Source organism: Oryzias latipes, chromosome 5, assembly GCF_053564925.1.
Source record: "Oryzias latipes strain Hd-rR chromosome 5, Olatipes_Hd-rR_3.1".
NCBI classification, from domain to species: Eukaryota; Metazoa; Chordata; class Actinopteri; order Beloniformes; family Adrianichthyidae; genus Oryzias; species Oryzias latipes.
Window position 1 is genome coordinate 19,695,188 of NC_136241.1, and position 71,249 is coordinate 19,766,436.

General features: G+C 39.7%; 5 protein-coding genes across 6 annotated transcripts; 3 read left to right on the top strand and 2 right to left on the bottom strand.

The window, feature by feature from the left end:
* The first annotated feature begins 6,078 nt into the window (after positions 1-6,078).
* Positions 6,079-23,778, top strand: ell2 (elongation factor for RNA polymerase II 2). Its single transcript, XM_023954665.2, has 12 exons — positions 6,079-6,530; positions 10,210-10,257; positions 12,038-12,162; positions 12,266-12,429; positions 14,129-14,388; positions 14,814-14,938; positions 16,621-16,693; positions 16,771-17,413; positions 18,067-18,130; positions 19,644-19,815; positions 21,267-21,311; positions 21,572-23,778. The coding sequence occupies exons 1-12, from the start codon at positions 6,399-6,401 to the stop codon at positions 21,686-21,688; spliced, it is 1,968 nt and encodes a 655-aa protein (XP_023810433.2). The 5' UTR covers positions 6,079-6,398; the 3' UTR covers positions 21,689-23,778.
* Positions 23,779-25,141: 1,363 nt separating this feature from the next.
* On the top strand, positions 25,142-34,151 carry glrx (glutaredoxin (thioltransferase)). Its single transcript, XM_078947414.1, has 4 exons — positions 25,142-25,417; positions 30,082-30,087; positions 32,125-32,256; positions 33,720-34,151. The coding sequence occupies exons 1-3, from the start codon at positions 25,217-25,219 to the stop codon at positions 32,236-32,238; spliced, it is 321 nt and encodes a 106-aa protein (XP_078803540.1). The 5' UTR covers positions 25,142-25,216; the 3' UTR covers positions 32,239-32,256; positions 33,720-34,151.
* On the bottom strand, positions 32,382-58,410 carry rhobtb3 (Rho related BTB domain containing 3). The gene is made up of 13 exons (XM_011475122.4): positions 57,879-58,410; positions 57,389-57,620; positions 55,819-56,011; positions 53,314-53,471; positions 53,126-53,234; positions 50,357-50,552; positions 50,019-50,215; positions 41,920-42,029; positions 39,039-39,144; positions 38,185-38,358; positions 36,245-36,411; positions 35,156-35,252; positions 32,382-33,867 (listed from the first exon to the last, which is right to left on the bottom strand). Coding segments are annotated over exons 1-13 (1,860 nt in total). The 5' UTR covers positions 57,881-58,410; the 3' UTR covers positions 32,382-33,748.
* A 3,281-nt stretch (positions 58,411-61,691) lies between these two features.
* Positions 61,692-65,210, bottom strand: rfesd (Rieske (Fe-S) domain containing). Of its 2 annotated transcripts, none has more exons than XM_011475124.4 (4): positions 65,081-65,210; positions 63,390-63,560; positions 62,457-62,491; positions 61,692-62,230 (listed from the first exon to the last, which is right to left on the bottom strand). In XM_011475124.4, the coding sequence occupies exons 2-4, from the start codon at positions 63,544-63,546 to the stop codon at positions 61,925-61,927; spliced, it is 498 nt and encodes a 165-aa protein (XP_011473426.1). In that variant the 5' UTR covers positions 63,547-63,560; positions 65,081-65,210; the 3' UTR covers positions 61,692-61,924. The 2 variants fall into 2 exon arrangements, with proteins under 2 accessions (XP_011473426.1, XP_004068916.1); XM_004068868.5 differs by having other exon boundaries at positions 65,062-65,195.
* A 3,275-nt stretch (positions 65,211-68,485) lies between these two features.
* On the top strand, positions 68,486-71,083 carry nudt2 (nudix (nucleoside diphosphate linked moiety X)-type motif 2). Its single transcript, XM_004068869.5, has 3 exons — positions 68,486-68,619; positions 69,566-69,696; positions 69,782-71,083. Exons 2-3 carry the CDS (start codon positions 69,570-69,572, stop codon positions 70,090-70,092), a joined length of 438 nt encoding a protein of 145 aa, XP_004068917.1. The 5' UTR covers positions 68,486-68,619; positions 69,566-69,569; the 3' UTR covers positions 70,093-71,083.
* The last annotated feature ends 166 nt before the right edge of the window (positions 71,084-71,249 follow it).

Genomic DNA, 71,249 nt, shown 5'->3' on the forward strand with positions numbered 1-71,249 from the left:
ACGCACACACATTTTACAAGGAAGGTGGGACCTGGGTCCATCTGTCCCCTACCCCTTCCCTGGTGGGGGGTGCGGGCCCCTTGGCGATGGCGGCCGTGTCCCTTGGGTGCCGGCTCCCTGGGCCCGGCGGTGCTCTCTCCGCGCGGTGGGGGGTTCATATTACACCTGAGCCGGGGGTGTTCGTGTCCCTGGGGGGTGGGTCCTGGTCCTTGCCCCTGGACGCTGGGCCCCGCCAAACTTCCAACATGGCCGAGCCTGGTCGGGCCATATTTATAACATCCCTTGTGGGCCGCCCTTTTTTCCCCGGGGTTCCCCCCTCCTGGGCGGGGGCGGCGGGCCCCTGCCTTGCTCCTACCTGGACCAACCGTGGGCCGGGTGGGTGGCTGCCTGGAGTGCGGAGCGGGTCTCCCTTGGGGGGTCCTGGCTCGTACCTGGGGTCGGGGCGGGGGGATGCCCGGAACTCCTGGGTGGTGGTGGGGTGCTCGTCTGGGGCTGTGGGCGTCCCTCTCCGGTGGGGCCCTGCGTTGGGCTCTTCCGGCGCGGCGGGGGGCTGCTTTCCTGGCTGGGCTGGGGCGGCGCTCTCTTTCCCTCTGCGCCTCCCTGCTCTCTGGCTCTGGGGGCCTCGCGGCGGTCCTGCTGGCCCTGGCCTGGGTGGCGGTCTTGGTCGCCCGGGGGGCGGTTGTTCCCTGCCTGTTCCCGTGTGGCGTTGGGGGGGCTCCGGCTGCCGCTGCTGCTGCGGCGGGGGTATGGGTGTGGGGGTGGCTGGGCGCTCCTCCTCCTTCTTTTCACATTCCACCATCCATTTTAGAAGAACATAAACACTCACCTGAGCACAGGTGTTAGCTCACCTTTGCACTAATAGTTTGCATGATTGAATGAATGAAAGATTTCACACTAGTTGGTTTAAAGGCATAGGTATGCGTTCGTGAACACTATCTGTTTTGTGTACATGTTGACATGTGGACATTTTTGCGGCTAGCAGGTGTGTTGATAATATTTGAGTGTGTGTGAACAGGCCCCGCCCTTTTTGTACTACATTTGAACCGTACCGTAACGATAAACAACCAGTAAACCTGCCTGCTCTATGCTGCTTCATGGTCTTACCCCCCTTCCCCTCCTATTATCACCCTCCTACCCCCCCCTCTCTCTAACGTCCCTCTCTCTTCTTCCCCTCTTTCCTTTTCCGTCCGGTCCAACACCAAAGATTTTCAAACATGATTGAAATTAATAAAGTTTGGCCTCAATTACAAAAGGGGTTTATTCAGACATACCTTTGGTTTGTCTGAAGATGAATAACCCCTCTTGTTAAAATAAAATATGTCCAACACAAGAGGCCCTCAGCTCTCATCTGTTTGCCTAGCTGTTGGACAGGACAAGTTAAAAAAAAAAAAAAAAAAAAAAAAGAATATACTATAAGAAATTATTATATTATGAACTCAAAACATATTAACCAAATAAAAGCGGAATATATCACATTTAGCTTATAGGCCACTTTTTGCCCTTTTCTACATCACAGATTTCTAGAGAGCTTGTTGGACTTGTCTTCAAAGACATTTTTTAAATGCTTTTCACTAGATGGTCATGCAAATTCTTTGAAATGGTTTAAACCTGCTCACCTTGGCTTAAGTGAAATGAGACCTGGCCAGTTAATTTTTTTTAATTATTATTATTTGTCTCCTCTCTTGAAACACTTGGATGCTGTTATACTGAAATGTTGTTTTCTTGTAAACTTGCACAGCTCAATTAATATGTTTAGTTCAGTGGTTAACTTGGCTTTGTCTATCCAAACAATCAGCTCTGTGTTTATCTTCTCATCTTGCTTATTACAGTTTTATCTTAAAGTTTTATTCCAAAGAGCACACGTTGGGCACTTGTAAAGAGTCTGTTTTGGTCTGGGGGGGCTTGCCTGCTTCGGGGGCTGTGCCCCCTTTTGCCTCATGCTCCGGGGTAGGGGTTGGAGCGTCTTAAGTGGCCTTCCTGTGACCAAGGCGTGAATAACAAGAGCATGGTGGGTTATTTCTTTGTTTATTTGTTGGACGCGTAAGCCCATGTAAGCATGTTTTTTTTTGCACGAGGATGTGTGGCAGGAAGTATTCTATATAGACACTGTGAATTTGTATAGATATGCTTAACCCTTGTGTTATCTTAGATGGCCCCACCTTTGCATTTACGTGTTCTCCCTACCATGACAAAGGTGGAAAGATTTCATGTAATCCATGGACACCAGTGAAGATCACAAATCATTGAAGAAAAAAGGTTCAGCGCGCTGTTTAGTGGGTCTAGATGACCCAACTCCCAATGTTAAAGTGCCCAGGATAGCACAAGGGTTAAGACTGTGCGGATGCCACATGATGGCATTTGTATGTGTTTGTGTGAGTATCAACGCATGTAATGTAAGTAAGTTATGACACCCTTACCATGATCTTCTATTATTATTTGCAACCCCCCCCCCCCCCCCCAGTGCTCCTCCTCAGGCACTTGTCAAAGCCAAGCCGCCACGCATTTCTTTTTAACTTGAGCCGTCACAGGTGTTTTCATCTAGAAGAAATTTAGATTCAAAATGCAAAGAAAAATAAAATAAAACTTTAACAAAAAAGTGAAATTGCAAAGAGAGCCAAGTATTACTAGGAATTATTAACCATGGTTAATTGTTGCTGTTCATGCCATAATGCAAAGTATTTTAAGATTTACTCGATGAATCCCTGCTGTCTGGTTCGTTGTTGGAAAATAATAAAAAAAACAGTAAAGCCTAAATACAAAAAAGAAATTCAGAACAATGAGGATTTAGATCAAACCTCTTTTTATGATTTAAATGCAGACTTCTTGTAAAGAAAAGGGTGGATCAAAGCAATACGGAAATGATTTAGCTAATTTTTCCTCCTTTTTACTACTCCTTTGTTATGTTTGAGGCTTATCCACAAGAAAACTAAATGAACAAGAACACGTTCATTTTAAATTCAGAATTTATCATAAACACGTTTGAAAGAGGAGGAGATTACAAAACCAAGAAGTAGTTGTGGAGAACACAACCCAGCTGATTCATTTACGCTGAAGGAAACTTTTAGAGCATCTGGATGAAATCCAGCCTAGGATATTGCTGTAAGGCAAGTGTGCAAGTTAATGAGCCACTGTCCCACTTCTATGCATGCTTGTTAGTGTCAACTGCAGCTCATGTGCAGGTGGGCCTAAATTCTTGAAACACTTTTATGACTGTTCATGTTATATGTCACAGTTTACTTCATTATTTTAACTTAACTGTCCGTTTTTGGCACAGAAAAACCCCAAATGAGATCTGACATCAAATAGCAAGCCCAGTGAGGAGTATATATGTTTGATTCTCACACTAAACAACTATTTCACAAACACATGGCACCACAATGAAAAAGGCAGCTTCTCACACGTCCACCCAGATTTAAAAGCTAAAAGACACTTCTTCGAGAGGTGCAGTGCTCACATTCTTGAAAGGAAGGCTACATAGCTTGTAAGAGGAGCAAAACAAATAGTTCATGCTGAACTGGAAAAGCCATTATAAACAAGACCAAACGGTTGCAGGCATCAGGTATCCTTCCTTGTACAATGCAGTCTTGAATTTCCCCTGCAGGTGGTTTTAAACCACCAACACTTTAAGCCCTGCAACTAAACCATGTGACACGTTGACTGAGTAGGTTAACAACTGATGGATGACAGGATATTTATGGGCTAGACTAATGGATTTATGGTGTGTCTGACCATACAACAATTTCTCATCCTGAAACTCCCAAACTATAGTTGAGAAAGAAGCAATTCATGAATTTGGGAATCCTAAGGCGTAACTGCTGGCAAAAGAAAAACATTTGGTGTTCACTGCTGGTCAAAATGGTTAAAATTGTGTCTTAAAGAACCTTTAAATATTTATAGGGATAATAAGGACTGAGCCATAAGAAGATTTATGCCGGTAAGCACCTGTTGAAAGTTGAATTTAAGGTAAAAAAAAAAAAAGTGTTAATAGCAAATTAGCTGTTTAAAAGGTTAACCATTTCATTTAGAAACAGATGCATCTTTATCTCCGCTAGGGTCCACGATTCAGTCATGAAATATTTATACTACTTTTAAAGCAAAAAATCAAAAAGGTAACAGTCAAGTTTTCCAAATTTGTCAAAATGGTCAAATGATATCTCAGCGAAGTCTGATTTAAAAAAATAATAAATGACAAAAAATAGAGACCACAATATGGTTTTATGTTCCAAAAATGGGCCTTGATAAGTTGCATTAAAATCTTGTAACCAAGCCTTTGTTTGGTGACACCAAAAGGATCCGTAGAAACAAAAAAGTCCTTAAATCAGAAAATCACAAACACCTCAAAGTCTTGAATTAACCATTTGCACAGTAGGAGTCTGTCAGACAACCCACAACACTTGTTGAATGACAAAGACAAATTGCAATTTTGATGGACCCAAAGAAAGATTTGTCTTTTTTAAAGCAAAGCAGTAATGAAGAAAAACAATTTTTGTTAGAGATATTTTTTTTGAATCAGTATCAGTTGAACTGTTGCAGTGCCTATGTATAACATCAGTTAAAGAATGTCAAGAGTTGTCAAACTCACGTTGTCTTAGTAAAAAGGAGACTTTGGATTACCAATAACAGCTTTAATGGATCTGTAAGATAAATAGATTTTACCTTATCCACTAAACCGATGCAAATCTGCAGATTGTTCATGTTTTTTGTTATAGAATTTTTACACATGCAAATTACAACTCAGCGCATTCAATGGTTATTTCTATCTTTTCTCTTTTTTAGATGAAAATTGCACATATACCTTTTTGTTATTTGCAATTGTTTTAAACATAAGACTCGAGCTAAGTGTGTATAACTAGTCAGGGGGTGGGTGTGGTGAAGAGCTATGGTAATCTGCTGGATTCACACAAGCCTTTCCCCACCCTGCCTGGGGCTATTTCACTAATCACCATGGCAAGGGGACTGACACCAGCAGATAGTCCAGCTGACACGTAAAACACTTGTGTCCAAAGTGCTGAAGTCACGTAAAACATGCAATTGTTATGAGTGACAGTTTACATGTATTTAGAAGTAGGGGTGAAACAATTTATTCACTTTGTCAGCGAATCGATTTATATTCCTACAATACAACAAGATCGATCTGTTATTAATTAAATAAACCTGTACCATAATAAAATTGTTTCAAACTGAAATGAATTGGTTTTATTCAGTATTGCAAAACACCATTTGGATTGAGGCATGGTATGTTTATTTTTTTTACTATAACGTAAAAAAATGACCAAGTGACATCACACCGGACAACACACATGTAATGAAAGCAACAACAACATAAAATGATCAAGCCATTATTACGATCCAATATGTGGAAACACTGAAATTTAGCAAGGTCAAGTGACCATACAGTGAGCTGTTCTAATAATGTTCCCTTAGGATTATTTTGATGTGCAAAAACAACAGTGGGCATAAATTTATGAAAGTAAAATTTTAATGTATTTCTCATTGATTCTTGGTGGTCTGTTCGTACACATATTTAATTTACACTTGATTATCTTGCAAGAAATACAAGGAATCTTGAAAACTTCCCCTGCACTGTTCAGTACCAGGGATTTATCTCTGAGTCATGCTGGTTGAAGTTTTGGCTAAAGATGTCCTGGATCGATTTTAGAACAGTGAATAAGATCGTTCAAAATTAACTAATATAAACTATGAATGGTAGAAGCAACCACTACTTATGATACAAATTGTTTTCAAAATGAATTATTAAACCCTTATTTAAAATTTAAGTTACTTTTAGGTAAAGGTCTCCAAAATGTATGAATAAAAATTGCTGATACATTTTTTCTACCAATTTTTAAACTGTTTGTGTTTTATGTTTAATATGTGTAGATAAAACAACATACAGGCACAATCCGCACCTAATCCATGAAAATATTTAATTGTATGTCCTTTTTTTATCCAATTAAAAAGTAACAGGTGACTTTATCATTCTATTTAGTCCAAAGGTTGGTTTGGTTTATTTAAATTATAGAAACTAGAATTTTGTAGTGCGTTTCTGCAAAGTGACACCACCAATTTAGGGCCAACAGACTGAGCAATTATTTTCCCCCCCTGTACATTGATTTCTTACTAGATTAAAGGGTCAAACCAACTGATTTCTGTCAAAACCAAAAATATGAAAGACGGCAAAATTATATATTTAAAAAAGCAAACAATTTGTTTCAAGACCTAAAGTAATTCAAATTTGATTGAAGCGTGGATAAAGTAACAACCGAACAAATACAAACCAATGGGAGAGTCAGCCCCGTGGGCAGCGATATAATCCCTCCCAGGAGTGGCGCGAGCGCAGGGAGTCCGGGCTGCTGAGTGCTGCTGCTCAGAGGAGCGATGGTGGAGGGCTGCTAAAGATGGCCGCTCTCTCCGAGGATGGGAGGTATGGATTAAATTGTGGCCAACAGAGCGCCGAGAGGGTCACCGTCTTACACGTCAAATTGACCGAAACAGCGCTGAGAGCGATAGAAAGCTACCAAAACTCTGCGGTGAGTGAAAGATGAACGAATGTCTCTAAAAAGTCTTCCTGAACTCACGGCTTGTAAGCTAAAGAAGCCAAGCTGCCACGCACGGCTAACGCTACCAAGTTAGCGAAGCTTTTGGCAGAACTAATTTATCCTTATGTTGGTTTGGTGTCATTTTCTCAAACTTACAGTAGATGAAAAATGAGCCATAGGTTATGTGTGTTCACATACTTTAGTGAACTGACAAAGTATTTAAAATGTGTAAAACGCGTTTGCTAAAATTGGTAACAAACTCAGATTAGCTTTAGCTTTGCCGAAGTGTAATCGCCTAGTACTGTTCTCGTCGACCAAGTACTTTTCCCCCCCTCTCTGTACCCAAATTTACTGTTACTTTCAAAAATAGGAACTACACGATTTCACATTTACTAACTTCATTTGAAGGCGCCCCCTATGAATTACAAGTTTAACGTTAATAGCCTTGAAAATTCACTCGAACTCTTAATTCGATGAGAAGTAACATTTATTTTCAGAGCAGGGTGGAAAAATGTAAACCTCAAGACTACTTCGAGTTACAGCCGCTTCAACCATGTCGGTGAAGACTGGTCATCTTTCCATATGGTTACACTTTTCGGCTAGTCGGTAAAGCTAAACTTACTGCTTATCACTGTCAGGAGGAGCCTGTTTTTGATAGCTGTTTTTAACCAGATAAAATGGCTACCAAAAGACTTGTTATCCAAGTTAACGGATTGGATATGAACAACTGTCAATTTTCCCCACGTATTACCAACTAAAGGCTGTTTAAAAAAATATATATATATATCTACACCTTTCTCAATATTTGCCTTAGTTTCTAGCAGAAATTCAAGAGTGTGCTAGCAGTTACTAATGTCTGTAATCTGATAACTCACATTTTCCTCTGTGTGTTCATGTGTGTTGTTCCTAGTTTAGAAGGCTCTTCCAGTTCAAGGCTAACTCTGTTAGCCGAATAGCACTACAATACTGGTACAAAAATAAATATAACTTTGTAATCTTGAATCTCCTAAGTGATGTAATCCTGTTGAGGTGAACCCAGGTGAACTTATCTGGCAAAACCTCTGCAGTCTTGAGTTGCAGATGCCTGACGCCTTGTTGGCTGACCTGAACTGTGCTAAACTGTCAGCATCTATACACTTACATAACACAGAAACTTTGCCTAATGATCCTCAAGATTGATAAATTGGCTGAGTGTGTTCTTCTGATGTATGTGAAGATTGCATCTTTTATTACACACAATCATGTCATAATGTTGTGTACTTTTATTAGCAGAAAAGGGAAATCAGAGCACACCTGCTGTACGTGTAGGTTTACCGGGCACCTGTTAATACTTGTTTAAAGCATATTTTTACCATATTATTCTGTGTGTTACTAACATTCAGCAGACTGCATTACCACCAAATTTAGTCCCTTTGTAACTGGCCCTGCCTCAGTCGTATTGGACGTGTGCAGCCTGCCATCTCTTTGCTGACTGAGCAGCCAAAACTGCCTGCTTTTTGTTTCTCTCCCTCTCAGTAATGCGTGTTCCAGCTGAACCTGTCATTGAACTATAGAAGCTGACTATCTTTGTATTTCTGTGGTAATCTGAAATGTGATCACAACTGGGTGTTCAGACTGGGGGAAGGGAGTCTGTGGCTCGGACAGCTTAGCTGTCTCAACTGTGACACAGTTATGTCTCAGAAAAGCATTAAACTTATTATATGCATAATTATTATGTGCTGTATTTAAGTGAGTATTTATGTTGCATGCCTAAAATTACACTAAAAACAGAAAATATTTGTATGTGATATTTATTCTAGAAAGTTTAGCCTTGTGGGTTTTGAGTGCTTATGGCAGGTGAAGCAGCTGCGTTGTGTGTTTGTTTGTATGTTATGGAAGCGATTCTTTAGCATAATTAAAAATAAGTCAATAACAAATGCTTTTTCATTTAAAAAAAAAGCTGCATTTTTTGACTCTAAATCAAAATAAAAAGGCAATCCATCAAATCTTCTACTTCAACACTGCTTATTTTGTCACTTAATTAAATGACAAAAGAAAATGGTGTTTTACATTTAATTTTCAAAAAGTTCTCTGGTAAATGTGTTGCAAAATTCATTTAAAAATGTCTAATTTGACCATTAAAATGGATTAACAGAAATGCTTTTTCATTTTCAAAATGTAACTGCATCAAATTACTCAAAATTAAAATTAAAAATCAATTCTTCAAAATGCTTTTTCATTTTCTACTTAAAAACCGCTTATTCTGTGTCATAATTAAAACGAAAATGCAAAGAGGGGATTGCATTTTCATTTTCACATTTACCTTGCGAATAGTGTCGCATAATTCAATTCGACTTAGCATGTCCAGAGGGGAGGCGGAGCTATGACGGCAGTGCCATCTCAGTGTGTCCGGCTGCTAAGAGATGCATGCCAGGAGCAGTGCGGCCAGGCTTGTAGCTTTGTGTTAGCGGCAGAGGAGAGGGCTTTGTAACAGCTGTGCACTCCTGATGATTGTGTACAGCTTCTCGGGACTACGTAGCAGCATCCACCTTCCGCAGTCCTCCTTCGGACGCACCGCGGTTCGTCGAAACTTTCCCCCGGGACAAGCTTTCCCTTTGGACCGGCAGCCGCCTTCGCATAGCGGAGCGCAAAGCCCCGCGATCCGAAGCTCCAGATCGCTGAAGGCGGTAATGCTGCTATGCAGATCTGAGAAACTTTAAACCATAATCTGAATGTTTCCAGTGGTGTCCAGACAAAATAAAGGCTGATTTAATTCCCACATATTTACATCCAAGATGCTCATTGCAGCATTGCCCGCACGGAGTTTTAAGTACCTCCACGGCTAATGTTTTCAGCACACATTAGCCTAATGCTAACCCGTCCTTGCAGCGAAGAAAAAAAGCACTGACCACTTGTATTTAAAAACATGAGTGAGCAGGCCCTTAATAATAACAGTAATAAAGCACATTTATAAAATAGTCTCCTGCAGCTTCCCGCTGATTTTGCTGTTCCAGGACAGCTGGAGCCACATCAACAGCTATAGCAGATTTCACCATGCTAAACGTTTGCTGGTTGGACCAAAACGAACTCAGTGGGAAGCTGCAGGAGACTATCTTCTAAATGTGCCTTATTACTGTTATGATTATTATTATAAATGTGAAATACCATATTCTTATTTCATTTAAGTGACAGAATAAGCAGTGTTGAAGTAGAAAATGAAAAAGCATTTCTGGTATTGACTTTTATTTTTTAATTATGCTACAGAATCGCTTCCATAGTATGTCAGCTTACTAAATACTGCTTGGTTCTGCTTTTAAACAAAAAAACAACAAAAAAACAAACAGACAATTGATTTAAATATTTAATCTTCCTTGTATTTAAATTTTCTCTAGATTACATCAATCATATGTGGGTGTTCAAAAGGTGTTCAACAAATGTTTCACCTCAAGTTTTATCAGCTGTGGTGGAGCATAGTGTGGCTAATTTTTGTGGATGAGTTTGTGTTTCTGCATTCATATATTTGAGTTCAGACTCATGCATTAATCTGTTTTTATGGATTTTTGGGTATTTGGGATTGATGATGTCCCTTTGTGTCACTTGTCTTTTTTGTATACCTTGCAGGTATTAACTGATATAATATTTAATCCATAATTGATTGTCTAATTGTTTTTTTTTTCTTTATGACTTTTAGAATGTACCCTCTTTGCAGCCTTCAATTCAATTCAAGGGACTCCAAGGGGTAAGTGATAATTTTTTTAGATCTGAGATCTAAGTTTTTGTTCTGGGTTTTATATTTTAGGTGGTACAAAGAGGAAAAAATGTACATATACAGCTTAGTGCAAAACAAAATGCTGAATCTAAAAGAAACATGGATTTTAACAACTGTGTTTGTGCTCCACAGTCCACAAAGATTTTTATTCCACTAAAATGAAACATTTTCAATGTCATTCAAGTAGTTTTAAGTCTGTGTGTATACTAGTGCTGGTTGCAGCACCCCCAGCCTGCCATGAAAGCCTGATCAGAGCAGTCTTTACACCACAGCTTCCTTGTTAGACCACACCTCTTCAGTGTAGACCACGCCCCCATGTGAAATGAGGGACAAAAGTCTAAAACTGATGGGAAAAAATTAACGGAAATGAAAATTTTATGTCTGACAATGTTTTTTTTTTTTTTTAAAGTTTACTTTAAAATTGTGCGTAAAACAGTTTATCATACCATACTTAAGTCAGATTCATGCACGGTACAGATTTCAATCCGATTCACCAACCTAAAAATCAATCCAGGACATATTTAGCCAAAAACTTCAACCAGTGTGGCCCAGAGATAAATACCTGGTACTGAACGGTGCAGGGGAAGTTTTCCAAATACCTTGTATTTCTTGCAAGATAATGTTTTTTTACATTAAAGAAAAATAAACCTATTGTGTCTGAATTCAGTTAGTCATTTTGAAATTAAGTTATAATGGTATAGGTCTATTTGATTAACAACTTGTGTCAGACAGATCGATCTGGCTGGATCGTAGGAATAGAAATCATTAAGTCGATTCATTGTTACGCCCGTATTAAAAATCTTTATTTGCCGGCCGTTATCAAATCAAACTTTTTTTTTATAAAAAGCGCTTCTCATGCCTTCCTTGCGCAACTCAAAGTGCTTTAAATTTAAAACAAAAACCGTACACAATATTACAATAAATACCAAACCCACCCTTCACCCTTCCCACTCCCCTCCATTAACACATAAGACCTATGACCCCACACATAATGAATACTAATAAAAGTAACTTTTAAAAGAAACTTGAGGCTTGGCTCTGCTGTGAGGAAAGAGTATTTGGGAATCCATTCACCAGGAGCCAGCTTGGCGATGGGAACATCGCCACAGAGCTCACCCAGACCAGGACAGCAACGGGGTCCACTTCACACCCGTGAGACTGCAATGTTAAACTTCAGCCGCCAAGCAAGGGCGACAACCGCTGCAACAACCACCGACCAATCAGCAAGCCCTGGTAGAAAAGATCCCCATAAGAAATACTGGGGCTTAAATCATAATAAGATGCTAAAATTAAACGCATAAGATGTATATAAAAAAAAACATAAAATTGAGAATAGGATTAATTCATAAAATTAAATACATAGCTATACATAAGCTAAAAGTGAAATTAAAAAGGTGGGTCTTGAGCCTTCGTCTCTGCCGCCCCTAGGCTCTCCAGCAGGCTGTTCCAGAGGTGAGGACTGTAATGGTAGAATGAAGCCTCACCATAAGTTTTGGTTCTCACTTTAGGAACAACTAAAAGGCCAGCACTGCAGGACCCCAGGGTCATACTTTAAGACCATTCAAACATTTGATTTTTATCCTATTTAACTGCTTTTCTCTTTCTTTTATGAATATGATACAAATGGGTAATTTCTCAGGTCTGCTCTGATCTAAATGAGGAACAAATTACTGAGGCAGAGGAATGAGACCATAAATTGATAAAAGTACAAAATGGAGAAAATGTTTAAACTGGCTCTGTTCTTTTCCAGCGCATTAAAATTCCCAGAACTGACAGCTCTTCGGGCAGTGTCAGCAATTTTGATTTCTACTTGTCTAATGTGGGCAAAGACAACCCTCAGGGAAGCTTTGAGTGCATTCATCACTATGTGTCGAGGTAATGATAATCACCGATCAGCTGAATCAACTGTTGCTGTCTTACTACATGTTGCTGGAAAGTAATCCTTGTCTGCCTCACATTTCTCTTTCTTTGTCTCTAGCTCAGGGGCCTCACACCTGGCATTGTTGGCAACCATACAGGATAAGGTCACCGTGTGTGCAACCAATGACTCCTATCAGGTGACCCGGGAACGAATGACCCAGGCTGTGGAGGACACACGTGAGCGTGGGACCAAAGTCATCAAGCCTGGTGGCCAATACAGAGGTACGGTCTTTAATATGGTCATGACATTACTTTGTCAATAAATCGTATTGACTCTGCAGGTTTTACTTGTGCCAACTGAGAAGAAAAATGAAAAGTTTAGGGTGACAGAACTTCAAATATTAGCTGTGAGCCCCTGAAAAGCTGATTGATTAAAGAAATAAAGTAAATGCAAACTTTGTAGTTATTTCTTTCCAAGAAAGGAGCAAATGGGTCACACAGACAGCCCAGATAGTTTCTGGGAACATGCCAGTTAATGCATGTCAAGATTTTTTGATTACCTAATAGTATCAGTATTTGTCAGGAACACCGGTACAAAGTTTTGCATGTTGGTCTTTAAGCTTCTCAGAGAGTGGTTCACCTTCACTCCATAGCTTTTTACCTTAACCTCATCCTGTTGGTTCCTTCTCTTCACATGGAAAATGTGCATAAACAAGTCTGTCAGGTTTGATAAGGAAGACTAGCTCTGACCATGATTGGCTGACAAATCTGAGCTTTGACCAGTTGTAGTTCATCTCTATTTCCTTGTTTTAGAATGTTTTCATCTATTGTTGAACTATATGGACGTACCAAAGCCAACGGCATTATGTGTGTCATAAGTCTATGGTTAAAAAAACATAAACCATAAATGTTTTAAAAATAAGCCATCAGACAATTTAAACCTTTCTAAAACCATTGTAGAAACCACTTTACAAATGTGGGCACTTCTGTGATGTTTTTCTTTACAGAAAAAAACCCACTTGAACACATTATCACTGTTTGATTTCCAAACTAAAGGTCATGCAAGTATTTCAGAAGAATTGCTGTGGAATTAAATGGTGGCTCTTGAGACTATACTTTGTGTTAAAGTTAAAGCAGATTTACATAGATGACTTGAACAGAAACTGGGAAACTAGAAAAGTCTCAGATTAGAAAGGGGGTTTAAAAGCTAAAGCAGCCGGTTCAAAGATGGAAATACTTTCAGACATTTGATTATTGTGTTCAGTAGTTGCATGTGATGGCTTAGATTGTATTTTTTTAAGTGTGATTGACATGTCTTTTTGACAACTTCCTTCCTTCCTGTTTCATTTTACTTTAACATCTAAACGCTGTACAAGTGAAAACTTCATCTTAGGCTGGATGCAGATCTTCAGAAAAGGAGATTTCTTCTCTATTCTATAATTGTATTATTTTTGAAGTGCTTATAATTTCATAATCTGCATCTAGCTGTTGTTTATGTGCTTCCTGTTTGATAAATACCGTGGGGCAGCTGTGGGGCAGAACATCTGTCTGTTTGGGAAATCTCAGAATTGGTTCCCTCTTTGTCTGCCTGTGTGTCAAAGTGTCCTTGAGCTGGACACTGACCCCCCCCCCCCCCCCCCCCCCCCCCCCCCCACACACACACACACACACATTGCTTGTGGTAGTCCAGCTAGCACCATTGTCTGCCATTGGGTCTTAATCAAGGTAGAAAAGTGATATGCTATTTACCAAAAATTAAAAAGGATTTTTTTTTTTGCACATAGTTTCCTCATAAAATATTAAATTTGAGAATTTAATACCCAAAATGATGCAATTTTTTGTTTTATTTTTTCTCCCAGTGCTGATGTGCATTTCACACTTATGTTAATAGAGTACTTACCTCTAACGTAACAGGCGTTGATGCATGAAGGTACGCTTGTGGTTAACTGCAGAGAATTGTTTACGTGATCTTTGTTTTTAGGAAAACAAGTACATACCCGCAAGCCTGCACTATCAGCCCCAGATGTAGTTCCAGAGCGCAAACGATCCACACCCATCAACCCAGCCAACACTATACGCAAGTGTCTTTCCAATAACCCCGTGTCTCAAAAGTCGCTGCGGGACCGCATCATCCACCTGCTGGCACTGAAGTCCTACAAAAAGCTTGAAGTGCTTGGACGTTTGCAGAGAGATGGCATCAATCAGAAGGACCGAAATTCCCTGGGGACCACGCTACAACAAGTATGACACGGCTCCTCAGAGCTGCTTTTTTAAATTCTAAATACTTGTAAGATAATTCTGAATAAAAAAGTAGGGTCATTGTTGCATGTTTAAAACAATTTTACATCACCATGACAACTGGAATCACTTTTAAAATAAAAGTAATTAGAATTTTCTGACCATTACTATTAGACTCTGACTCCTCTGACATTTTCTTTGTTTTAATTTACGTTCTTTTGTTTTTTTATGGTTTGGATTATGTTCCTCTACATAACGGGATTCTTTTCTGCAACAGAAAGACTTCATACAGAAACTAATCAGTAGACTTTAAACCATATTTTGCATGCACAGATGGCCGTCACAAGAAATCTGAATTCTCTGAACACGTTAAAGGTTTCACAATGCTGAAGTTGTATTCTGAAACTGCCTGTGTTTCTGCTTAACAGGTGGCAAACCTAAATCCCAAAGACAACACATACTCTTTAAAGGACTTTATATATCGTGATGTCCAGCGGGACTGGCCTGGCTACTCTGATGAGGAGAAAACCCAAGTCGATCGAATCCTGGCTCGGTACTGAAAATCCTTTATTTTGTTTGAGAATTTCTTTAATTACTTTCATGAGTAAAGTCGAGATCAGAAATAAAATTCACAGAAGATTAAACAAATGCAGTTCATAAGCTAGCAACTAAGGCATTTGTGAAAATGATCTCTAAAGATTGTCTACTTTAAAATTCTTGGCTTTATTTTAGTGATTAATACAGTCTTAAAAGTTAATACTTGATGGTCAAAGGGACATTTGGCTGTTTTCCATACAAATTATCGATGTGAAGGTTAAGCTTTTCTATGCAATCTATGTTGCACAAAAAAAGAGATATACTCGAGCAATTTCTAAAAAAAGGAGAAACGGTAAATGAAAGTGCTAAAATGTCTTTTGGGATGTGTTGCCTAGTTCCTCCCGAGTTACGGTACATCACAAATGTTATGTCTCTATTTATTATACATTTTAGTGTGGGATGTGCATTGTCCGTGATCTATTAGGAACAACATGTATCCCTATCAAAAATAACATTTACCTGAAACTCAAACTCGAACTTTATTTATTTATATAGCGCCTTTCATTTCAGTTAAAAACACAAAGCGCTAAACATAAAAGCAGATAAAATGATAATAAAAAATGAAAATTATTAAAAACTGAAAACACAGGACAATCACACACAGATGGGACCCCTCCCTCACCTGATTCCTCCCTTCACCCACCCCGTTCCCCTAGTAGAATCCTGAACACACAAAGAACTGAAAACAGTCAATTACTATGACTTGTAAACATTAGCTTTTAGGAACAAATATACATTTAAAAAATAGTTTCCGAAAATATCGGTAGATTTTTAAATATTTGACCCATATCAATAGACTCAAAATATGCGAATGTCGGCCGATACGATGCTGGCACCGATTTATCACCCAGGCATAGTTTTAGTTGTTGAGTTTATTTCATTGATCAGTTGACTAAAATGTTAATGGCGACCACACTTAAAGTAAAGCAGGAAAACATCCCTAATAAACTGCATCTTTTCAATCAGATTGTTCGAACAACCATGTTTTATCTGTTTGAATTGAACTGTATTCATCTTGCAGAGGAGTAATTCACCAGTCATTTGACTTGGTCATATAGAGGAGTTGTGCAGTCTGATGACCGTGGGAATAAATGATCAGTATGTGATCTGTGTTTCGTTCATAATTATTGTTGAGCGAGAATTGGTTAAACAAAATGGATATGGGGTGTAAAATAAAACAAAAGAGAAGCATTCCTAAACCTTGAACACAACATTAGTGTTTCAAGTTTAACTGTATTTAAAGACAGATGATGAGACGATTGCAGATAAAGCTTTAATAATTAGACCAAACTGATATGCGTTCTCCCCCTTTTAATATGAAATGTCATATTTTTTGTTGCGTAATAGCTGGGACTTTATTCCAGAAACTAAAAGAACAAATATGAAAAATGACAGAATCATTAGCCGGTCTCCTTATGGAAATATTCACTGTCTATTTAAATACAAAACAAACTCCCATCTGAGGAAGAAATGCAGGTTTGTTAAAAGAAAAAGAAAAAACAGCAGGTACCTCATGAAATAATTTGATATAGCACTAAAACATTAGCCTTCCAAACACCCTCTCATTCATACCCGTGTAAGGTTGCTTCCCGTTTCTAACCATTGTTGTCTGCTTGCTTTTCTTTTTTTCCCTTATAGAAAATTAGGGCTTCCAGTTGAGACAAGCTCATCAAGTAGTTTGCCCAAAGACTGTGTTCCTGCATCTTCCCAGGTAATAGAAGTGCGTGCAGAGCTCACAACCTCAGATGTTTACATTTCAGCCTCCAAATGTTTAATGTTTTCCTGCAGAAACGTCAGGCTGACTTCGATTTCATTGATCCCTTGGCTCCCAAAAAGCCCCGCATCTCTCATCTCACCAATCGAGGGTCAGCCGCCCCATCTTCCTCTGAGCGCCATGAAGAAGAGGGCAGCCCCAGCTCTAAACCCTCTTTACAACCCCCCAGCGCCTCTTCCGGCCCTCCATCCCATCTTCCCATCTCTTCTCACACTCTTGCACCCTCCCACCAGCAGCTCAGCCCAGCCTCCAACTCCAACTCACCAAGCACCCCAGAGGGCTGCGGCACCCAGGACCTTCCCACAGACCAGAGCTCCAGTTATCGAGAGCCTTCACCGAGCCCTTTCTCCTCCAGTGATGCGCTTCAGGACCGCTACCAGAACCTAGTCCCTAGACCAGCCTCCCCCAGCCCTCCTCCTTGTACCTCTCTCACAGTTACATCCACTGTCATCACCAGCCCTCCATTGTCCAACAACTCAAGTAAGTTCAAAAAGAAATCCAAAAAGCACAAAGACAAGGACCGAGAGAAGGAGAGGAAAAAACGAACTGAGAGAGCCAGTGTTAGTCCTCCGGTTGTAGAGCCCATGGAGGAGAGCTGCAGAGCCAGAAAGAAACGCAGCTCCGAGGAAGTGGAGGGCAAAGTTCACAAAGACCAAGGTTTGTCATTCTGCATCAGTTTGCAAACTCCTGTGCTGAAACTTGTCTCTATAAATTCAACTCAAAATAATGCATTTGGTATTTTTTGAGAGGATTTGTTAGAGAATCCGATTTCAAAGCCTTTATGCTCTGGTCAGACGAAATGCATCATTTTATTGCAACAGGATTAAATTCAACTTCATAACAGGACTTCAACACAAGTCCTGTAGAAATACTGAGGTTCAGTTGAGATTTAAAAAAAGAACTCCCGTTCTCCTGCAGTCTGCTGAACAAACTTTAACGTTACACATTAGAAGCTTTTGTTTAACAAACAGTATATCATTAAACATAAATGGTTTATTTCTGAATCTCATACTTATTAATGTACTTATAATGGTGATTTCTGTGAGTAGCTATCATTTCCTGTGGATCATTAGTATTTGCATGGATGCGTTTGGAGATGAACTGAGTTTTTGGAGCAGCATTTACTCTTGACTGACTGAATCATTGTCAGTGAGCATCTTTATCCTTTTCAGATTAACATTATTTCATCTAAGGTCACAAAAGTGAACAGTTACACGTTTTTGAATCATATTTTGAGCTTTTTATGGATGTTTATTAGTTGGCGTTACATTTGCTGCATTTACAGTCCATTGTTTATTTTTCCTTACCAGACAAAGAGAAGCCAGTCCAATCCACTGAACTGTCACCACAAACAGATACTCCGGACTATGCATTGTGAGTATTTAGTTGTGTGTTTCTTCTCCCAGCACTCAAACAAATTCATATCTCCATCTCTATTCTCAATGATTGTCTTTAAATGTTCAAACTCAGTTTTATGTGATGAACACTTTTGTTGATGTGTCAACTAAACATTATTTTATCCAGCAAACATATTTGCCTGCTCAGTGACCTTGTGGTAGAGTGTCCGCCCTAAGACTGGAATATTGTAAGTTCAAATCCATGACAGCCAAACCAAAGACTAAAAATGGGACCCCATGCCTCCCTGCTTGACACTCAGCATTAAGGGGTTGGATTGGGGGGTTAAACCACCAAATGGTTCCCAAGCACGGCAGGAAATAGTCAAATGCAGAGAACACATTTCACACACCTAGGTGCGTGACAACAAATCGGACTTTAGCTTTAGACCTATTTGAAATTATGGATTCAGTCACTGTATTATTGAACATCATTATGATTGTCACTGTAGTATTCAGTCCCTTTTTAATTATAATTGTTATTTTTAGCCTAAATGAATAATAAAAACAGTCTTTTCTAGGAAACGATTCCTGCAGGGCGGCAGTGGTTCAATGGAAATTCACCTGAGCTGCAGGACTGTTGGTGTGGAGCTAACCTGCCCCCACTTCCCGTCTCCCGTCTGTTTACACTCTCTCCTGCTAGCTTACAGCACCAAGCTAACATTAATAGTGAATCTGAAATGGCGAGCAATACTTGAGCTATGCAGATGTACAGTTTTGAGCCAAATGAGAAGAAAAATAAAGACGTACATGTATCTATTGGCTACAAGTGGATGCAGCAGAGGGGGGGAATTGTGGCTCGCCGACAGTAGCATCTACATCACTGATACAAGCTTTTTCCATTGACATGTTCTCATCTGCCCCTGATTCACAACACTTTGAATTGAAAAAAAAACTCAAATATAATTTGAAGCTTAATTTCTTATATACATGTACTCTATCATCAAAATGCCACAAGAACATGTCGTTTTCCTCAGTGGGTTTTAATGACAATTTGATCGTCCTCCAGCCTCATATTTTGATCTCTGTTCATTTTAGTTTTTGTTTTTTGCTTTGTGTTGATCTATCCCAGTGTTTTTAAACCACATTTGTGCACAAACCTCCCCATCAGACCTGTGCAGATACCACTGCCTGATCTTATGTGCGCAGATGATCGCAGTGCTCATGTTCCATCAAAGGCCATGATACGGATTTTATTGAGCATTTTTGGTTATTTTTATTTGCCTTTGTTGCATTTTGCTTATCTCGTACATTGAGGATGAACAGATTGACAATTTTGGGCCCAGAACTCATTTTCTCATCAAAGCACTGCTGGACTTTAATTACACAAAGACAGTTGTGTAGCTTTAACATCACTGGCTGTAATTACAGGAAACGTGTTTTCTATGTAAAACCAGAAATCTATGAGTGGAAATGACAAGCTTCTGGAAAAGCTTTCCTAAAATAAAACAAGTTTGTGAAAAAACACTCATCTCTGTTCTTTGTGTTTGCAGGAAATACACACCTCTGGTTTCCCTCGACCAGCGGCAAAACTACAAAGATGACTTCAACGCAGAGTATGACGAGTACCGCCAGCTGCACGCTCGTGTGGAGAGCATCACCCGCCGCTTCACCCAGCTGGGGGCGCAGTGTCGGAAGCTGACGCCCGGCTCCAAAGAATACCAGGTCAGAGTAATGCCATAAGCCTCAAGCTGTTCTATTTAGTCTTTGGTGGCTTTTTACCTAAACTGAGCAGCGATGTTTGGCTTTATTGAACCATGTAGACCAGGAGTCTGAAACTATCAACACTTAAAACATCTAGTTTGTTAAAACCAAAACCCACCAGATCCGGAAAGTCCCACTTCACCTTTTAGATGGCTGTTAATTCATGCATTTATAAAATGCAGCTTTCAAATATTTAGATATTAATTCACAAAATGTAATATTTCTCTATATACTACAATTCATTGTGCTATTTTTCCTTGGAGAGTAGCACAAACGAGTTTTTTCAATATAAAAAGCACCTCGTTTCAAATAAGCTCCGCCTCCTGCCGCCAATTTTGCATGAATAAAAACTGCACAAAAACCGGATTCAAACATGGACTTTTCTATTGACTTTTAGTGCTTCTTCATCCTTTTTCTCTATTGCTACCATTTATGAACATAATAATAATAATAATAATAACTTTTATTTATAATGCATTTTCATTATATGAAACCTCAAAGTGCTACAAGATATTAATAAAAACTCAATTAAAAGGAAAATGTGCACATTTTAATACAAAACTAACTTAAAACTGTGGGGGGGGGGACCTGAAGGAGGAAGCTGTCTGATGAACGGAGGGTACGGGTGTGTTTTTGGGGATTAAGGAGTTCCTGGAGGTATGGTGGTGCCTGACCGGCCATGCGTTTATAGGTGGTGATGAGAAGTTTGTATTCAATCCGGGATGAAACAGGAAGCCAGTGCAGCGATTTCAGACATAAGATTTTACCATCATGTTGATCAGTTATCTGACATGTTAAAAATCTAAACATAAATGCTTGATTAACTAAAACAATTTAACCAAAACCCATAATGTATTTAAATTATTAGCATTTTTCATTTAAGCCAAAGAGCAGCAATGGGGAGATAAGAGCTGCATGTGGCTCCAGAGCATCAGAGTGCAGACCCCTGATTTAGGCAGTGGATCCACGAACATCTTTGTTTTCCTCGTCTGACCTGCCGTCTGGCTTAATCTGTACGGCTGCATGGCTCTGATATTGCTCGCCATTTTTGCTGCACTGGTAATGTTGAGTTGGGGTTGAGTAAGCAAGCAGGAGAGAGCGTAAACAGATGAATGATGCGAAGGGAGTGGGTTTACTTCGTGCCAGCAGTCCTGCCCACAACTCGGAGGTAAATTTATTAATGAACTACTGCCACTCTGCAGAAATTATGACCTTGAAAACGACACCAAAGCAGCATCATCGCAATGAAAAGACAACTGGGAACACTTTTGGAAAAGGATCAAAAGTTGTTCTGAGCGGGACTTGAAGTTGTTTTTGTGTGCAAATGAAAAGTTCTGACCAAAGTCCAGCATTTATTTCTGTGATATTTTTGTGCTATAATGGAGAGTAACTAACTTTTGTTCCTATTGCAGAAAGTCCATGAAGAAGTCTTGAAGGAGTACAAAAAGATGAAACAAGTGAGTATTTAGCGACATTACATGTATCTTTTGTTAGCATTTTCTTTCCTCTTAAATTTGACTCATCTGTTAACTTGTCACCCACACATAATGAAACAAATCATCAAAACTTTTTTCATGACTAACATTCTCATGACTGTAACTCCTCGTGTTCATGTCTCTTAGGTTTTGTCTCAGACCCATCACTAACAAAGTTCATTAAGTGATGCTCGTCAGATCCCAGTGTTGAGTCTGACTTGTTGGATTTGGTGTCTCCACAGCACAACCCCAGCTACCAGGACGAGAAGCAGCGTTGCGAGTATCTGCACAACAAACTGGCCCACATAAAGCGCTTGATAGCTGACTTTGACCAACGCAGAGCCCAGTCCTGGTGCTGAACACAGCACAGGGCTTCTTCTCATCAGTATTGTGAACAGTGTCCACCCAGCTCACTTTTATTTATTAACATTTCTTTTTTTTTCCTGCCTCTGCAACATGCTCCTGTTCTTTTTGAGCTTTGACTCCACATGCCTTTTTTTTTTTCTTTTTTCCTATTTTGATTGTTTCCTCCAATGTAGAGTTCTGATTTCAACTTTTCCTGGCACCCTTTGCTTTCTCCGTGTATGGTTAAATCAGCTTCAGTGGAAAGCCACTGGAGGGCTGCATGAGAAACCAGGTGTGTGGGGAAATTTCAACTCCAACTTTTGAAGGACACTCTTTTAGGAAATAAAGTATTTTTGAGCAACAGAGAAAATATTAACTTGTATTTAAGTAAAATTAAAAAAGAAAAGAAAAAAAAAGACGGAGATCTATTTATTTTGGGACTCATGGTAAGCAAGAGTCAGCAGATCTATTTAATTCTTCTTAATCCACCCCCAAAAAAATTGCCACAAGCCTTATGTATTTTGACTTAGTGAAGCAATTTTGCACAGGACATTGAAGGATCATCTCATTTGCTTTGTTTTTTCCTCTCTTGAAGCAAAACTGTACTAGAAGACTTTATTGAATTGAGCCGGACAGAAGAGGAAGGAAATGAAGCACTAAGAAGAAATCACTTGAGCTCATTGAGAATCAACACTGTGTGCATGTATTGTTAAAAGAAAACGGAAAAAAAACAAACGGTGATTTAGGTTTTTCAAGGAGTAGGAACCTCATGTTGTCACTCATGGGGGAGGAAGGGGTTGTTACTCCTTTGCACCAAACATTGTGTTCTGAAAATGGTGCCTTACAACGTTTACATTCAGAAACGTGCTGGTGAGCCACAGACCTATGCAAAGGAACTCCAGCTGCCTGGAAAGCGTGCGACTGTGTGGACACCATGTGGGTATAGAAAAGATGGGAGGGTGTGTAATTGTGAGTCTGAGTATGTTTGAGTTCTCCTGAGTGAGTAAATAAACATGGAATCAGGAGAAAATGTTATTAGATGCATTAAAAACTAAAAAAAAAAAAAAAGAGCTGCTTTGTTTAACCAGCCAGCAGTTGGGATCAACCGAGCTGGAGTGAGTATCTGATCCTAGTGGAAGATGTGAAGATTCCTTAATTTTGCAGAGCTGTTCCTCTTTAGACATGAAAGGGACTTCACCCGTTTCATGAGCAGCAAACTCTTTCTGTTCTTCAAAGAAGCCACTTTGTCATCCATCTGTACTGTGGTGTTTTTAAAGGCAATGCTCCTGTTTTCCTTTCACACAGCGGTGAAAGATCCAAGTAGCTTGTTTTCCCCTCTCATTTAGTGCAGATTTACTTTTCATGGATGGATGACTTCTGATCTGTTCTTCATTTCAACAAGGGAATTTTTTGTTTTGTTTACAGACTTGTGTTAGAATGTTTTGCCAAAAATTAAATGCCTTTCTGGTACAGCTTGTATGGAGTAAGATTTCTGATCGGAGAGCGAAAAACAACACGAAAGTTGAAATGCTCACGTCCACCGAGGAATCCCACAATCCTCCTGTAAATGCGACCAGAAACGAGGGCAGCGCTGTTCTTAGGTCAGCCCCCGTCTGGAGGAGGACTCTGTCCTGAACCGTGCTTTCGGTTTCCCTCAAAGATTTCACATTTTGGTTTTGTTTTTCTTCTGAAATATTGGTATTCTGTCCAATTGTCAGTCTCTGCAGTAGACCGGCTGTTAAAATCAGCAAGTATAATTTCAGCTAAACTTATTTAGTTTTTAGTATTTTTGACTAAATCCGCCCCCGTTTATTAAGGGTGTTGGATAAATGCTTTTCAGTGGGAAAACCCAGATTTATGAAAGGTCATCCCGGAAAAACAATCCTGTTCTGATCTGATCAAACAAGTGTTAAGTTTGCTGATAAATGAATCATTTTGGGGGTAAAAACGTTTATGGGCTTTAAATCGGGCCTGAAGCAGGAAGTTTAAAATGCCTCAGCAGTGTTTGGAAACAGGAAATTAAGTACAATTAAATGAAATGTCATTTTGCCCACCTGCAAATGTAAAAGAAAAACATTTCAATAAACTTAGTTTCACCTGGAAATCATCTGTTTTGTGGGTTATTTTTTATATCAGCTGCTTAAAGAAATTGGATTGTATAATTTGTTTATAAAAATGTCCTTATTTTAAAGTCTCACTCTGATCATCTTTTATAAAAGCATTCCCAGTGATGTTTTAATCTTTATTATGCTGTTTTTAGCCAAAATTTGAAAATATTTTTTGGACGTTTTTTTGGACAATTTCTAATGGAACTACAGCAGTAGTTCATTAGAAATTCACCTCTTAAGATGTGGATGGGACTGTTGGTGCAGAGTAAGCCTGCCCCACTTCCCATCGCCCATCTATTTACACGCACTCCTGCTAGCTTACAGCCCCCTCACACTCCTAAAGGCACATTAGCAGTACAACAAAAATGGCAAGCAATATTACAGCTATCCAGCCGTACAGTTTTTAGCCTGGTGATGGCTCAGACGAGGAAAACAAGGTCGTACGTGGATCCATTTGTTTACAAGGAATTGGAATGGAGCAGAGCAGGGAGCTTGAGATCCACCCATTGTAATTACCTCACAGATAGGGTCGTTTTGATGACTTTTGTTTTTGTCTGCTCCTGATTCTCAATCATTTCATTAAAGACATTTTCAGAAATGTCAATTGAAGCTGAATTTATTCATTCATTCATTCATCTTCTTGACCGTTTTTCCCTTTCGGGGTCACGGGGCTGCCGGAGCCTATCCCGGCCACTTGGGCGTAGACAAGGGATGCCCTGGACTGGTCGCCAGTCTGTCGCAGGGTAGAATATCCTCAATCACACATCCATTCGCTCTCACACTCGCACCTATGGACAATTTATTTTAGTTGCCAATCAACCTATGAAGCATGTTTTTGGACGGTGGGAGGAAGCCGGAGATCCCAGAGAAAACCCACGCATGCACGGGGAGAACATGCAAACTCCACACAGAAAGGTCCCCATTGATGTTGTGTTTTTCATGTCCCCCAGCCGGGACTTGAACCAGGGGCCTTCTTGCTGTGAGGCAAGAGCGCTAACCACTGCACCACCGTGCAGCCCAAAAAGCTGAATTTACTTTGTATATTTTCTCCTCCATAATCCAAAAAAAAAACAGCCATAAAAGATTTTTAGCAGAGTGGATCCTTTCACTAAATTGTTGAAATGTTAATTTACCCAAAAGAAAAAGCTTAAAATAAAAATGTTTAAGTTGTTTAAAAATAGTTGGCTACTTCATATAAATGCATAAATATGAATAGTTTTAAAAAAACAAGTACGACTGTTAAAAGTTGTAAGAGGAAAACTGTAAGAAACTCCTAAATGTACTTAGTGATACTTGAATGACCCGTGATGCGTTTAAGGTCCGGCGCTCAGACTGCCTACTGTGTCTTTAAGGTCGTACTCTAGTGTCTGCGTCAGCGTTTGGAATTACTACAAGCAGTCTCAGTTTCGTTCACTCACACTTCAGCAGGCGGAAATGGCGCAGCAGTTTGTGAAGGCTCAGATCAAAGGCGACAAAGTGGTGGTGTTCATGAAGCCCACCTGTTCCTTCTGCATCATGGCTAAAGATGTTTTGTCCAACTACAAGTTCAAGCCCGGACACATCCAGTACATAGACATCAATTCACGCAGCGACATGGACAGCATCCAGGACTATCTTCTGGAGCTCACCGGTGATGTGTTGTGACGTTTGCCAATGAGTGGTTCTGTTGTTGATCACGTGACCTGTAAGAGGAAGCAGTTGAGAAATAAAGTTGTGTGAAAAGTTGGAGTTCAACTAACGTGGAAAAGTCTCTTTATTTTTTCTCCCGTTCTTGAGTCGGATACTGGGTACACACGCCAGGACCAAAGCGTGAAAACAACTCTGCTAACAAGGTTATGGGCCCAGTCTGAGTCTACCCGACGTTTTTCCACCGAGTGAAAAGACGCAACGCACCGCGTGTCCCGGTGAGCATTAGCATTGTTTTTAGCGGTAGCAACATGAGCAGAAGAGCTGCAGAATCCGCTGCTCGCTGGTCTCGACTAGTTTTTGACGGAGATGAAAAGAACTATGAGCTGTGGGAGACAAAATTCCTTGGCCATCTTCGACTGTTGGGTCTAAAGGAAATAATTTTGGAATCCGACGACGAGCAAGAAGACGGAGATTCGAAAAATGAGGAGGCCTACGCTGAATTAATCCAATTTTTGGATGATAAAAGTCTATCACTGGTGATGCGGGAGGCAACAGATGATGGACGAAAGGCTCTTCAGATTTTGAGGAATTATTATGCCGGAAAAGGTAAACCCCGGATCATAAGCCTGTATACTGAACTGACCTCGCTTAAGAAATCCAACAGCGAGAGTGTGACAGAATACGTCATCCGTGCGGAGACTGCCATCACAGCACTGAGAAATGCTGGAGAGACTTTGAGTGACGGGCTGCTTATAGCAATGGTTTTGAAGGGACTGCCAGACTCATTTAAACCCTTCATTATTCACATAACACAGAGTGAAACTACAGTGACATTTGCAGAATTTAAAACCAAACTACGGAGCTATGAAGACACAGAAAAAATGAGAGTTGCAGCAACGGAAGACAATGTCATGAAGGTGAGAGTGCAGGCGGGGAGGAGGCCTGCGAGAGCAAATTCAAATGATGCCGGTGCCGACTGTGTGGATATAACATGCTTCAGATGCGGACAGAAAGGACACAAGGCTAAAACATGTCACCGAAAACAGTGGTGCAGTCTGTGTAAGAGTGGCACACATCGAGACTCAACATGCAGGCGACAACAACGACGAGATGATGCAAGAAAAACCTCTGAGGACACCAGCAGCAGTAAGGAATACGCATTTAAAGTCACCGATTTGGATAAGGCAGAAGAAGACACCGCAAGAAGGAGCAGCTTGATGGTTGACACAGGAGCTACGTCGCATATAATCACGGATATTACACGGTTCACAAAGTTTGACGACAGCTTCCAGCCAGAGACACATTGCGTGGAGCTAGCTGACGGCACACGATGCAATGGGGTGGCAGAACGCAGAGGAGATGCTGAGGTATGTTTGGTCGACAGCGAAGGGGGACGGAAGAAGGCAACGCTAAGACAGGCGTTGTACATCCCTTCATACCCACAGGATATTTTCTCTGTGAGAGCTGCAACCACAAATGGAGCAACAGTGGTCTTTAAGCAAGGAAAAGACTTCCTGAAACATAGTGATGGTACAAAATTCCACATCTATGAGCAGAAAAGACTGTACTTTCTAAAGACAGAGGATGAATGTGATGATCATTCCAAAGGTTGTTTCGATATTCAAACATGGCACGAGATTCTTGGTCACTGTAATTATGAAGACATTTATAAATTGCAGAATGTTGTTGATGGGATGACTGTCAAGGGTAAAGCAGAGAAACAGTGTGAAGTTTGCATACAGGGAAAGTTTGTTCAAACAAGGAACAGAGCACCTGACAGAAGAGCAAAAGCTGCCCTAGAGTTAGTTCACACTGATTTAGCAGGACCAATAGACCCAGAGTCTAAAGAAGGGTACAGGTTTGCACTGTCATTCACTGATGATTATTCCAGTGTTGTCTTTGTGTATTTTCTGAAACATAAGAGCGACACAGTGCAAGCAACTGAGAAGTTTATTGCAGATACGGCACCGTATGGCAAGATCAAATGTGTAAGATCTGACAATGGTACAGAATTTACAGGGAAACAGTATCAGTCACTTCTTAGCCAAAATGGCATCAGACACGAGACATCAGCTCCATATTCGCCCCACCAAAACGGCACAGCTGAGAGAAACTGGCGAACACTTTTCGACATGGCCAGATGCATGCTGACAAAAAGCGGTTTATCTAAAGCACTATGGCCTTATGCAGTGCAGACAGCAGCTGTGGTAAGGAACAGATGCTACAATAATCGCACAGAACAAACACCGTACTACATGTTGACAGGGCGAAGGCCAAACCTCTCCAAGATGGAAGAATTTGGAACTGAATGTTTTGTTTACAAACAAAACAAAGGAAAACTAGATTCAAGGGGAGAGAAAGGAATTTTTGTTGGGTACGACAAAAATAGTCCAGCGTACATGGTTTACTTCCCAGAGAAGGGGAAAGTGCAGAAACACAGACTTTTGAAGTTTGTAAGAAAAAGTACGACTGAACACCAAACACAAACGGATATCCCACTTGACGACGACAGTGACGTGAGGAGCAGGGCTATTGACAAGGAAACACGATCTGATGTGGGACAGACGCGTGCACGTAGTCCAGCACCTACTACCACACCAGAGGCTCATGGTAAAACGCAGCCTAACTGTGAGACAGAAAACGAGTCTAAAAGATACCCCTCCAGAAATAGAAAAAAACCAAGTTACCTGAGTGACTACGTAACCGGAGTGGAGGAGGACCAAGTGTTGACAAACATTGATTATTGTTACAGACTTGTGTGTGACATACCTCTAACATTTAGAGATGCTGTTACTTCATCCAGGTCGAAGGAATGGACAAGTGCAATGGATGATGAGATTCAAGCACTGAAGGACAATGACACATTTACACTTACAACCCTACCAGAGGATAAGAAAGCAGTGGGGGGCAAATGGGTGTACGCCATCAAAAAGAACATGGATGGATCCAAGAAATACAAGGCACGATATGTAGCCAAAGGTTTTAGCCAGAGGAAAGGTATTGATTATGAGGAAACATTTTCCCCTACAGCTAACATGACGAGTATAAGAGTGTTGATGCAAAAAGCAGCAGAGGAAAACCTAATTTTACATCAGATGGATGTTAAAACTGCTTATTTGAATGCACCAATAGATTGCGAGATCTATGTAGAACAACCAGAAGGTTATGAGGTTAAATCGACTACAGATCATAAAAAGTTGGTGTACAAACTTGAGAAGTCGCTATATGGACTTAAACAGTCAGGCAGAAATTGGAACAGGACATTGCATGAATATCTGACTGAAAGTAATTTTGTCCAAAACCCAGCTGATCATTGTGTGTACACAAAAGACACAGAAAATGAAAAAGTGATCATCATTATATGGGTTGATGACTTGATCCTTGCAGGTAACAGTGAACATGCGCTGAAAACTGTGAAAGAAAAACTGACTGAGAGATTCAAAATGAAAGATTTAGGAAGACTGAAGCATTTTCTTGGCATTGATTTTGATCAGACTAATGGCATTGTAAAAATGACACAGCAAGAGTATGTGAAAAAGATACTGAAAAGGTTTGACATGCAGGATTGTAAACCTAGATCAACCCCATGTGAGCAGAAACTGACTTACACAAATGTTGCAGAAAAAATGGCTGACGTCAGTAAATACAGAGAGGCAGTTGGGAGCCTTATTTATCTTGCTACATGTACACGACCAGATTTGAGTTTTGTAGTAAGTAAACTGTCTCAGTATTTTAATGAACCAACAGAAGAACATTGGACTACTGTGAGACATGTTCTAAGATACCTGAAAGGTACAATCAATCAGGAACTGTGTTACAGGGGATGTGAAAATACAAAACTGGGATTACATGCATACAGTGATGCAGACTGGGCAACAGACATAAGTGACAGACGAAGCACAACCGGTTATTGTGTCAGTTTAAGTGAGAATGGTCCTTTGATCTCTTGGCAGACAAAAAGGCAACCTACAGTCGCTTTATCCACTTGTGAGGCTGAGTATATGGCACTAGCTGCAACTACTCAGGAATGTATGTACCTAGTACAACTGCTACAGGGCATGGATGGGTACAATTACGCCTTACCCAAAGTCTATGAAGACAACCAAGGGGCTATAAAGCTAGCAAAGAACCCTGTAAGCATGCAACGATGTAAACATGTTGACATCAAATACCATTTTGTAAGGTCAACTCTGAATGAAGGAAAAATCATTTTGGAATATTGTCCAACTGACCAGATGGTGGCAGATGTGATGACGAAGCCTGCAACAAAATTTAAGTTGCATAAGTTTGCGAGTTTTATTTTTGGAGTTTAATCTTATGTACTTAAAGTATGATAAGATGACAGAAGTTTTGTTACTATAGTTAAGTTAGTATAATAATATGACAACTTGAGAACAAATGGGGGTGTTAACATATTCATATGTTTTGCTCTCAGTTGTAATAATCAGTCACAAGTGATGAGTGATGTGTTGTGACGTTTGCCAATGAGTGGTTCTGTTGTTGATCACGTGACCTGTAAGAGGAAGCAGTTGAGAAATAAAGTTGTGTGAAAAGTTGGAGTTCAACTAACGTGGAAAAGTCTCTTTATTTTTTCTCCCGTTCTTGAGTCGGATACTGGGTACACACGCCAGGACCAAAGCGTGAAAACAACTCTGCTAACAACCGGGCAGCGCACGGTAAACCAAGAATGTGCTTAGTCACGTTTAGCAGATGTTTAAAATGTTGTTCTAAGAATGCGGATCCCCTTTTCTGTTTGATAATCGAAAGCTAAATATTTTAGTGGAAATTACATTATTTTTCATTCAATCTAAAGTTATTTTATAGATTAAATAGTTAATTTAGTACAACTAGTTTTACGGTCTTAAACAATCGTGAAGCAAAACAGTACTTAACGTACAAAGTAAGATTCAATTCATCTAAAAAGAAAATAAAATACAAAATCTCCACCCGCTCCACCGTAGTTTGTCTTCCCGGAAGATTGCGTTCACTGGTCTTCGGAAAAATGAAGAGTGTTAGTCAGTAGGGCGTTGGCGAGCGTTGACAGAATAACTAGCAAGAGAAAAAAAAGTGGTTTGTTGAGAACTGCGCGCACGGACCTTCCTGTTATTTCATTTTATTATGATTACTGTCACATATTTACTTTTGTTTGAGGCACAGTTAAGTTGAACTCAAGATTCTTTATGCTCTAATGGGGCTACACCACCCCCCACCGGCAAAGGAATGTAACTGCAGCAAAAACTGAATAAATGACTTTTCTTTTAAAATCATCCATCATTTTCAAGTATAAAAGGTGTCCATAGTAATTATATACGATGATACATACTGTCTATGCACGTATCTAGCCATTCAAGTTACCCATGCTGTTAGAATGTCCAAGTGGATCTGCAGGATATAAATGGCAATGTAATCTGATCTGCTGACGGAGTAAGTCTGCATTTGCCCCACCCATTATTTTATTCACATGTACTTTAGGTTTGAAACTGAGTAATGTCTCACTTTCCCAGGACTAAAGATGGATAATTTAAGACATTCATACAGATTTATCAAGGGGTCCGATTGGGAAGTGTTGTGTGTAAGGCGATGAAAAAGGAACACGGAAAAAGAAATAAGACTTTCCAATAAACTATGAAAAACATTTCTACACACAAAAAAAGGGACGTTCTTAAATTTCCTCATGCAGATCATCATTTGTGGGAATAAAGATCTACCATTTGATCCACAGCTATGCCTACTGGAAAGATAAATCCCAAAACAAGCGCATGACATCCTGAGCTGCATTGTAATTTACAGGATGATTTTTTTTTATCACTGGATGTTTCCAGTGATCCAGATTTCTGGAACTGAAAGACTGGATTGAATCCAGCTCTTATTTAAATCTGAATATATTGGCAGTTTTCGCAGTAAAGGGACATCGAGTCCTTTTGTGTTTGATGTATTTGCTGGAGGGGTGTAATGATTAATCCATGAATCGATTTCTAGTCCTACGACCCACCAGATTGTACACAAGTTGTTAGTCAAATCTACCTATACCATTCTATTATTATTGGGGCACAGTATGTTTATTTGACTAAGATAAAAAAACAACTAAGTGACATCACAGCTGATAACACATGAGGAATGTGGAAAAAAATGACCAAACCATCATTCCAGTCCAATGTGTGGAAACACTTTGAATTTAGCAAAGTCATGTGACCACACAGTGAGCAACAATGTTCTAATAATTTTCCCTTTGGATAATTTTGATGTGCAAAAACAACAGTGGACTGAACTTTATGAAACTAAAATGTGAATGGATTTGACATGATTTCTTATTTACTTTTTTGTACACATTTCATTTACACTTGATTATCTTGCAAGAAATACAAGGAATCTGGTAAACTTCACCTGCACTGTTCAGTACTCAGATATTTATGTCTGAGTCACACTGGTTGAAGTTTTGGCTAAAGATGTCCTGGATCCATTTTAAATCAGTGAATCGGATCGTTCAAAATGAATCCTGACTGAATGGTATCGTCAACCACAAATTATGTGAATTGAATTACTGATAAAATGAATAATTACACCACTACTTTGCAGACAGTGTGGATAATAACTTTTTGTCTATTTGATCCTAAACATTTGCAATAAAAAAGATTAAGGGTCATAAATGCTTAGATGGAATATCTTCAACAGATAAATCCTGTAAAATGTGTTTACGTTTTGATGAAATGCAGGTTCCGCGGGTCTTCATTGGTGAGGAGTGTGTTGGAGGCGGGTCTGACGTGGCAGCTCTTCACAGGAGCGGTAAACTGGAGGGCATGCTGCAGGCTGTTGGTGCCGTTCAGTAACGGATTCCTCTTCTGAAGGTAGAACTCACACACACCTCACACACTGTTGTGCATTCAATTTCTATCAAAGCTACACACGCATCAACAAGTAGGACGAACAAAGAAGTAAAAAAAAAAAGACCCACTCAAGCACCAGAGGCCTGTTCATTCTAAAACATGTTTATTTACAGAGTGTGCAGCTCTGGAGCAGCAGAGCTTTGCTGGCATGTCTGCGTTGTGGGATGCTTAAAGCAGCATTGCGATGCTCTTCGTTTCAGTCCAGAGTTTCACCTGCTTTTCACTGACTTTATCAGTGGAGTTGGACGTAACTGAGGATTTCTTATCACACACAAACTTTGATTGCTGCTGTGCGCCTGCAGAATAAATGCACGCCAAGTGGTCACAAAGAGCATCTGCTGTCACCTGAGCTCTGTAAAAATCTTGTAGCTCCATGGTTGCTATTTACCTTTTTTTTTTTTTTTTTTGCTACATTTCCACACACATTTTTCTAGAACTAGACAAACTATGTTGCATATGATATTCTGGCCATTATAGATTCATAGTAATCCATGAAACAAAGAAATAGCTGCAACCGTTTTTCAGGTTTACTGGCCAAATTAGCACATTTAGCTCACACCTCTTTAATTTTTTTTTTTTTTGTAAATAGCAGAGAAACATCACCCTGTTGTCTTGAAAAGAAAGTTAACTTGTTTAAAAAAATAATTGCAGCACCATAACTTATGATCTCAATATGATTGGGGAAAAAAAGACACACTTTAAAAATAGAAACGGTGTTTGAACCCAGAGGCATCGTGGTTTCTACTGTTTGTTCGGACATCCACCTCCCAGAATGGTAAAAGAAAAAAAATATTTTCAATAACTGATCTTCAAATATGTATATTTTTTCTACATATAGAGCTTTGAAATGAAACAATATAGATTTTGGAGACAAAGAACCTGACTTTATCGCACAGATTAAGAATAGCATAGATGGATCATTTCTGAAAAGTGCATCATGTCATGGGGTCCTGCCTCCAGCTGTCAGGTATCAAACAGATATGCTTGAGTTTGTTTTTTTAGCCTGAAGTTACAAAACCTGTGAAAGGAGTTGGAAGCCATCTGCACAGGGGGGTGTGGTCTACTTTGCAACAGATGTTTGGGTATGAATTATTTATTATCAGAGAGAGGAGCTGTTCTTTTCTGAAATCCACAACGTTTGCGTTATCCGCTAGAAATATGTCACAGAGCTCTGGTCAGAGATCAGACGGTCACTAAAAAAATCTGGATCATTTCACTTGTATTGCCTGTGATGAAATAGTCTTCATGCCGAGTGGCATTCATTTGCAGATGGAGCAGGAGGAGTGCGTCCCAGTTGTGCAACTTGTTGTTTACTGTCTTTTTTTTGTCCTGGAACTTCATGTTCTGCAGGCTTGTTCCTCATTGTTCCTCTCCATTGCTTCATAGTGTTTTCTTTGGATTTCCTCCCACATTGATTTCCACAGGGTTTTCGGGTGTCTCGGAGTGGGTGTGGTCACATCACTATGCAGCGGGACTTGCGTAGTTTGCGCCGTCGCTGCTGGTATTCGCTGAGCTCCTGCAAGTAGCCCCGAGAGGGCCAACGCAACCTCTCCACCTGCTCGCGCTCCTCCTCTGCAACACACGGAAACACAGAATCCTGAAAACACAACTGTAATGTTCTGCCTTCATTTAATATGCTGGCTGTACTTAGTAAATGCTCACAGTCACACAAACAGTAATAATACGAAGACGGATTTAAATCCTTGTTTAAAAATGTCTGTCTCTTTATGATTGCCTTTCTTTTCAAGCCAACCTGCATGTTATTTTTTTATGAATAAAGACCAAAATGTGTGTGTTTATCGATGTTTTTGTGGCACCTTAAATGAAATAAACCCAATCCTGACAGTCAAGAAAAAGCTTTTGGTTCTGTTTTAATTAGCCATAAGCAGAAAGAACTGCTCTGCCTTTTTGGGTTTTGTTTACAAGTAACGACTACATAACAATAAAGTTCCATCCCATCCTCTTTTGTGATCCTGCTTATTCAGGTTCATAGTCACTGGGTCTAATACATTTTACTTCTAATCAGCACACCATCTCTGTCAGATATACAGGTCAGAGGGCTCCAAAGTTTCTCTTCTTCACGTATTTTCTGCTTCGCTGCCTTCAAGCTTCAGTTATTCAACTAAGCAAAAGCAGAAATCCTTTCAACAGAAACTCTGAACCCTCTCTGATCTGGTCTGCTGACACTTTAGGCGACAAATACCTTTTGGTTGTTCATTTTTACGTCTGATAGATATTGCAGCGTAAATAACATAAATCTTTAAGTCCCCCTCCAATTATCTTGATCTTTTTACAAAGTGTTCCCAGTGCTCTTTAAATTTGGATTTCCCATCAACCATCTGTTCACTTACTCTCCTGCTAGCTTACAGCCCCTCACAACCCCAACCTAAGTTTAACAGTGGAACAAACCTGGTCAGCAATGTTGGAGCTACCCGCTGTACAGTTTGGAGGAAAACAAAGGCGTACACGGATCTGGTCGTCTACATGTGGATGCATCAGAATGGAGCAGAGCAGGGAGCTTGTGGCCTGCTGATCGTAGCTTCTACATCACACCTACAAGCTTTTTCAAACTGTTTTTTTCATCTGCTCCTGATTTGAATAAAGAAATACTGAGAAATGCAGTTTCAAGCTTATTTTTTTGATATATTTGTCCTCCATCAGCCACCAAATGCCACAAGAACATGCTACAAACACAATTTTCATCAGAGTGGGATTTTAAAATTAGTTTTTTTTTTAATTAGGTAAAATTAACTTAAAGATCATTATTCTGATGTTTACTCTCAGGACATTAGTTAGGTTTAGAGATGATAAACTGTAGTTTTCAAATGAGCATAGAACTGGTTTGAAAGCTGACACTGACCAGAGAGCTCCAGGAAGTCGGGTTTATGACTGAAGATCAGGTAGTTGTTGGCAATGAAGTGGAGGAGCCAAACATACAGCTGCTCTGCATTGTGGCACTGAGGACGGACAAAGTTAAAGGTTAGATACATATCTGAGAATAGATACATACAGACCTGCATGGATTGCTATGACGTTTGCTACAATGCCTAGACTGAGGAACACCACACCAACTGTTGGAACCTAGTTTTGTTTTTGCCCAAACCATCATACTACCACCATCTGTTTGCCATCTTCCCATTGTTCGTTATGGTACTTGGTTTTAGTTCTAAGGATCGTGTACATGTTGGGTCAGTGCTTTTATTTTTTTAGAGGAAGGATCCTTACTGAGTAAACGATTCCAGAAATAATAGTCTCCTTTTATTTTATTTTATTAAAAAAAAAAGTTTAAATTCTTTAATTTAACAAACTAAAAAGAAATCCTGCTCCAGTGCTTCCTTTATTGACCCCTTTAGCAGAGAAAACACTGGACCACTCTGTCTGAGAGCAGATGATCCAACCCCACAATTCTTTGCAGCCATAGCACTAATGGCAAAGCAATAATTCAGAGTTTATGATGAAAGGTTTAAGAACGTTAAATACACAGTGACTAACATGTAAGGTGGTTTCATGCTGTAAACTTCTGTTTGGTAATCCACCAGTGTCGTATGGCTAAACTTGGCCGCTGTGGTAGATAAATGTACAAACACTCACGGCACAACTGACTTTACTAGAATAATCTTAAGAATTCAGATGTTGTTATTTTTTTGCGTTTATGATAATAAAACACAGTATTATATTTTAACAAGTTTTTCAAGATGAAGCTATAAGTACATTTTGCTGCTTCATGCATTTGTAGTTTACTTGAAATGACTTCAGGGGTCCCCCTATCAAATTTTGCATCAAAGAAACCCCACACACACGCACACACACACTCAACAACTGCATGACAACTCTCTATTAGTGCCTACATGAACTTCCCCCACAATGTGATCCATAACATTCAGTGTTAATCGCTTGTGTCTGACTCTTTGACCCGCTTTATTTGCACGTGCTCAGTGGTGGCACTGACCTTTGCTTTGCGTAGGAGTCGTATCACACTGATGCCCGTTGAAGCCAGCTCTCTACTGGGCATGCTCTGAAGGTACGCGCACACGCACACCTCGCAAAGATGTTGCAGCCGTTTCACCTGGTACATCTCTGCACAAACCAGCACGGCCATGGCCTGAAGCACACTGGCTGGACACACAGACACACACAGCACAGTCTGATGCACTGTAACTACAACACATTCACATGAATCACTGAAGTACTGCACAGTTTATTAAGCATTGCAGACTAGATGCCTTGTAAGATGTCACAGAAAAACAAGGACTGTAATTCAAATCCTTAAATTGACTCTGTTTCCAAAAACACAGTATTCATTAACCTTAACCAGGACCTTAATGATATCATTCCTTTTTTTTAAGAATATGTAATCCCATTGCCTCCCATGCGCAACCTCTCAGATGTGGTGCGTTTCACACAATTCCCTGAAATGCTGAAAACACCATCATGAGGGGGGAAAAAAACACCAGCTGCTTTTGGTTCTCGAGGAGCTCATTTACCACTGCTGCCATGCTGTCAGCTGATCTGCTCACATGCAGAAAACTACCAAGCACCGGATCTTCCTGCATGCAGTTGAACTGTAAATTCCAGTTACACCTGATGCAACCCCATCCCTGTCTTCATACAACAGCCATGAGCACAGAGGGCTGCAGCGTTGTCAGCTGGAGCAGTGCAGGCTTTTTTTTTCTGTTTAACAGCACAATTCCTCAAATGAGTGTCTTCTACCAAACATTCACCGCATGAAATACCTGGATAAACCTCGTGTTTGGATTTTATACCCTTTGTCACCGATGCTGTTGGAGTTACCTTGCTCTGACCTTGAGCGCTGAAATCTTTATGTAACAGAGGAAAAGGCTGCAGCCTCTGTTGCTGCTTCACTGCTTTAATGTCCTGTTATCATGACTAAACCAGAGACTGAGATACTGATCCTTGCTGCACCTAATAGGAATGTAATTATCCTTATGGATTACTTTGTTGTTTTATAATTTATTTAATAAAACAATTCTTTTTTTTTTAAATCAAAGGTTGTCTATTCAGCTACATTAGGTCACAAACGAGGAAGAATAATTAATTTTGTGGTGACAATATTTTGTACTGACAACAATTAGTTTGTTTAAGAATATTCGATGATTTAAGGCCAAACTAAAACAAAAATTAAAAATACAACTGTTACAATATTGCCAATAATAAGTGTTGCGCAAATACAAAGCAGCCATTCTAACAAACTGTTACCACTAGGAGGCAGAAACATCTAAAGTAGACAAAAGCTATGATCCTGGAGCTCATCCAGCTTTTTGGCTAAAATGTAAATTAAAGACTGCAAAGTAAACATGGAGGACTATGATCATTCACACACAGTCCATTCTCCAGTCAGTGACAACGGCAAAATGTCACGTTAAAGGCGAAGCGCTGTTTGATGTGTGACTGAAGAAACATTTTGAGCGTGCAAATGCGCTGTAGTTCTCCGGAAGGAAAAGTGAGACGACGGTAGCACATGCTCTGAAAACAAAGCAGACGCAGTCAGACAAACAAAGACGAGCTAGTACAACAATGATGTGTGGGGCTGGAACCTGGCAGCACCAAAGGCAGCTGGAGCAACAATGCCACAAGATCATTTTGGATTCACTAAGTCTGATTTGTTTCTAAGATTTGTTGCAGTTCTGTGAGACTGACAGTGGTATGAAAGCTGAAGGGACTCATCATATGTGCTTTTGTCAGAGGCTTCGACCCATAACACAAACGCTGAAGTCCACTGCACCTATGCACTTATGTGAACATCTTTTTACACCATGCAATGGGACTTTTCCCATTTACAGACTGAAGTAATCAGGAAATGTTCTGTCCTTCTTTTACTCCCCTCTGTCCGCTTCTCTGAAAGTTCATCTAGAATTGGAGGAAACTCACCAGGACAGCAGGAATCAGTGTAGAGGTACTCAAGGAAAGATAGGAAGGTGTCAGAGGAGACGCCATGGATGGGAACCACTCTGCTCCGAGCCTCTGCATACTTCCCACTGAACATGGCCGCCATGACGTCACAGCGGGCAACTAGGACGGCCCGGTGAGCCGGCAACACGCTACCTATTTGATAATGAAAGAAATTACAACAATAAAGGAACACCTGGCAATTTATTAGTTTAGATTTAGAATATTCAAACTATACATCAGCTCATAGTGAATGTGTACTCCTCAAAAGAAAACCTCTTCAGATCTGAAACGGGCATCTCTGTCATTTCTTTCGGTGGGCTTTTGCTTGTGACAGCCAAGTCCAAACTCTAAATTAAAACGCGATTCTTATTGATGAAGTCTTGAACATAAATACAGATTAAATGCATTTCATTTGGGTCTTGATGTGTGTTTGGCAGTTGCAGCACTTATTTAACCTTTTCAAAATTCCACATGAAATAAAACAGAAATGATCTTTTATGAAACATTAAATAGGTATTTCTCAATGACTTCTCAGCGGTTCTACTAGCACTTTGGAATAGAGAGGAAAAGCTCTCTGCACTTTTCATGATAAATGTTTATGAGGTGAGGTTTCAATGCATTTTTTATTTTGGAGGAGTAGAGGAGCGGCGGCCATCCTAAAACATGAGGGGAATCAAAATTAAAAAAAGGACATCACACTGATGGTTTTTTGCCTCTTGAAATGACAGAGCAGAAACTAACATTAAAATGTAACTAAAAGTGAAAAAACTGTGACTCTCCTGTGCGGTGGGAATCTGAACAGAAGTGTGTCTTGGTGATCAGTCTGCCCCCACCTTGCACCATGAAAATGACGTCCGAATAGAGAGGAGAATTGAAGAGGTTGACCAGAGTCTGAGGACCGAGCTGAGCTGCTCGTGCACTTGGCGTGTCCCTGGAGCTCTACAGCAGGAAATCAAATAAATCAGGGTGTTAGCATTCCTCTGATGAAAGTCAGGTACTTGTTAACAGGGGGGAAAAAAACCTGCTATTTGGAGCAACTAACTCGCCTCTCACACGGAATACAGATAGCCTCTCTGTCAGTGTGGCTTAGCATTACCCAACACTCTCAAACTCCAATGCCAGAAGCGACACGCCTGGAACTGGCTAACGCTGAGAACAGCGTGGGGAAACAGACGGTCCTCCAACCCACCTGTTGTCAAAGCAGCCACGCTCAGCTGATACACTTTAATGAATGTAAAATAAAAAACACACCACCTGTACTGTCAGACAAGGTTTTGTTGACTTGAAATAATTAGCACAACCTTTCGCAGTTCCATTAGACACAGAAAAACCCTTCCATCGGCATGGCAACAAAATCCAGACCTTTGATTTTTGCAAATTAATAGAAAACATTCAAATGGTATCAAACGACACAGAGGTGTCCGTAGAAGCGCACATCAAACAGGATGTTATGGTGTCTCATCACATTAAAAAAAGCTCCTGCAGCCCTGTGCATCAGACTGACTCAAAACAGCCTCAGGTGTTTTGTTCCAGCCTGTTGGTTTGTATGCCGTGCATGGTGCCAAAAGCCTTGTCAGACACATCAATTTAGTGTTGCCCAACTCTGAATGTTAAGTTGGCCGCTTCATATATATATAGAGAGAGAGAGAGAGACACCTGAAACCTCAAAGGTATCAAGTCATCTCAGTACATTAGAATCCCATCAAGAAATTATTTATAGTCAAAAGGTAAAGGTCACTATGATTCATTCACACAGAGGGACATTTAAGGTGTCTACTTCCTTTAGTTTTGAAGATTATAGCCATATTTAAAAATTCTGTACCTCAAATTATTAAATACTTTAGAGTTAGTTAGAAAATGTAAGAATTGTACGGTATGGAAGGGATTCATCTGCATCCCCACTGAGGTTTTATAGATGTCACGGCTGATCTGACAGAAGCCTTCAGCTCTTTTGGGTTGTTGGGTCTCTCCAGAGATGCTCACAAGTTCCTTTCTGCAAGTTCAAGTCAAATCTTCAGCTGTTAATTCAATTCAAGTCTTAAAACCAGTAAAATGAATATTTCATCAGAACAAATAGTCAATAAACCACTTTTATTTGGAAATCTGACCACAAGTGATGGTGTAAGAAATGTAAATACAATGAAATGTGTAACCCTTGTGCTATCCTAGGCACTTTAACATTGGGAGTTGGGTCATCTAGACCTACTAGACAGTGCGCTGAACCTTTTTTCTTCAATGATTTGTGATCTTCACTGGTGTCCAAGGATTACATGAAATCTTTCCACCTTTATCCACATTTGTCATTGTAGGAATAACACATCAATGTAAGGGTGGGGTCATCTAAGATAGCACAAGGGCTAAAAGGGAGCAGACAATTATAAGAATTGTATTCTTCAACTGTGCTCCTTTTAAATCATGAAAATGTTCAATATTGTAAGACAAACATGTAAACATATTGGACGATCGATAATTTTCATGAAAGGAACAAATAAATAAATGAAAAATGAAATTTCTTAAAGCTGAAAAATTATAATAAACATCAATCACAAGTCCCTGTGTGCTAGACTTAAGTTTGAGTCTTAAGTCCAAGTCCCCAAGTCTCTGGATCTACTGTGGCTTCTTTCCTTTCAGCATAGATTTGACAGGGCTCTAATGGCTGATCACAGAAGTTGGAATTTAAGCAGAATAGTCAACTACCTCATCCAGCTACAACTATTTACATAAAGCTTGTCAGTAGAAGGAAGCAGATGTGCTCTTAGACTTCCTGTTAAACCACTGCACTTAAATTGAACCTGATGAAGCACAATGGAGGACATGGCTCCCCACCAACAGGGAAACACTCAAGGAATTTAACAGTCTGAGACTCATTTTTGACTCTAATAAAAAGAAATGCAAAATCTCTTTTCATATGTAGAGGTGACTTTGGATCACTCAGAAAATGTTTTCTCTTTGCCCTTAGCCCTAGTCCGACGTTTTTTCCCTGTTCAGAGTGGCTTGACACAAAAAACGTTGCAGCAGAAGTCATTCGGATGTGTCAACATGTGATGGCTCTCAAAGCACAAACTCCAGCAGCTGTCCACTTCTTATGAATCTGTCCTAAAGCCTTGAGCTTTGCTTCAAAATCCTCTCAGTGCTGCAGTCAACTTTACATTTTTTCCCATAATTCATTTTTCTAATGCAGACCTTGGTGAGCAGTCAGCCTCTTTTACCCCCTACCCACCATGTGATGTGTCCATGACCGTCTTCTGGACAAATGCTAATTCTCCATGACTCCATGACCGTGGCCTACTGATCCAGACTATTGATAGGCCCAGAAAGCGTCTGCAGGTGTTTGCAATTAATTATCTGATTAGAGTGAGACATCAAGAGTCCAAACTGTTGAACGTTTTCATAGTATTTCTGAGACATCAAGTTTTCATATTCATAAGCTTTAGATTCTAAACAATTATGAGGAAGTGATATCAGCCCTTGAACTATGCCAGTATGTGTGTAGTAATCACAAATTTAATGTTATTTTTTTACTTTTTGAGGTAGTCTTGGTAACAGTTTTAAAAACAAATGTATCTAAAAATTTTAGTCTACTTATGTAAATATGTAAATTCAACATTATGGCTTTTATAGAGGCCTACGATACATTACCTCTGAGTTATTGTAGCTTATACATTAGTATACATCAGGGAGCAGGAGAATTTTTTTTTATCTTTGTGAGCTTACCCTTTCTCTTCCAAGGATGGAGCGTATGCGCTCCATTAGCTGACCCACGGCAAGTGAATTCTTCAGCCTCTCTTCCAGGGCCTCCTGGAGGTGCTCCCACTCCCACGCTCCTACAGAAACATTCACAGTCACACCAAGTGTACAGTTATCAGAAATACACAAGGAACCCATTTAGCTACTGGGACTCAGCTCTGACTACCCACTTAACTTTCACTGAACCCTCAGTGTCTGTTCTTGTCAAAACTACCAGCTACTGCATTGAGCCTGCTTATGTAATCTTCAGTGGTTATGGGTGGACGATTAAGTCTAGATTCCATAAATGTAACAAAAAAAAAACAGATAATAAAATAATGTTAAACTAAATTGAGTCTAAAAAAACATGAAAAACTTCAACCTTCAATAAAAATGTATTATTCTTGTTTAATAATAATTACTGCTGTAGCTTCTATTTTGTAAAAATATAGAGAGGAACAGTTGTTACTTGTTAAAATCTGAAATTTAGAAAAAGACTCAGTTCGTACAAATCAAATGTTTGATGCTTCATGTTTGGAGAGTGTCAATAAGTCTTGATTTACATTTTATTTTCAATCCATTTGATAGCTGCATCAAAAGGTTTATGGATGTGGTTTTGTTTCACACATCCATATTCAATTAGTCTAATGTTTTTAGTCCGTGAGCTGTGACCACAGCCAAATAAATCCTATCATAAATCTCACTACTATCTTGATGTTCCAGCTAATTACAATCCAATATCAAACACTCCTTTTAACTTTAAACTATTTTTAAGTTATATGGTAACTCTTTACAGTATACAAACACTGACCTTCAGTCACAATTTTACTGTTTTAAGAGAAATGCAATACACTATTTTAGCAGAACTAATTTTTTAAGTAACAAGTGACCCACTGATGGTGACCAACAGTCACCTTATTAACTTGATCCTTGTATCAAGCAGTCCTACTTTGGTGTTCCACAAGGATTGTAACTAGAACCAATTTAGTTTACTACAAATTCTTCTTTTTTTGTTTTGTACATAAATTGAAAGTTTCAATGTTGTTTAGCCATATTTCTTTTTACTTCTAAACTAATGACACCCAGCTTTATTTGTTAAAATCACCTTAGGAAACTTTTAGAGCTATTAGAAACTGCAGAGTAGTTACACTGAGCTACTGAAGCTATGAGCGTTCCTTTTAAACATATAAGCCTAAAAGACACTGCTGTTTTTTTTCTTTTCAATTCAGAAAAACCAGCATCACCTTGAGGGGCCTTGGCACAAATAATAACCAAACTTTTTCAATGCCTTTTTAAAGCAGGCCTCTAAACAGCCAATTGTAAAGATTTGACTTTGTAATTAATGTTATGCATGCTTGTGTGATATTTTATGTTGTTTCTCTGTATTTTAGTTTGCGTCATGCTACCCATGAACTGCCGGTGGTCAGTGCTACCTGGGGCCTCATTTATAAACGTTGCGTACGCACAAAAGAAGGCGTACGCCACTCTCTACGCAATAGTTGAGATTTATAAAAAGCAAACTTGACGGGAAAATGTGCGGTCCTCCACGCAAGCTCTGACCCAGGCGTACGCACAAAAACGGGTGAAATGAGAAATGGCGACACCGTCGGCAGATGGAAGAAACACGTGAAAGTGACAGTGTGTGCCAAATCGTGCTGGCATGTGCTGTGCTACACAATGTGGCACAGCTTAAAAACGTGCCTCTACCCCCTGGCGCTGATTGCTGTGTTGGCCCCGACCCTGAACCCCATCCCCACGCATTTGAGCCATTTGCTGCTGCTGTGCGCCAGCGTTTGGAAGTGATGCGTCGCTTGTAAAGAAAAAGAGGTGTGGAAAATATTATTTATTTAAGAATTCCCTCATTGTGCAGTTTATTTCAGTCAGGGCGATCTTGATTTCGCCCAACTCCTTGGCCACCTCTCTGATTGAACTACTGACTTCCCTCTGCATTTCAAGGAATGCATCGGTGAGGACGCGTCCACTGCTGGAGGGTTGAGAGCCGCGTGCCGTGGAGACGCTGGGGCCAGACGGCTGCTCAGCTGCAGCATCGTAACCACTGGCCCCGCTGGAACACCCAGCAACTAAAATAAAATTGTTCTATATTAATAATCTGTAATTGTGTAGCCTGCATACATGTGACTTGACTGCATTCATTTGAATTATTTCTCTTACCTGTGTCACCCTGACCCTGGCGCGTCGGCGTCCCCTCCGTCTCAGTCAGGTGACTGTGGCGGAGGAGGACGCCGATAAGGGGGACTTAATAGGGATTCCCCAATAATAGCGGCCAGTTTCTCATCAAGAGGGGTCAGCTCCGGTCCCCCCCCCCACGTGGCGGACACACTCTGCCGATGCAGCGCTAGACGTTTTTTTGCCTCGACTTTGATGTCCGATGATTTCTTTCATTTCTTTTTTATTTCGGCCACGGTCCGAGGTTGTGAGGCTGCAGCATTTACGGCGTCTGCCACCGTTTGCCGCTCACGTGCCTTTTTGGCATTAGTAATGCCCACACTGTGCCCCAAACAACACTTTTCTCCTCTTTTCCACCTAGCCAACGATAACTTCTACTTCACATTGACTGAAGTTACGTTTTTTTGATTTCCCCTCGGTGTGTGCCATGATTTAGCAAGCCATGAATATTAATTTGTGGGCGTTTCACGGACTATTTATGGGCAACTATGGGCGTGTCATGTAGCCGCAAAAGCTGCGCTGCATTTAGAATCGGTTGTGATTTATAAAGGGAAAGATGCGTAGGATGTGCGTGCGCACGGTTTTATAAATCCGAATATTTCTGTGCGTACGCACGTCCTATGTTTCATCCGTACGCCACTTCTGACGCAAATCCTACGCAAAGTTTTATAAATGAGGCCCCAGGTGTCAGTTTTCAGGTGTCTGATTGTGGGTATGTTCATTTACTGTACGATTCCTTAGTTTGTTTTAATGTGTTCTATGTCAGCTTTTATACAATCAAAGGCTTATTTTCTTTCAATGTAAATGCTCTTTTGGTCCTCCAACAAAAATAAAGATCATCATCGTCAACATTTTTTATTACAGAACCATCTTTGGTGCTTGCCTTTTTTTTGGGGTTTCTACAGGTGTTTTTTCTTGAACTGCAAAAGTTTGCTTTTTCTAAAAGCCCATATTGCTCCCTACTGAAGTATCTTCTTCTTTTCCTTTCAGTTTGTCCCATCAAGTGTGTCAGCTCATTTTCTCCTAATTCACAGGTTTAAAAGCATCTTAAAAGCCTGTTTTAAGCACTTATCTGCTGAAGCCAAAACTTAACTTTCAAAAATACTATAAAAGAATAATGATAAAACTATTTAATCTTTCTTAAGGGGGGGGGGCATAAAAACAAAGGTAAGAGCATGTAAAAGTTATTTTTTCAGCATGTCAACACAGTATCTTTAAAGTCTCTTCACAAACAAATATTCTGAATGCTCTCTAGAATACCTAAACCTTGAACTACAAATCTGCAACCATGAGCACGTCTTAACAGCTGCTCTGCCCTCTGAGGAAAAGAAAAGAATATTCTCATAAATCACGAGCACCCTACCCTATAGGATGAGGCATGTACATTTTCATGCAACATCAGTTAACAATGTAATTTAAAAATAAAGGTCAAAGAACCAACAATGGAGATGATGAGGCCTAGAAGAAGACAGACTCTACAAAAAAAGGGGAATATTAAAAATGTAAAGGAACCTGGTTTGACAGCAAAATACTCGTAATGATTCCTTGATCTGCTGTGCTGCCACATGTTTAACACTTTTGGAGAAAAGTCCCTTAAGGTGAACCTTTATTGCAATTTAAATGATGGCACAGGCAAACCAAATGAACACAAAGTCTGATGTAAATGAGTCCTTAGACAGTGAAACCACAATGTTTGTCTGTATTTTATTGTAAGTTCTTATGTTTTGTGGCCATCAAGTGAATCCAACCTCAGTACAGGTCAGTTTAATTCTTTCATGGAGTACCAGGTTTACCAGGTTTATAACAAAATTATACTAACAGAGCATGTCCAGAAGGCATAAGATGTACTTTTTTTCCTATCAAACAACATGGAATCATGGCTCTGGTTAGCAAAGCTGCTTCTGCAAAGACTACAAGTCTCTGGAATATTAAAATCTAGAGCAAAAAAATAGATTTGTGGCTTTGTTACGGTACAAACTACATCATTGCAAAGTGCTCACTCCAGTTTTTAAGCATGGAAGTGGAGGACTGATAAAATCTCATCGTCTTCGCAGCCAAGAGGAGCAGAGCACCTTGGAGTCCTTTTGAATCAACCATGAACTCCTTCAAAGAGTTGCTCTAATCTGGATTTTACAACAATTACTCTGAACTTTTTTACAACAGAGAAGCTTTAAAAGACACAAAAGAGCAGCCAAAGTCCAGACCTTAACCTGACTGATATTGTAGTCCAACAGCTCGGCATAAAGGAACCCTTTAAAACTTTAATGAACTTGTGCACTCTTGTAATACACCCATTATGTGTAAAAATAATAATGTTGTCGATAAAGATTATTTTTGTTCTCTAGTCTAAATGTTAGCTAAAAGTGTTTCTCCAACCGTGGGATATATATATTTTTTCCATTTCAAAGAGCAATTAATATATAAATATACAATAGAAAAAATTAAGTTTGAATAAAAACTAGTTAAGGTGAAGATTTGAAAAACTGTCCAAAAAATGTGATAAAACTCCATGAGGTTTGCAACGCTAACTAAAAAGACAACCGTTGGTTTATTACCAATTCAAAATCCACAGGAAACAAGTTCACTTTCATGCTGTGAATCTTCAGTTCTTTACAGCTTCCTTAGTGGGCCATTAAGGAAGCTGTGCCATCCAGGATTTAGGCCATCATTAGTTTTAATGATGGCTGATAGAGGGATTATTGGTGGCAACACACCACAGTAAAGATACCTTCAATGGAGGTTTAGGGAGTAGCTCAGGAACTCCGAGGATAATCTTTGTTCCAGCTAGATATAAAACAATTATTATAGTGGAGGATTTTTCCTAATCTATTCAGTTTATAGAAAAAAGCCACATAGTCTGACAAATAAGTGCAGCTAAAAACAAAAATATTAAACTCTCACAATACCACTTTACAGCAACAAACCCTCCAGATGCAAGTTAGGCAGACTGAAGTTAATCTGTGCAATTTTACTGACAATAGTATATGTTTGAGCAGCATCCTGGAAAACAAAAAAAAAAGTTATGTTAGATTCTCGGGCAAGGACAATCTGGACTAAAAATAAGAGTTGATTTTCTGCCAAAGAACACTCTGGTTCATCTGTGTGGATGTGCATGCTCTACATCTGAAGAGCACACACATGCACACAATCACAAGTAAGTGACAATTTCAATATTTCAAGAGAGAGACAAAGTCTCAGGGAGTTAATGTCACTCCAGCAAAGTCATGGCCTGTTGTGATCGTCTTCACACTGTGGAGTGACAAAAAGCCAGAGCGTGGGCGTGCTGCGGTGGCAGTGGGGCATCGTTCTGATAATTCAGTCAAATGAATCACAGTATAAAGGAATTCATTCAATCGTTTATGGAAGAAAAATGCTTGTTCTACCATCTCAGCCTGTTCAGGGTTTGCTGCAAAATGAACATCTCACATCTGCCCACCGAGCTCTGAATATTTCACTGAGTAAAGAATGCATCCAGCCAATTTCAAGTCAATGCTGTAATACCCGCGCTTTATATGATGTCAGCTTTTTCAAACACACAACGGGACCCTTCATGTTGAAGGTTAACTTTAGTAGTTTCATACACGACTTCACATTGTCTGCCCTACAGGGGTTTATGGAAACACTGACATTCCCGTTCCACTTGGCCGTGCACACATACTCCACTATTCCTTTTTGGTCAAAACCATACAAACACACACACACAAATATATTGCAAAATGACATTTTTTTTCACCAAAACCATAACTAAACATTGTACCATTTCCTACCATTCTCTCTTCATATTTTACCATCTTCCTTTTTACCTCCCCTCTTTGCTTTCCTCTTCTTATTTCACTTTAAAAAAGAACACAGACTTGTGCTATACGGCAATGTGTGAGCTTGAAAAAACCCACACTGCTCTCTTCATATATCGTCGCTTGCTCTTATTCTTATTCATGGAATCACTCACAGAGAATCAGCCTGTAATCTTCCTCCTCTCTGCTCTCACTCTTTACCAGTATGTGTGTCTACCTCTGGTGCTCATGTCAGAGCGTCAATGCTGCTCACATACATGCTAACAGGCAGCCATGAATCAGATGCTGGAAAAGCTTTTTTTTTTTTTTTTTTGCTATAAGGATTTGTACACATGCTTGTTAAGAAGTGCTGGCGTGCGCGGGCGATGTGATCTTATGTGCTGCAAGCACAGCTCTGCAGACTATAAGCCCCGCACGGAAGAGATTTTTATTTACGCTGCAGCAAAATTAATACCACTTAAACTAAGCTTTACACACATGAAGGGTGCAGCCTAACAGGCAGCACACAGAGCTGGGAGCTCGGTGCCTGCATGCATGTGTATCCCTGAGGGGTAGAGCAAATGTGAACAGTTATGTTCCTTTCATTACACTTTTCATCATTTCTGTGAAAGGGGACTTACAGAGTAACTTCTCTCAGTTTGTCTCCGTTGACTGATTTTCACAAAAATGAGCCGACACCAACGCAAGTGGCTGCCAAGTGAAAATGTCGGTTAAAACATCAGTGCCAGATCATACCATTACAAAATAAGGGATTGGGGTCCAGATTAAAATACAATAATTGCATACTACCGAGAGCAGTTTGAGTGATCGCTGTTCCTCTGTGTAATGAAAGTTTGGACAAGGCCCAAGAGGAGGCTTATGGCCTTCGGCTGCCTGTGGTCATTCAAGATCCACAGCGAGAAAGGAACACAGAGACTTTCTCGGAGCCGGCACTTTCAGAGCCCAGAGCGGAACAGGTAAGAAAAAGTTTCATTTTTTTGCTCAGAAACAGAAAGAAAAGGAAACAGTACTGACTGTGACTCCCTGTAGACTTCGTGGAGGGGGTTAAAAGTAAAAATATAAAAATAAAACAACAAATATTTGCTTAAGTAATTCAGCAGATTCTGGTGTAGAAAGGTTAACCCTTGTGCTATCTTAGATGACCCCCCCCCCTTGCATTGACATGTTCTCCCTATCATGACAAATGTGGATAAAGGTGGAACGTTTTCATGTAATCCATGGACACCAGTGAAGATCAAAAATCATTGAAGAAAAAAGGTTCAGAGCACTGTCTAGTGGGTCTAGATGACCCAACTCCCAATGGTAAAGTGCCTGGAATAGCACAAGGATTATATAATAGTTTGCAGAATGCTAAACAATTACATTCAAAAGGCAAGCTTCTAGAGCCAAATATGGCTCCAAGTACATTTAATCTATTCCATTTCAATTCACGTTAATAGATTGATTCAATTTCATAATGAAATTAAATATCAATGTTAAATAGTTATTTACTTCACTTTTAACTTATATTAAATTTGATGGACTGGTGACCTGTTCAGGGTGTAGCCTAACGTTAGCTTCAGTAACCCAGTGATCTCAGAAGGGATTCAGTGGGTTCAGAAGGATAAATGGATGGATGGATGGATGGATGGATGGATGGATGGATGGATGGATGGATGGATGGATGGATGGATGGATGGATGGATGGATGGATGGATGGATGGATGGATGGATGGATTTTAAATTGACCAAATGTATTTGGTCATCACAAAACACTTTTCCTATAACTTGTAGAGCACAAATAAAACCTTTAGCTTAGGAATTCTTACAGTCAACAAAACTAACAAAAAAAGCAGTTTTTGCCAAAAACACAAACTAGTAAAAGCCTATTAAGGAAATCAATTCATGGATTTTATTTTTTGTAAAGATAAAGATAGATCCTGCAACAGGCTAGCGACCTGTCCAGGATGTCCCCTGCCTTCCCCTACGAGTGGTCGGGATAGGCTCCAGCAGCCCTATTACCCCGAAAGGAACAAAATGGGTTTAGAAGATCTTTGAAAAAAGATAGATTTTTTTTTACATTAATTTATTCATCATAGCCAAATGAGTTTAACTGGTAGGCTTTACCTCTGTAAATGAACATGAGAGTCTCCCACAAGCACATACACAGGAGGGGGTCCTTCACCACGAGTCGCGTAAGGCGTCCGGTCACGTGTCCGTCTGACCGAGGCATGTCATCAATAATGCTCCCATCCCAGGTTGAGAGCAGTGAATGGGAAGCTCCTTCCCTCTCTCGACAAACACAACGGGACTGAGGCCGTTCCCTGACAAACACAAAAACACAATGAACACTCGCACTAATGGCACAGTCTGGTATGATAGCTGATCTTGTGCTGGCTGCCACCTCAGCTAGTGGTTTAGCTTTTTAAGCTGTACGTTCTGCACCAAAAGACCATGTCTCCTACCTGCTTTTGGGCCCCAGGAGCAGCTGTCTAAAGTACGGGCTGACAGCACACAGAACAGCTGCGTGTGCCCAGCCCAATTCTTTTCCAGATTCCCCGGCATAGAAAGCAACGTCGGCAAACTGCACACCACGCTCCAACAACCACTGCATGTCCTGGGAGAAGCTGGACTCCTCCACTCGGATAGGGGGAAGGCGAGCTGCGAGATGGGGAGGAAGAAGCAGCAAGGAGGAATAAGAGTCAAAGGACAGGAAAATTGGAGGAGTCTGTAATGAACAATTAGGGCTAAAATGAGCTCACATGGCTTAGCGAGACATTTTGCCAGAGAAAAATCCAGTGTATTTGGACGAACAAAGTAGTTTTGACAGTAAAAGCGTAGTTGAAGACATGGATAAGAAATAATCCTGCATCATTTTGAAATACTATCTTTAACATGAAACAACTCGTTTTAGTAACGTGCCCTTGCTAATAAAGTTTTAACACATTTAGTAAAATTGGATCTATAATTCAGTGTCAAAAATAGGATGTTGTATATAACATTAAGCTGCAGATCTACTAAGTTGACGTCTACAAGTGACGTTTTACAGAATCTTGGTTAAAAAAAATCAATCACAGCAAAAAACAACAAGGAAAAGCTCCAAAGTTAATCTTTATTAAGGTTAATGTTTAAAGCTGAAACAACTGACAAAGGGAAAAGAAAAAGCCTCACCACCAACAGTGGCAGTGAGTAAACAAAAAAGTCCACCCTCAAAAAAAAAAACCCACAAAAAATAGAAAAAAATCTTCCAGCTTTATAATTTATGAATTCAGAAAGTCAGAATACATAAAAATGTCAAATCTACTGGTTGGAGAAGGAATTCTGCACACTGGGATTCCTTCACAAATTAATGTCCAATTATGCTGCTTTTTCTTGTGCTTTGTACTCTATACTGCATCCCACCTTCTCATGTCTGCCTTTTTACTGCCGCTCTGATTAAGCCATAAAAGTGGTGTCGCTCCTGAGTCAGTGCATGTCATAATTGATTTAAGATCCACCACAAGGTGAGTTAGGTGTTGCTGGACGAGCACCAATAAATTCCTCGGCACTTGCTGCCACTTTTGGCAGAACACTACTGATTACTTAAGATTCAGACACACAGCAGAAAAGGGCTGCGATCAATTTTTAACACTTGTTTTGTGTCACGCTCTGTGTTAAGTATTTTCCGATGCTTTTATTTTGAAAGAAAATAACAGTAAAGGTTGCAGCATGGTAAATCCAGATCAGAATACTGTTGTGAAAATACAATTAAAGGATTCTGGATATTGTTGTTATGGAATTTTTCTTTTCAACAGTAATTTTTTGGTCATTTTAAAATAAAGAATAAAAAATGGGTTGTGGTGAAAGAATGATATGGAGCAGACGAAATCTTGGAACATGGCCTATCCGTCCTGGGAGAGGATCCCTCCGTCATGTGGACTTCCCTGAGGTTTCTTTTTTTTCCTGCAATCAGGGTTTTTTTAGGGAGTTTTTCCTTTCTGAGAAGGAGGGTCTAAGGGCAGGGATGCCCAGTTTAGTTTAGGGTGTTTAGTTTAGCAATTACCCGGTAGCTATTGTATTTTATGACTGATTTTATGTTTTGTGCAATTGGTGAGGACCGTTGAGACAACTGTGTTTTAATATTGGACTATATAAATTGAATTGAACTGAATATGGTCCAAAAACATCCAAATAGAGAGAGTTGGAACATGTCTCTCTCAAAAGCCCCAGCCTGGTTTGATATTTTGAGGATTTGTTACACTTCCTCTCTCTAAACAGCCTTCAGAAACTGTGCATTTTAGCCTCCTTTGATCAGCACGATCACTTATCCCTTCATTATTCATGTTTTTGGAGTTAGCAGGATCTGATTGGTTTGGCCGCAGTTTAAATAAGCCTGCAGTAAATCAGAATCTCTTTGTTTTTTTGCTCTTTTTTTGGTTACTGATTCAAAATCTCAGCATTCATTTAGGAACACTTTCAGCCAAAAAGTTAACAGCATACTTTTTGTTTTTGGAGGTTTAACTTGTGTGGCTTTACAACTCATTGATCTGGAATTCTATCTTTATGAGTTTGGGACTTCTTTCTTTAGGTGTAAAGATCGTATTACTTTGTAATATAACCTCATTGTTTTGGAAGCCAGACTTCTGATAGGCAGTCATCCGTCAAATTTGATGTCACATATTCCATTTTATTCGTTAAATAACACCCTTTAATGTACATTTATCGAAAAATGAAAATTCAAGTCAAAATGAAGTTCAGGATACACCACAAAAAAGGAGAGCTCTTCTATAAAAAATAATTTGATCTTAAAGTAATTTCATTGACGTTAAGTCTTTGGATAAACTAATTGCATCCCACACTAAGATGTCTCAAATCCAGGAAGCCAATTCAGTTGTTCTCCTAAAATAAGCATGTCTCTGCAGAAAAGTAGTGCACTGAACGTTTTTGTGTCTCTTCCTTATTTCTAGTTTGGAACAGAGAATATTGATCTCCCTCTGCTGCTTTGTTGCTCAGCTCTTTTTATGGCTATGCAAGCTCAAGAAGGTACAATCCAGTCAGAATGTTCACCAAGTACAGCAGAAAGATAATAACATAAAGTAAGTGTGTGAATTTAAATGTGACAAAGATTTACCATAAAGATTAGTATTTTTTATTTATTTATTTATTTTTAATCGGCTGTTGGGAGCTTGACAAGACATTAAAACTAGCCTAATAAAGGCATTGTCAGCTGGTAAACGCCACTGATTCCCACTTACCCGGCTGTTCTAGGAAAGGTGGTCGGAGTTCATTCACTTTATTCCCTCTCCTCTTCTCTGGCCTTTCTTTGGCTTTGTGTTTCAGACACTGAATCATGAAGTATTCCAGCTAAGAAGAACACACATTCCGTATAAACACAAGAATATTAACTTCACGTCATTTTTAGTAACTTCAAACCATCACTTACCACACTGCCAAAGTAGCGACCGACAAAGACATGGTTGAGAGAGGGCAACTCCAGGTAGGTCGCCCCCAGGTCCCTGGACAGCTGCAAACCTTCACTGTGAGGTACACTGCTGCTCCAGTCTGATGCACACAATGGACACGTACAGGGAGGGCCTTCATCTAAACAGCAGGACAGAATGCACAGTGGAAGCAGCATCTGAATAGGATGTAATGCCTTTTTAGGAAAGACGAAACTAATTGGATTCTGCCTGTATAACAGACTAAACCTGAGATGGAAGGAAAAGCTTTACTCCTAACTTTACAAATTGACTGTTCTGTGTCTCGTAGATTAAAACATAACTAGGTCACAATCTTTACAACACAAAGATCTAAACTGCTATAACAGTTTGGTCATAATAAAAGCTGATAAAGATGTGAATCAGCACACCGTCTGCTCAAGATTTAACATATCTAAAAAGGATAGCACATCCTATTGCTGAGAATTGAGTGGAAGAACACGTAAACCTTTCTTAACATGCAAAGTAGATGTTCCAACTACAGAGTTTGACACTGAATTATTCACCATGTTCATGTTGAACATAGTGCGCGTCTTTAGGCAATAACTGCAGATGTAGCTTTATGAAGTGTCTGCAATTACAGCACTAAAGGGAGAATTTACCTCCACACACTGCAGGTATTAAATCTCTCTGCTAAACGTCTAGAGTAAAAAATGGCTAAAATCTGCAGCAGTCTGTGCAGGAGGGCCAACTTGTGCAGACTGGCATGTATGCATGGGGACCGCAGCGGCAGAGTTGGGCAGAAAACAAAACGGATTATCTTGATGGAGATGAAAAGACTACAGTACGATTGCACAAAAGAGGAGGAGGGGAAGGGGTTGGAGGCAGTAAGAGCAGGACATCCAGCTAAGTGCTGAGGCATTTGATAAATCATACCGCTAATAACCTAGAGGCATGACACAGAGACGGGACTAGGCTGAGCGTGTGTGTCCAAGAGCGAGGGGGTATGTGTGAGCCTTTGACATACTGTGACTTGAGATATAAGGGGAAGGAGCATGCGTATTTCAGGGTTCATACCCACGCCCTTTTAGGTCCCACTCCAATTCATCTTCTGATCCCTTTCAAAAGTGTCCCAGTGGTCTTTTAATCATACAGTACGACTGCATAAATAGCAAATCAATGTTTAAAAAAACCTGCTGGTTGTAGATTCTACGTCACAACTGCAAGCTTTTTCAAACTTCTTTTTTTTTTCTTCTCCTGATTCACAACAAATTCGAACAAAGAAACATTTTTAAGTTTAATTTTCTTCATATGTGTTCTCCATCATCAGAAAAATGCCACAAGAACATGTTAAAAACACCCAAACCATGATATTCATCAGAATGGGTCTTTAAAGAGAATCTGCCAATGGCCTCCTCATGCTCCCATACTCACTTTAATATTTCTTTTAATGTGGGTGTTTTAGTGCCCTAAGGTGATCTAAAGTCAAATCAAGAAGAAACACTTGAAGCTCAACTGCCATCCTCCGCAGTCATGAGGGGGATAGAAGGAAAATATTCCCCGCAACCACAAAAAAACACAAGCAGACAAACAAATACAGCAGAGACTTGTGCTGGGATCGCTCTGCAGCACAGGGCTCTGACGGGAACTCAAAGAGTGTTGAATAGACATGCTAAAAATACAGCCTGCTATGTTTGATGGGCTTGTTTACCAAATTTGGCTTCAACAGAGGTCACCGTGTCTGCAATAGATTTGCTCGCAGCATCAGAGAAGTACCAGCGTGCGTGTATGTAAACACCTATTGTATCAATAAGCTTCAAGCAAGGCTCCCAAATACTTGACTTGCTTGCAGTAGGGGAAACGTTATGGTGTGTCTTCGAACTGACGCTGCAGATTTTTGCTTGCTTCCAAAATGAACTGGATGTTTTTGCTTCAGGGAAACATGTGAGCTTTAATCATGAGCATTTTCCTCATTACTAGGAGGACCCACCAGAGGACAAAGGGCATAAACAGTCATCTCACTCAACCATTGAGAAGAGCTTGATGTTATCCTAAAACCAAATGCAGCAACTGAAGCAGCAGAAAGCAGATCCCACAATCGCACAGTTTCAAACTCAGAAAGCTGAAAGGTTAAGAAATACTGTTTTATTTTGTATTCATACCATTGACTGTAGAAGAGAACTGGTAAGTGTGATGTCACCCATAGAAAAATGACTTACTTCCAGGTCAAACTAAATGAAGTCAATTCAGTCGCTATTTTTTTTTGCAATACACCATGTTGGAATCAGAAATGGTCAGTCAACGTTTTGAACGTTGGACGTAATATCACATTTATTTATTGAGAGATCTGATTGGCCAGTTTATGACATGAATAACTTGCATTACTGAGAAAATATCAAGAACAAATATGGGTTTTTGGCTCTTTGAAACCAGCAGGTACTTCCATTTTGAAAAGCGAGGGGGGGGGGGGGGGGTCACTCAGTCTAGTGAATGCTTCAAACCTTGCTCACCATTCAGCCGTGCCCCAACAGCGACGAGGATGACCGGCACCCCCCAGTGTCTTAGGAGAGGTCGGAGTCTCGGGGCGTAGCCATTTCGGACCTGCTGGAAGGCCAGCTTGTCGGTAACAGAATATTTGATGACCAGTATGTCGGCTTGCTCAAGAACTTTCCGCACACTGGCCCAGTCGCTGTCCAACAAGTCCTGGAAAAGACAAGAATGCGATGAGCAGAGACACAGGAGGAGGGTCATATTAATGTCAGAACTCCAATACACTGGACCATCTGCATACAAAGCTGGAACTATAAATCCTACTTCAGATAACACTAACCCTTCCCCTCCTAAGTCTAAATACCTCTTTGCTGCTAGCTCTTGGGACTTTACCCCCAAGGACTAGCTGTTCCAAACCAACCTGATTCCACTCATTAGGCAGGAAAAAATACAATGAACACTCAACTGAATCCTCAGAGCAAATTGAATTTAAAAAAAAGAAGAGACTGACAGATCTAGAAAACACTTCGGAGCGTGGATCGACAGCCATATAATAGGACGTGTGAATGAAAGATTCATGTGCTATTTAGAGCAAAAGGTCTTTCATCTGGGTTTTTGTGCATTGCATGTTAAAATGCTGTCCTCTAAGGATTGAGACATTTTCATGAAGCCTGCAATCAGCCTGCAGAGGGCCTTGGAATTCTGAAACGCTGCACTGTTGTCCTCTGAGGGGCAAAAGCAGATGAGCAAAAGAAGCAGCCCTCCAGGAATAAAAAGACACACCTTTGTTTTGTTTAACATATATCAACTTCAAAGTCCCACTCCGATCATCTTGTGATCTATCGTAAAAATGTTCCCAGTTGTCTTTTAATTATGATTATGTTGTTTCTAGCCAAAATCAAAAAACCTGTCATTTTCTAGGACATATTTTCTGTAGAGTGGCAGTAGTTCGTTAGAAATTTCAACTGTGGGCGGGACTGTTGGCGCAGAGTAAGTCCGTCCCCTGTCCATCATTCATCTGTCTACAGGCTTTTCTGCTAACATACAGCCCCTCAAAACCCCAACCAAATATTACAGATGCAACAAAAATGGTGAGCAATAATCGAGCTATCCAGCCGCACAGTTCTGAGCCAACTTAGACGAGGAAAACGAATAACGTACATGGATCTAGTTGTATGCATCAGAATGGTGCGGAGCAGAGAGCTTGTGGCCATTGACTGTATAAGAGAACTAGACTAAGCGAGTATGATGTCACCCATAGAAAATACCTTTGGCTCCGGGAAAAATTAATTTTCCTGCATGTTGGAGCCAGAGGATGTACGTAAACAGTGATTAGTCCGAGTAGGTCTGAGTCAACGTCACAACTACAAGCCTTTTGCAACCATTTTTTCCTCTGCTCCTGATTCACAAAAAAATAGAATAAAGAAATACTCAATTTTAATCTTTTTTTATGTCCTCCATCATGAGAAAAATGCTACAAAAACATGTCAAAAAACACCATTTTCATCAGAGTGGGTCTTAACACGACTTTTTTTTTTTACATGTTGGTAAAAAAAAAATAATAGTAATCCATGATCTTTTAACTCTTACCCAACTGGGGCAATCCCTAACCACCACAGTGACATCTCCAAACACACGTGAGGTGTATTCCATAAAAGCCGGGTTGTGCACACTGCCTTCCAGCTCGCATGGTCCCACCAGCGCACCATGACCAAGGTAGCTCCACAGCAAGCCGCCCTGCAGCTGCCCCTGGCCCATGATCTCCTCCCCGGGTCCTACTCCTCCAGGACACTCGCTGCCAAGAGCCACGATGTGGATGGACCTGCGAGGCAGACAGGTTCTGCTCTCAGATCGAGTGGACACACTGAAGCCTATTATTCATGTCTATCACGGAGGCAGTGCATCATTATGTCACTGGGAATAACAGAAGAGGCAGCTTCAAGGCATTTATCACACCTGAGAGGACACTGTTTGTTTTGATTATAAAATCACAGATGATTTAAAAATCATTATAAGGGACAAAATAAAAAAAAACGAATCTTCTTGTTTGTTTATGAGTGGCATCTTCAGAGGAACTTACATCTTGTGGTGACACAGCGGTTTCGTTCCGCTGCTCTACGCTATGGAGCCCGTTTCCTCACGTTTCCACGCCAGTCTGCAGTTTTCCGCAATGAGCCGCTCCGCCGTTAATCCCTTTCATCTGCGCCCGGCCCCCCCGGGAGCCCGGCCGCTGCTTCTGCTGCTGCTGGCGAGCACAGCAGTCACTCGCATTGTCCCGGCTCGTTTTTCATTCATAAAAGCAGAGCTCGAGTCGACACCGTCCCGAACCGACCGCAGAGAGACGCACCGGACAGCCCCCGCTGGACCCACGGCGGAGCAACAGCAGAGTGGGGGGGAACAGCGGCGCCCATGGGCGGCCAATGCGCCAACGGGCAAGCAACTTGTGAGAGGCTGGAAACACGTTTGGCTGACGGCGGCGATAGCTCCGCGGATCCGTGTCCACGCCGCGTGAACGACGTCGGCGGGGGAAACTGTTCCAACTGACAGAGGAAACCGACAAGGGCGCGTGCGCTGCGAGCTGGACTCGCGACTGACTCAGCAACACGCACGCGGGCACACAAACAAGGAGCTCGCGCGCTCTGATAATGGCTGTTTGCTTTCAAGCAAACTATTTTGTCTTTAAATTTTATTTGTTAAGACCCAAAAGTGAATCTTTTTTTTTTAAATCGTCTTTCATATATTCAACCACATTTTTCCCACAACATTTAGGGGAAACAATAAAATAATGGGTATATAAAATCTCCTTTTGTTAAGACTTCAAATAATGGTCGAAAATGCATACACTAATTTTAATTTAAAATACCTTGAAGCTGGAGAAGGTAAAAGCTGTTTTAATTGGGCGGAACAAATATTGACGTTGTAGTTCTAAGTCTATTATGGCATGTCAGCACTTCATCTATGCCCCCTATGTTTACTATGGAGTTAGTTTAGTACCATAGCAGTGTATACGCGGAAAGTCTAAAATAGTGGTTCTCAAATAAGTACTTTTACTCCTGGGTGTGTTGAATACAGGAGTATTAATGGAGTACTTCTGATTTTTTTTTCAAATATAGTATTTAAAAAAGTCTAAGTCAGAAAAACATACCTAAAAAGCCGGGGGCAGGTCATTAAATATTTTTTACTTATTTATTTTATTCTAAATCTTTAGAGTCTCAACCATATTACCATACTTGTTAAACACTGCCACCTGGAGAACTTCGACAATGAACTCATGATTTAAGTAAAATATTTCCCCTCAAACGTGGCTATTTACAGTTAGGTTTAGAATCATTTTTATACAACAAAACAAATCTTTAGTACTTTTCCCTCATTTTTTTTCTAAATGTTTTAGGAGACACCACCAAAATTGGCATTTAGCTTCTGTAAGAGGAAATTGGTGTGGTGCTTTGTTTGTTAAATCCTTTCTTGATTTAAATGTTTTATGTGAGTTTTAAAGCTGCTTGATTATTTTCTCTCTGTAAAACACTTTGTAATGCCTCTTCAAAAGCTGAAATAAAGATGTCTTTGATAGGGACTTGGTTAAAAAAAGTATTTCACACAGGTTACATCATATAAAAAAGTTTGAGAACCACTGGAATAAAAAATGCAGGACTGTTTATCTCTGGAACTGTTAAATAATTCCACCCCCAGAGGCTAACTAACAAACCAAACTTTGATTTTTTTTTTTTCCAGCCGATGTAAACTCCTCCCAAAGCAGTTTTGAAGGTGTTAGATTTTCTAACACACACCTCGTCCTGCAATAACCTTTACTTTGACATCAGACTTGGTGAACTGCAGACCTGTCGGTAGTGGTCGGTCTAGAGACCCCCCCCCCATTAATGTGTCAAACCAAGATATTTTACCTAATCTCATTAGACTAGACGGTCTTAATCAGAAGCCAGAGTTTTGATGTCCACTGAAAGGGGTTAGTAACTGCAAAAATCTATTCAGTCTGTCCTAAAAGGTTTGCTGAAGTGCCTGTTCACACAAAACAAATAGTTTATTAAATAAAAGAGGTAGTTTGTAGCAAAAGTTACCTATAGGTTACTGATTTTAACTTTATTCACTATCTTAAGTCCCATACTCATTTTGAATCTCTGTTGCTAAAAAGGTTCTTTCTTCAGGCCTTTACTATTGATTTTAAAAAAGAAGGACTGAAATCATCAAGATTTTTAGAAGCTCATGCAAAAGCCACTAAACAGGAGACTTTAGTTATTGATTTCTAAATTAAATGGTGTATACTTCTGCAGTGCTTTTCCTTCCTTGAAGGTCCAAAGCGCTTTACAGTCACTGTCCCATTCACCCATTCACACACTGATGGCGGTTCCACTGCCGAACACTGGTGCCAACCTTCCACCAGAGGCAAGGTGGGGTTCAGTGTCTTGCCCAAGGACAGTTTTACACACGGGTGGGCAAGGCAGGAATCGAGCCTGCAATCTACTGATCAGAGGTCGACCGCCCTAATACTGCACCACAGCCGCCCCAAATAAATGTTATTGTCAAGGGGAAGACTTTTACTTTTTCATTATTGGCTTGATAAGAAACAGTTAATTTTCTTCTGGGTTGGGGATAAAGCACCTTAAAAACTAAGGTTTGTGGAAAACAATCTAAAGCTAGCTTTTTCAAAATTAAAGTATTTAGAAGAGTTGGGGTAAATGTGTTAGAATTCTGAGAGAAGGCCTGTTTGTTAGTAAGCCATAACTGTACTGTTTCTGTTTTCTGTTATCATAGAACAAGAATACCCTGTTCAATTAGAGCGTTTTATTTTATATTTTAGAATGCATTTCAAGCAATCTAACTGTTATAACTGAAAAACTCTAAATTCATTCTACTTATATGCCCTTGCTCTCTCCACACTACCCCATCCTGGCGGTTTCCTTACCCAGACTGCTCTTTATCTTGACAAACAGCCCCCTCTTGACCCATTACAAATGACCACCTGAAGATAAGGCCCCTGCCTTGTGTCAAAGACTCCTAATCTGACATCATAATCACATTTTAATTTTTAATGCTCAGCCTGGAAATTCTGCACATTTTTTGCCCCCTAGTCAGCTCTAACCTCCAATGTTTCTTGTTTGTATTTTAAGAATCACCTCAGCCGAAGCCTTCAGACAGCACTGGGAGTCAGTTCCAAACCCAGCAAAAAGCAGCACAATCATTAATGCACACAAGAACATTACATCCCATAGCCTCTATATCATAACCTGTGGCGTTTGCAGATCAGGGGCCCCACTGCTGTTTTAGGCTAAATGGGAGAAAATCTCCTAAAGCTCTTCCAGTGTTATAAACCGACTTGTGAGGTTTTGAGATGAGCAGGTTCTTCTGCCATAGAGTAAATTGTGTGTTAAATTTAAATCTGAGTAGAATTTTTATACTCATTTGAAAAATGAACTCTGGGATTTATGTCAGATAAAGGAATGTAATAGCAAATTTCATTATTGTTTTGATTTTATCCATTTCAGATCAACTTTTTCATTCATCTTCTTCCGTTTTGTGCCTTTCGGGGTCACGGGGCTGCCGGAGCCTATCCCGGTTACTTGTAGGTGAAGGTAGGGGACATCCTGGACAGGTCGCCAGTCTGTTGCAGTCAGATAAACTTAAAACCCAAATTTAGCATGTTTTAGAAGTCAATGCAGCCAGTTGTTATGTGAGAGGATTAGGCAGAGGACAAAGTCACTTTCGTTGCATTACAGCTTAATTTTTCACATAAACGATTTTTTACCTCAGCACCTTATTGATCAGTGTAAAGCCTTTTATCATATTGATTCATTTGCTGTATAAATAATGCATTAAAGCGAGGGCAAAGGCCCACACCACCATATTGTGGTCCCTTGTTAAGGAAAAAGAATCAAAATCCATCCACAGAGATGTTTATTTAGAGAAGCACATGATAGTTTGTCAAATTACAATAAAATTGCTAAAGTTGAGCAAACTTCACAACAGGAGCAGCCTTAGTTTATAAAGTCAAAATGTCTCTGAGCTCGTTACAAAGAAAATCCAGGTTAAGGCCATGCCTGACTTCTTGTCATTTAACAGTTAGTCATTTTCTGGAGACGTGAGTCGACCAAATGTAATGAGATGCAGTCTTCAGTCGTCATCTTCTTTAATAGGATTTTTCCTCTCCGCCGCTTCAGCTTTAGCTCTTTCCACCTTGCCCTTTTCTCCTTGATAGTAGTCTGACTCAATCCAACCCGGGCTCACGGACAGCTTGACAAAGACATTCCCATCGCTCTCTGTAACCACATGGATCCGCTGTTTCACTCCCTTGGAGAACCATCTGGTCACTGAAGGGTTTTCCCTGGGGTCCTTGCCCTTGTACAAGCACTCCCCCTCGGCCAAAGTGATCTTGTACTTGTGTTTTGGACAAATTATGCACATCTTGCCATTAATTTCCTGTGAATTGTGTCCATATGTGCGGGAAGACAGTGTGTAAGAGAATGTTAATGTTATGTAAATATAGTAGCAGCTTTATCGGTATTCCTTTGTGCCTCGGCCATGCTTTGCCTTAAGCTTTAACTTGTAAAAATTCTGTTTAAAAAAACATAGCAATTGCTTCTGAATAATCTCAATAACATTCTAGTTCTTTTTTTAGATCACATCTCTTAAATGAAAACTTCACCTCAATGTCTCCGTTCTGTAGCATCCCTCCAGCATCTGCGAGAAAGAAAAAGATTTACAACAAAAACAGTTTGAACCAAACTGAACCACTTTACCCCGATATAGTGGACTCTGTACCACAGAATAAAAAAAAAAATACCACAGAAAACTGAGAGCCTTGTCTCATTTCTTTGTGTTGCAGTATAGAAACAATAATTTTGTTAATGTATACAAAAGCTGGCCCTAGTAATTCTTTTTGTTTTTCTAATGAAATGCATCTTTGTTTTGACTTAATGCCAATAATTTTTTTTCAGCAACAATTGCTTGGACTTGTCTTCAGTGTGCAGCTATAAAAAAAACCCTTTAGTCAGTTTTTTTATAATGACTTCATTTATCATCTAGTTTTCTAAATCCTGACATCATTTAATTGACGTACTTTAGGTGAAAACCAAATTTAGACAAAACTTCCCTCCAGACGTTTGCTTTGCATTTTTGTCATTTAATGTTTGTCGCAGTGACACACAGTCTGAAGAATGCATCAAGGTCTGAGGTAAAGTGTCTTGGTCAAGGACACGTCGACTGTTGAACCTTTTAAAAGGCAGCCCACCTACACTGTGCACCTCCCCATGACATTTAATCATCATGTGCTGCAGATCTCTAGAATTAAAGCCAACCTGCTAGGAAAAACTAACTTAATCAATTAAAAGTAGCCCTTGTTGGGTATTTTTCTCTTTTTTTGATTTGGTGTGTTACATTTTTTATTGGTTTATTTGGGCTTTCTATCCCCTATAAACTAAATGTTTCTAAACCTCTAAATAAACCAAATGTTGTATAATTAAGTAATTTTACACACCCAAATAAATCCATGGCAGATAAACAATTTACTTTAATCAATTCAGCCTGTAAATTTAGGCAGGAGTTACATATTTATAAAAAAAAAAAGTGCTTTACTTACGATGGCAGTAGGAGTCAATAGCGTGGAAGACACCTTCATGGTGGATAATCAGAACGTCTCGACCATCCAGTGTTCTGAAGGAACGCTTTGCTTGTATGAGGTCATCCTTTTTGCCCACAAAATGAAGACCCGGAGCAGTCTGGTCCTTCCGCTCCATAACTTTGTAAAAATCTGTTAAGAGCAGACAGGATACACATCTGTATTTCATAAAATAAACACTTTCATGACATTTGGTGGGAAGCTGTGACCAGACAGATGTCAGGGTGAGAACTTTCATGAAAGCTGATTCCAACAGGTCAACAGCATGTTGTGGTTTAGAGCAGTGTTTTTCAACCTTTTCTGAGCCACAGCACACTTTAACATTAAAAAAAATCCCGCGGCACACCAGCATCAAAAAAAAAAAAGGAGAAACTCATAGTCTGTATTGATCTACAGCCCCTCCACAATCTCACATGCATTTTTGAGATAATTGTTGCAGAAAAAGCTGGAAACTGCAGCTGTTTTTTTTCTAAAAGATGCAATAAAAGTTAAGTTAGAAGATTTTTTTTTCTAAAAGATGCAATAAAAGTTAAGTTAGAAGATTTAAAAACACTTTGATGTGTGTTCGTTGGTTTCAAGACCATGAACAACAGATCTCCTTGTGCGCTGTCACTCTCACAACCCAATGCATCTTGGGAGATGTAGTGCATAAAACGGCTGAAGATCGCTTTTCGGAGCTTCAATGTTTTGTTCACTTGTTCCACGGTCTGACCAGATTCTGTGGAAAGCTACACCGCTAAAGACGAGCTTTAGTTGGTATTTTTGTTAGAACTGAGCGACTTTACGAGCTAAATCGGGACAGGCCCCCCAAGAATGATTGGTGGAGACAGTTAAAGGGACGGGACTTTTCCAAAATACTGCCAAAGCTGCAGCTAAATCGCGGTATGTCATTCTTATCAAAATGTATTTAATAAAATAAAATAAACGCAAAGAAAAAGTATTTTACGATCTTTCATATTCCTAACTACTCAGTGTTTTATCAGGGCCTGTTTGGATGAACAGAGAGCTGAAATCCTGGAGATGGGAAATGTTTTTAGATCAGTTAATGAGGGCAATTTCCCACGGCACACTTGACCATCTCCCAAGGCACACTAGTGTGCCGCGGCACACTGGTTGAAAAACACTGGTTTAGAGCTTAAACAGTCTCAGATCTCAGTTCAGATTCATGTTAAAATAATCATTACATCCGTTATACTTTTGCAATTTAAAGCATTAATCCATGGTCAGAGTCATTCAGTATCATATTTATCATCATGAAGTATTATAGCGGTCATAAATTACAATTTTTGGTGGTTTCAATGTGGTTTCAATATTTTATAAAAACAAAGAGTCGCATGTGAAATAAAGTAAATAACAATGATGTTGTAGTCACCAAGGTATGCCATGCTCGCTGAACCATTAAGAAAATGTGATTTATGTAAAGCGCAAAGAAAAAAATTAAGTGCAGACTGACTAAGCACAGTTGTGGCAGCAAATGTCTTCCAGCCTGTGGCTAAAAGAGCTCAGAAACAGTGGAACGATTACGCAACAGTCAAAGAAAAACACACTTACTGTAGTCTAAACCCTTCTGTCAGTTTTTATTTGTCTCGTAGTTTTCAACTTTTGTTTTTTTAAAATGATAAAACCTAGTTACCTTTGGTTTTGGACGTTACCTTGACACTTCAGCAGCTGTGTTGTCTCCGTCAAACTCAACAAGAATTCAGCTGCCAGCTCAAGGCTTCAGGGAGAGGAGGGCCCATCTTTTATCTTCATCACACACAAGCTGTCTTCCGTTGCCCAGCCTACTCCTGGGTATGTCTCTTATCAGTCTCCACTCCAGACACAAGCCATTTCTGAGATGAAATCTAAATTATCTTCAGTTCTTACGGTTTCAAAAGCTTCTTAATTGTAGATATATTTTTTTAGTGACCCCTTTTGTTTCAGAAGTAGTGAAGTAATGTTTTCCACAGTTACATCTGAGTATTTATTAAAGGTAACACCTCCATTCATGAGACAGCATTTTCATTTTTTAGCCGTCTACTTGCCTGTAAGGCAACAAGGGTTAAATTTTAAATCTTGTTTGAGAAAATTAATGTCACTTTATCAGAACAAAGCACATTAAGCCTTTTTAACTTAATGTTAATCCTTTATTCGATGTGTTATTTTTGGGCGTTAACATTTACAAATCAGTAACTGATCTGTTGATGTAACCGTGTTACTATGCAACTTCTAATCCTCTGACACCATATGTTACCATTTTTTTCATGACCTGTAAGCATCAAAATGACTTAAATGAAGGGTTAAGGTGTTTCAATCTCTGTGTAATTACTTAATATTAGCATTAGCAAACTGTCCAGGATGAACCTTGTCTTTGCCCAGCAGTTGCAGGAATGTTCCAGTGACCCCATGACCCTAAGGAGGATTAAAGCAGGTTTAGAAAATGGATGGATGGATTGATGGATTCTATACCATATGCAAAGAAACACGTAAACATTTCAATTTTAAAAAATGACCCCAAAAATTTAAATGTACAGAATGCTTCAATATTTTCTCAGATGTACCTGTAAACTTCACCATCAACATTTCTAAATTAAGCAGCAAAAGCAAATTGATTAATTCTGACAAAACAAGTGAATGTTTCACTAAATGAGGCCATCATCTTTTATAAGATAATCAATCTCATCAATTTAACAGTTCTAAAAAAACATGTTGTGTGTTTATGTGACAAAATTTAAAACTGAACTCTACAGAGAAGGACATCAGTCTAAAGAAACATCCTGAACCAGGTGAAGATCACCTCTCTCTGAACTGACAGTAGGGTGTACTCATTTAAAGTGGTCTAATGGGAAGGGATTTTTTCGTCTAGCAAGCTGTTTTTGCACATTATTGTAGCCATATGTTAATTAAAACTACCTTCACATTATCACTATTTATTATGATAAATAGTGGTAATGTCTTGTGATAATATCTGCCATATGGGAAATAATCTGGCCTTGAAGGTTTTTCTTTAGGATAGTGATCCCTGCTGAACATTACTGAAAAAGGCCTTGTTTCCCTTTTGCTAAAAGCAAAGTGTACTGTTTTTAGAAAGAGTTTTTTTTTAAATAAAATAAAATAAAATAGTACAGTGTTTCATCATTCTGCAGAGATCATCTGTGTAGATTGGTGGTGGTGTTGAATGACACAATGCTCCATGTTGACAACAAAGTCAATTTTCTCCCTCCAGTGAGCAATAACCTTGTGATGATGTCTGAAACAAGCGCTCATGAATTCCTCTACTTCTTAATTAGGACTGTTTATTCTTACGTTCCATCCTCTTTTTTTCTTTCGGTCCAGTTGTGGTATTCACTTTTACAGTGTTGACACTCTTAGACCAGACATTAATCACAACATAAGGATTTTCAACATTGGTTGATATATTTATTTTCAGGTTGAAGGGTGCAATTCCAGAGATATTCACCCTAATGTTGTTGCTTCCTCTTTGCTGGTGGTAGCTCCACCGATGGGGTAAACATGAAAATTCCCTACATTTTCTACTTTGGGGTTCAACTTTGATTTTTGTGAGAGGGACTATGTGTTTTCTAATGCATACCAACCTTCCAGTAATCTTTTGGGATGGTGAGGAGGAGGAGGGTGTAGGACACAAATCTTAGAGCTGTTTTCTAAACTTGAATCAGCATGTTTTATTTCATGCTGATTAATAGTTTGCGTGATTGATTGAATAAAATATTTCACGCTAGTTGGTTTGAAGGCATAAGTATGCATGTGTGAACACTATCTGTATTGTGTACATGTTGACATGTGGACATTTATGCAGCTAACAGGTGTGTTTATAACATTTGAGTGTGTGTGTGGACAGGCCCCGTCCTTTGAGATTTGTATTACATCTCAACCTTACCGTAATGATAAACATCCAGTAGCTAGTTGATTTATGCTGCTTCATGGTTTTATCCCCCCCCTCCTATGATCACCCTCCTACCCCCCCCCCCCCCCCCCCCCCAACATCCCTCTCTCTTCTTCCTTTCTTTCTTTTTCCATCCGGTCCAACACAAAAGATTTTCAAATATGATTAAAAATTAATAAAGTTTGGCCTCGATTACAAAAGGGGTTTATTCAGACATACCTCTGGTTTGTCTGAAGATTAATAACCCCTGTTGTTCCTGTTGTTAAAGAAAAATACGTCCAACACAAGAGGCCTTCAGCTCTCATCTGTCTGCCCAGCTGTTGGACAGGACAAGTTAAAAAAAAAAAAAAAGAAAGAAACAAATGTTTTTTTTTTCTTATCAGGATCAAGTAGTATTTGGAAAAACTATTTACCTTTTGAATTTTGGAGGAGGGGCTTAGTTTCTTGAGCATCCTTTGCACGGTCAGCTTTCAGCGACCTTTTAGGACAGTGGCACAGAGGATCCAGCATAAGATGCTTTGAGTGGTTCTCCAGATTTGTCATTTGTCAACTACTAGCTCCTTTCAAATTCCTCAGGGAGTTCTTTATTTTGATGTCATTATTGGCATTTTAAATGAAGCCTTGTTTTATTAGGGCAAAAAAATGAAAGTCAAATCTTTAAAGAGGTTTCTGCAAGTGCCTCTGCCATTTCTTCACCTTTCCATTACATCTTAATGGCATCTATTATCACTTTTGTTCTTTCTGATAAAATATCATACAGTTATTTATTAGATATTCATTTTAATATGATGCTCAAAAAATTGTACAGTTAACCACTTGTAAAATATGTAGTGTTGTGCTCATGAATTCTTCTGTCTTAGCTAGTAAGGTGTGTATTTCAGCGTAAATTTGTTTCATTTATTTTTTATTATTATCGTCTTATTTCCTTTTTACAGTTTATTAACAGTTAGGATCTATGTACACTGAATAATTATAATGTCACAATGACTGCAATGTAAAGCATATTTTGTTAACAGGGCATTGATAGTTTTTTCTCACGGCTTCAACAAAGTTTCTATGTTATGTTTTTATTTCGCAGAAATTGTATTTTCAATAAAAAAATTAAGAGAAAAACAAAAACAAATTAAACAAAAAAGTATTTTAAAAAAGCAATGCTAGTGCTCATAGGTCCAAGTTTTGTTTCCATTCCATTGCGATATCTAGGTGTACAACGAAGTGGAACTAATAAAGAGGGTCTGTGTGCACACTCGGAAAGAAAATTCCGGAGAACGGCATCGAGCTGCAGAGTTTTTACTCAGAAAGTCACGGGTAAATTCCTTTTTCTTTTCTTTTTTTTTTAAGAAGTATTTAGATCAAATTATGCTGACTGAAAGTGAGTTCAAATTGAAACCCGCTACGATCAGATAAAAGCAAAAGAAAACCAAACACGATCACATCAATGTAGAAACGTGCTAAAAATAGCAATCACAACATTGTCGCTGCCACTGTCTGCAGCCTTTCAAGTTATGTTTTGACCACGATTCATTTAAATACACGAGCTTAATTTTTTTTAAATAAAATGGCATAATATTAGAAATTATATCGTAAATAATTCGATTAAAGTGGAACATTATAACGAGACTTCAAGTTTTAAGTAGGTTAACCGGAAATCCTGGTTATTCGTTAGGTCTTAATTCCACTGTTTACTAAAGTCCATAAAGAAACTCATTCAAGTAGAGTTAATCCATATAAATTCCGCCTACTTTGTAAAAATGTATGATTTACCAGACACGTTGAACATGGCAAAAAATAATAATGTAATAAATTTGCTCCCTTAAATTAAACATTTTTGGCCACGAATGGGTATTTTGTGCACACAAAAACAGGCATTAAGCCTCAGTTTAGTATTTTTTCGTTAACAAAATGCTCATTTGTGTTCACAAAATGCTAATGTCAGACAAATTATAGAATTTAAGGGACTTTTTAAAATGTCATATCCAGGGCTTCAGTCACGCTGTGATGTTTAAAGGACGCTATCTTCTCTAGGCATTTCGGGAGCTTGTTGGTAGAGAGGATTGTCCTGCCTCTTCATAAGGCACATCGGGTTCTACATGAGTTCTTTAGGTCTTCCAGCATTGCTTGATTAAAAAAATCCATGCATTTCTTCTGCTTTTACAGTTTTCTAAACGTTATTCTTCAATTAACTCTTAAGATAAGAGCTGTTTACTCTTACAGGCGAATAATATTACATAAAAAATGTCTAAACCTTCAACAGGAAGATGGCCCTACGAGCTTGTGGTTTTATAGTGTTTCGCCGCCTTCTTGGCTCCAAGCCTTCACCCAGCAACATTGAGTACCTCCTCTTGCAGACCTCCTATGGAGAACATCACTGGACTCCACCTAAAGGTTCATGCATCATTATTTTTTGATTGAATAAGGAGCTTTCGATTTTTGTTTTTTTGTAATCAGGGTCTGTTGCTTTCATTGTAAGGTCACGTGGATCCAGGCGAGGACGACCTCACCACAGCACTGAGAGAGACCAAAGAAGAAGCAGGGCTTGGGGCGGAGCAGCTCCAGGTGATAAATGGGTTTGTTCAGGAGCTGCGCTATGAGGTTCGAGGCAGACCAAAAGAGGTGCTGTACTGGCTGGCTGAACTAAAGGATCCGGTAACTGCAGTGACCTTGTCTGATGAGCACCAAGACTACCGCTGGGCCCCTCTGGAGGAAGCCTGTGCACTGGCAGGGTACAAAGATCTCCAGGACACGCTGAGAGCTGCACACAGACACTTAGAGGCTCAATAGAACAAGCAATGGAGTTTAGACAGAGAAGACAAAGTTGTAGATCTGACTTTATGCTTTTACTGTCATTTTAATATACTTGATTTTTTGAAGTTATGTAAAAGAGGTGTTCACTGGGTGCAGTAAAAAAATACATATTTACCAAATCTAAGGAACATCTTTCAGTAATTTTTTACCACGAGGAAACAAAATATTGTTATTAAAACACAGCAGTTGTGTGTTTGCCTCCATCTTGTTCCATTTTTTCACTATTTGTATAAATAATCATAAAAGGAAACTGAGAACAGTGGAGAGAAAGAATTGTAATCAATGCATGTTGCCACTAGGTGGCGGCAGATATGAGATAATAGAGCTGTTGGAAACATCAGGCTTGGCTGGTACTGTAGCCACATGGAGAGGGCCCAGCTTCGGATCCTTTGTGTGTTGAGTTTGCATGTTCTCCCTGTGCATGTGTGAGTTTTCTCTGAGCAGTCCAAAAACGTGCTTCATGGGCTTAAAAGTAACCAAAGTGGACAGGCTCCAGCGGACTTAATGACCATGCAGATGGATGGAAACATCCAGCTGCATGGTCATGAACCAAAAGCTATTCTTTTTTTATTTAGCTTTGAAGGTGGTGAGGTTTATATAACTTATTTTTAATTCATATATAATTAGTTCTACTATGATCTAAACATCTTTGAACAATTCAAAAAAAGTCCTGTGGCAACTCTGTTTTAAGATTCTTTTTTTCATGTGTGCCCAAAAGTGACCTATAGCCCATTTATCAGCATATGCACAAAGAAGTACATGTCCGGTCAGGCTAAATCAAAAATACTATCTACAGTTTAAAGGAATAAACATTGAAATATGTTGAATACAGCCAGCTGTAGTGAAGTAAAAGCCCTTGTTTTTCATTATTGATATCCCCAAATAAAAGTACAAAATATGGTGTGGAAAAAACTACCTTGGTAAGTACAGTGTCTACAATCAAATAAATTCAATGTGTTACTACCCACCTCTGCATCCATGGCTTTACTTTTTTGTAAAAAATACATTTCACCGTTTTGTTTTTTTTAATAAAACCCTATTTTTCAGACACTAACACACTTCTTTAAGGTGGTACGCTGTGGCTCTCGACAGTCAACAAACTTTCAGCCTGCTTCAACAACATACTGTTTTAT

Bases quoted from the DNA above. Each gene is read 5' to 3' on its own strand.
- ell2 (XM_023954665.2), top strand. From the start codon at position 6,399: ATGGCCGCTCTCTCCGAGGATGGGAGGTATGGATTAAATTGTGGCCAA. The intron at 12,163-12,265 runs GTAATGATAATC...CTTTGTCTCTAG, and splicing joins ATTCATCACTATGTGTCGAG to CTCAGGGGCCTCACACCTGG. The intron at 17,414-18,066 runs GTTTGTCATTCT...TTTCCTTACCAG, and splicing joins CAAAGTTCACAAAGACCAAG to ACAAAGAGAAGCCAGTCCAA.
- glrx (XM_078947414.1), top strand. From the start codon at position 25,217: ATGGCGCAGCAGTTTGTGAAGGCTCAGATCAAAGGCGACAAAGTGGTG.
- rhobtb3 (XM_011475122.4), bottom strand. The intron at 53,472-55,818 runs GTGAGCAAGGTT...CCTGCTGTTTAG, and splicing joins TGTTGGGGCACGGCTGAATG to ATGAAGGCCCTCCCTGTACG. The intron at 50,216-50,356 runs GTAGGAGACATG...TGTGTTTGTCAG, and splicing joins CTCCTGGGGCCCAAAAGCAG to GGAACGGCCTCAGTCCCGTT.
- rfesd (XM_011475124.4), bottom strand. From the start codon at position 63,546: ATGGAGCGGAAGGACCAGACTGCTCCGGGTCTTCATTTTGTGGGCAAA. The intron at 62,492-63,389 runs GTAAGTAAAGCA...TCTTTCTCGCAG, and splicing joins TATTGACTCCTACTGCCATC to ATGCTGGAGGGATGCTACAG. The intron at 62,231-62,456 runs GTGAAGTTTTCA...CACAATTCACAG, and splicing joins TACAGAACGGAGACATTGAG to GAAATTAATGGCAAGATGTG.
- nudt2 (XM_004068869.5), top strand. From the start codon at position 69,570: ATGGCCCTACGAGCTTGTGGTTTTATAGTGTTTCGCCGCCTTCTTGGC. The intron at 69,697-69,781 runs GTTCATGCATCA...TTTCATTGTAAG, and splicing joins TCACTGGACTCCACCTAAAG to GTCACGTGGATCCAGGCGAG.